Source organism: Macaca nemestrina, chromosome 20 (genome assembly GCF_043159975.1).
Source record: "Macaca nemestrina isolate mMacNem1 chromosome 20, mMacNem.hap1, whole genome shotgun sequence".
Taxonomy (NCBI): Eukaryota; Metazoa; Chordata; class Mammalia; order Primates; family Cercopithecidae; genus Macaca; species Macaca nemestrina.
Genome location: NC_092144.1, coordinates 53226399 through 53298487, shown reverse-complemented (window position 1 = coordinate 53298487; position 72089 = coordinate 53226399). Strand labels below are relative to the sequence as shown.

At 41.8% G+C, this 72089-nt stretch overlaps 2 pseudogenes; both read left to right on the top strand.

The window, feature by feature from the left end:
- LOC105466408 (pregnancy-specific beta-1-glycoprotein 2-like) overlaps nucleotides 1–4482 on the top strand; it is an 11487-nt pseudogene extending 7005 nt beyond the window's left edge.
- Nucleotides 4483–55202: 50720 nt separating this feature from the next.
- LOC112423976 (pregnancy-specific beta-1-glycoprotein 2-like) lies at nucleotides 55203–70601 on the top strand (annotated as a pseudogene).
- Nucleotides 70602–72089: the final 1488 nt, after the last annotated feature.

Here is a 72089-nt window from a genome sequence, read left to right as displayed (position 1 = left end):
GTAGACTCCACACAGCTGAGGAAAGAATCCCTAGCTTGAGGATGTGTCAATAGAAACTTCGAAAAGTGAAACAGGAAAGTTCAAAAAGAGTTGGGGGAAAAAAGTGGAACAACATATTCTACTTCATATTCAACATTTTGTATTGACAATAGCAATTTTTAAACTTTGTAGTTGCGGGACAACTACCAAGGCTGTAACATACATGTAATGGGAATACTGGTGGTTTCGGGGACCTGTTGCAGGTGGCCATGTGGGTGCTATCTAGTGGTTTTAGTGCCTGTGCCACATACAACTGTTTCCTCATGATGATACCATTTTCATAAGGTGGGGTTCTTCTTGTGGGCGACACATGAGCCATTGGCGTCTCACTTAGACTCTTCCTAATTCACACAAACTGAAACTCGAGTTGTATTTCCTGAGGTTAAGAGAAAATGAAGAAAGCATTTCACATACCTGTTCTGGGCTCCTCCCCATTTTTCCTAACTCTGCACAGAAATTAGAAACAGGGAGTTCCTTCTATATTTACTACCATAACACACATCACTTCTTTTAATCGGCGTAATTCCTCCCTTTATGTAATTGACACACTGACCAGTTCTGTCCTTTTAACGGGACTCTCTCTACTTAAGTACTTGCTAATTTCAAATCACGGTTGGTATCTTTCTTTGAGCATAATGTGATCCTGCTGGAATTCACCCCACACCTAAACCTTAATTGGGTATCAAGAGAAATATTACTACCAGCAATTGATCTTAGATGTTTGGACCATCGGTAAAAATTTCCACTTATGACAACATTTTAATGTTTCCTCCAAAAGTTTTTTTGTTTTTGTTTTTATTTTTTTTGTTACTAGAGTCAGAACATAACATGAGGTCTAAACTCCAGAGAACTTTTTTAGGAAAATTACAGTATTACAAATTAAGCATCCCAAATCTGGAAATTCAAAATGTGAAATGCACCAAAATCCAACACTTCTGACCACTGATGTGATGCTAAAAAGAAGTGCTCACTGGAGCATTTTGGATTTAAAATTTTTCAGATGTGGGATGCTGACCCAGTACATCTACTGCAAATATTCCAAAAAAAAAAAAAAATAAAGTTAGAAATCCAAAACACTTGGTTTTAGGTTGTCTGCATAAGGAACACTTTATCTGCATGAACTCTTGCCTGTCCCCTTCACTCTTTGTAGGTCATTCCTTGGACTCTATCTTTAGAGGTCACTGGCTCAAGTCAGTCACTATGAGACAGCTGGGAAAACTGCCCCACCTTGTGGCTCCACTGCTTGATGACTGAACTGACCTCCAGGCTTGACTCTGGTCTCCCCTGTGTTATTTCTGCTGAAGTACCCAGTCCCAGGCCAGGCTTCCCAGTACCCAAAGGGTTTAAGGACAGTGGGAATTTCCATCATCCATCTCTAGGATGTCCTTGAAAGGGAAGCTGCAGAGAAAGCATACCTTGGGGGACAGAGTAAGACTGAAACTAAGAAGATTCCAGCACTGCATGCTCCAGGTGAGGACCACAGGTGGGCCAGGCAGGCAGTTGGAGAGGGAAGCATTCAGAGAGGCACCAGGGGCTGTGACTGCTGGTCCTGTGTCTTTCCATGACCCAATGCTGCTGCTCAATTCACACTTGAGAAAGTCTGTGCTTCTCCCACATAAAACAGGCAGCCTCACAATCTCTGAGCCCTCAGATTGCCATGCATCTGTCTTGTAACACACACACCTGCCATGGGCTTTTAGGGACTTGGTTGGGTTGAGAGGTGGGAAATGCCATCTCTGATTGAAAAATGTCTTTGGAGGAATCAAAGGTGCCACACAGGGCAATCTTCTCTCTGTTATCTGCATAGTGGAGACTCCCAAGCCCTACATCTCCAGCAGCAACTTAAACCCCAGGGAGGCCACGGAGACTGTCATCTTATCCTGTGATCCTCACACTCGGGATGTAAGCTACCTGTGGTGGATAAGTGGTCAGAGTCTCCCTATCAGTCACAAGTTGCAGCTGTCTGAAAACAACAGGACCCTCGTTCTATTTGGTGTCACAAAGGATACTGCAGGACCCTATGAATGTGAAATGAAGAACCCAGTGAGTTCCAGCCGCAGTGACCCAGTCACCCTGAATCTCCTCTGTGAGTATTTTCTGTTCCTCTGTGTGTCAGGCTGCCATCCCAAATATACATGGCCAGAGGCCAGGCCTCCCAGTCCCTCTCAGGTGCAAGTACAGAGACTTTTACCCCTGGATATCAAAGCTGACCATGTCTACTAAGAGTAGGCTTTGGCTTGATCACCAATGGGAGAGAAGAGGCTGCTCCTGTCACAGGAGACTCAGGGTCCACAGCTTATGATGGGAAAAAAAGGTGAATGTCTCAGGCTCCAGATCAGTGAACACAGCAGGGATTTGACTGGGACTTCAGTGTTGTGACTTAGCTCACAGGGTCACTGTGGCCCTTCCATAGACCAGGATTTTCCCTTCCCTCTGACAACATCATCTGTGACTTTATTCTCTTTGCTCCAGATGGCCTGGATGCTCCCACCATTTCTTCTTCATACACCTATTAGGACACAGGGGAAGTCCCCAAGCTCTCCTGCCTCACAGACTCTCACCCACTGGCAGAGCATTCTTGGCTGATTGATGGGATGTTTCAGCAATCAGCACAAGTGTTCTTTATCCCCCAGATCACTAAAACATACAGGGGTAAGTCATATGGAACACCTGCAGAAAACTGTCCCACCTTGTGCCTCCACGGCCTGATGACTGAACTGACCTCCAGGCTTGACTCTGGTCTCCCCTGTCTTATTTCTGCTGAAACATCCAGTCCCAGGCCAGGCTGCTCAGTATCTTCAGGGTTTCAGGACAATGGGAAGTCCCATTATTACTCATCTCTAGAATATCCTTGGAAACGGAAACTGCAGAGAAATCACATCTTGGGGGGAAAGTAGGATGGAATTTGGAAGGGGCCCAGCAGTTGCACATTCCAGGTAAGGAACCCAAGGTGAGCCAGCCAGTCAGCTGATTAGAGAGGGACTGGGAGGGGTACCTGGGCCTGGGACTCCCACTGATGTGTCTGTCCGTGACCCAACACTGCTTCTCAATTCACACTTGAGAATGTCTGTGCTTCCCTAAGACAGAGCAGGTGGCCTCACAGTCTTTGAGCCCTTAGATCATCATGCATCTGTCTAATGACACATGCACCAGCTGTTGACTTTCAAGGACTCAGGAGGGCTGACCGGTGGGAGATGCCAACTCTGATTGAAGGATACCTGTGGAGGAATCAAAGGTGCCACACAGGACAATCTTCTCTCTGCTGTCCACACAGCAGAGCTGCGCAAGTCCTACATCACCAGCAACATCAACCCCATGGAGAATAAGAATGCTGTAGCCTTAACTTGTGAACCTAAGACTCAGGGCTACACCTACATGTGGTGGGTAAATGGTCAGAGCCTCCCGGTCAGTCCCAGGCTAAAGCAACCCGGTAAAAACAAGATCCTCATTCTACCCAGTGTCACAAGAAATGACACAGGAACCTATGAATGTGAAATATGGGACCGAGTTGGTAGCATCTGCAGTGACCAGTCACCCTGGATGTCCTCTGTATCTTTGTTTCCTCTGTGGGCCAGGCCACCAGCTTAAATCCAAACGACCAGAGACCAGACATCTCAGTCTGTCTCAGGTCCACTTACAGACATTTTATTTCTGGACACCCGAGTGGGACATGACTCCCTGCCCTGGAAAACCTGGGTAGGCACAGCCTTAACCAAGAATAGAAGGGGAAGGGATGCTCTTGTCATGGGAGACTTGGGGTCTACAGCCTGTGATGGGAGAAACTGGTGAATACCTCAGGCCTTGGCTCAGTGAACACAGAAGGGGTTTGGCTGGGACTTGAGGGTGTGTCTTGGCTCAGGAGGACACTGTGTCAATTTAAGAGACCAGGAGCATCCCCTTCCCTTGGACAACATCACCTGTGGCTTTATTCCCTTTACTCCAGATGGTCCAGACATCCCCAGCATTTTCCCTTCATGGACCGACTACCGTTTAGGACAAAACCTCTACTTGTACTGCCTCACGGACTCTAATCCACCGGCAGAGTATACTTGGACAATAAATGGGAGGTTTCTGCAATCAGGACCAAGGATCTATATCCCCCAAATTACTACAAAGCATAGCGGGCTCTATCGTTGCTCTGTTCGTAACTCAGCCACTGGCAGCGAACTTTCCACATTCAAGACGATCAGAGTCTCTGGTAAGTGGATCCCTGCATCATTGGCAATAGGGTTTTAGGTGGAGTCTATCTGGCTTTCAGAGAAGAGTCAGGAAAACATTTTTATTCCCAGTCTGTGTCCCATGGGTAGAAGCAAATCCTAAATTCTCCTTTTGAACCTTCCTAAATTGTCTCTACAGACTCTCTTCTCCCTGTTTTCCTGTTTTCTCATGGCTGACTTTGTGTCCAGTCTGACAAGGGTGGGGAGGGGGCTTTTTCAGCCCTGAGCCCTGTGTTGGAAGAGGCTTCACAGAGGGACAAGAAGTTGAGTCCTCAAGGTCACGTTGCTTCTCGCTGTCACCAACACATCCCTTTCTGCCACGTCTTTGTTTCCTTTTACCTACTCCATGAGCTACAAGGAACATCTGAGGCTTTGAAACAAGCTCACATTTTTCCCCTAAATGAGAGGAGGAAGCCCCTTGGATGAGGGAGGAGCAGCTCAGACTGCTCCCTTCTCTGCTCCAGGCTTCTCTGGTGACTGGCCCTGCCTGACTCCACCTGGGGTGAGACCAGCATGTGTGGAGAAAGAGCCCTGGTGGCCTGTCCTGAATTCGGCTAAATCGAGCTGCCAGTTGAAGTGAAGCCTAGGCTGCAGGGAAATAAGAAGAGAGGGAGCCTCGGGGAGAACTCTTGAGTTGTGTCCTGGCTCTGAAGTCATTGGCTGTATGAGGCTGTGGGCACTGCATGTGGGACACAGCACAGAGGACAGTGAGTGATGCACACTTGAATAAATAGGGAGATTCACCTCTGGGGCTCTGCATGGCAGGAAAGAGGCAATGAAAAAAGTGTGTATTTATAGAATGTAAGACTACCAGGACACTTTATATATATCTAATATAAGACTTATCATTAACTATTTCTACGTGTGCAATTTAGTGTTGTGTAACCATCACACTATCCATTTCCAGAACTTTTTCCTTTTGCCATATTAAACCTCTGTACCCTATAAACAGTAACTCTCACTTCTTCTCCCCCTAACCCTTAGCACATACCATTCTACTTTCTGTCTCTATGTAACTGGCTATTCTATCTTTTATAAATGGAATTATAGAATAATTATCCTTTCGTGTCTGGCTTATTTCAGTTAGCATGATGTCTTCAAGGTTCATCCACTTTGCACGATGTATTGGAATTTTATTCCTTGTTAAGGTTGAATAACATTTCGATGTATAGATATACCTCATTTGCCTACCCACTTATCTTTCAATGGACTTTTCTGTTGTTTCCATTTTTTGGCTATTGTGAGTAATGCTTCTCTGAACATCAATGTGCAAATATTTGTTCAAATTTCCTTCCATTCTATAGGCAGTATGTCCAGAAGTGGAATTGTTGGGTCGAATGGTAATTTATTGTTTAATTTTTTGAGAAACAGCCACACCACTTTTTACAGTGGCTATAACATTTCCCATTCCCATCAGCAATGCACTAGAGCTCCAATTTTTCCATCTATTTGAAAACACTTGTTGTTTTGTGTTGCTGTCGTAGTTTACCAAAGCCATCCTAAAGTGTGTGAGGTGGTGTCACATTGTGGTTTTGATTTGCATATCTCTATGTTTTCATGATGCTGAGGAACTCTGCATGGGCTTATTGGATATTTGCATATCTTCTTCGGAGAAAACTCTATTTTAATCGTTTGTTCATTTTTTAATTGGGTTTCTGGATGTTTGCTGTTGTTCACTTGTAGTTTTTCATGTATTCTGGAAATTAATTTCTTTTCACACTCATAATTTGCAATAATTTTCCCATTTCATAGGTTGCCTTTTTACTTTCTTGATAATGTTCTTCAATATATAAAAGGTTTTGATTTTTATTAAGTCCAATTTATCCATTTTATTCGTTGCCTATGCTTTTGTTCCTATAACCAATAAATCATTGTGAAATCCTATATCATGAAGCTTTTCTCCTATGTTTTCTTCTAAGAGTTGTATAGATTTTGCTCTTACATTTAGATCTTTGATCTATTGTGGGTTAATTTTTGTATATGGTGTTAGGTAAAGGTTCCACTCATTCTTGCCCTGGGATATCCAGCTTTCCCAATATCATTTGGTGAGAACACTGTCCTTTCCCCATTGAACGATCTTGGCACAGTCGATGAAAATCATTTGGCCATATGTGTAAGTATTTCTTTCTGGGCCCCCTGTTCTATCTCATTAATTTCTATGTCCTCCTTTATGCCAGTACCACACTGTGTTGGTTACTGGGGCTTTGTAGTAAATGCTGACATCAGGAGTTGTGAGTCTTTCAACCTCATTCTCCCTCTTCAAAGTTGTTTGTCTATTTAAAGTCATGAGATTTAATATAAATTTTAGGACGGATTTTTCTTTTACTATTAAAATGTCACTGAGATTCTGAAGGAGTTGTATTGAATCTGCAGCTCACTTTGGGTAACATTGTCCTCCCAACAATAGTGAGTCTTCTAATTCATGAAACCAAAATGTCTTTCACTTTATTGATGTCATCATTAAGCAATATTTTATGGATTTCAGGTATAATCATTTCACCTCTTTGGTTAAACTTATTCCTAAATATTTTATCCTTTTTGATATTAATACAAATTAAATTGTTTTCTTTTTTTTTATTGTTATTGTACTTTAAGTTCTAGGGTACATGTGCATAACGTGCAGGTTTGTTACATATGTATACTTGTGTCATGTTGCTGTGCTGCACCCATCCACTCGTCAGCACCCATTGACTCGTCATTTACATCAGGTATAACTCCCAGTGCAATCCCTCCCCCCTCCCCCCTGCCCATGATAGGCTCCAGTGTGTGATGTTCCCCTTCCCGAGTCCAAGTGATCTCATTGTTCAGTTCCCACCTATGAGTGAGAACATGCGGTGTTTGGTTTTCTGTTCTTGTGATACTTTGCTGAGAATGATGGTTTCCAGTTGCATCCATGTCCCTACAAAGGACACAAACTCATCCATTTTTATGGCTGCATAGTATTCCATAGTGTATATGTGCCACATTTTCTTAATCCAGTCTATCGCTGATGGACATTTGGGTTGATTCCAAATCTTTGCTATTGTGAATAGTGCCACAATAAACATATGAGTGCATGTGTCTTTATAGCAGCATGATTTATAATCCTTTGGGTATATAACCAGTAGTCGGATGGCTGGGTCATATGGTACTTCTAGTTCTAGATCCTTGAGGAATCGCCATACTGTTTTCCATAATGGTTGAACTAGTTTACAATCCCACCAACAGTGTAAAAGTGTTCCTATTTCTCCACATCCTCTCCAGCACCTGTTGTTTCCTGACTTTTTAATGATCGCAATTCTAACGGGAGTGAGATGGTATCTCATTGTGGTTTTGATTTGCATTTCTCTGATGGCCAGTGATGATGAGCACTTTTTCATGCATGTGTTGGCTGTATGCATGTCTTCTTTTGAGAAATGTCTGTTCATATCCTTTGCCCACTTTTTGATGGGGCTGTTTGTTTTTTTCTTGTAAATTTGTTTGAGTTCTTTGTAGGTTCTGGATATTAGTCCTTTGTCAGATGAGTAGATTGCAAAAATTTTCTCCCATTCTGTAGGTGGCCTGTTCACTCTGATGGTAGTTTCTTTTACTGTGCAGAAGCTCTTTAGTTTAATTAGATCTATTTGTCAATTTTGGCTTTTGTTGCCTCTGCTTTTGGTGTTTTAGACATGAAGTCCTTGCCCATGCCTATGTCTTGAATGGTATTACCTAGGTTTTCTTCTAGGGTTTTTATGGTATTAGGTCTAACATTTAAGTCTCTAATCCTTCTTGAATTAATTTTTGTATAAGGAGTAAGGAAAGGATCCAGTTTCAGCTTTCTACTTATAGCTAGCCAATTTTCCCTGCACCACTTATTAAATAGGGAATCCTTTCCCCATTTCTTCTTTCTCTGAGGTTTGACAAAGATCAGATGGCTGATGTGTGGTATTATTTCTGAGGACTCTGTTCTGTTCCATTGGTCTATATCTCTGTTTTGGTACCAGTACCATGCTGTTTTGGTTACTGTAGCCTTTTAGTATAGTTTGAAGTCAGGTAGCGTGATACCTCCAGCTTTGTTCTTTTGACTTAGGATTGTCTTGGAGATGTGGGCTCTTTTTTGGTTCCTTATGAACTTTAAAGCAGTTTTTTCCAATTCTGTGAAGAAACTCATTGGTAGCTTGATGGGGATGGCATTGAATGTATAAATTACCTTGGGCAATATGGCCATTTTCACGATATTGATTCTTCCTATCTATGAGCATGGTATGTTCTTCCATTTGTGTGTGTCCTCTTTTATTTCACTGAGCAGTGGTTTGTAGTTCTCCTTGAAGAGGTCCTTTACATCCCTTGTAAGTTAGATTCCTAGGTATTTTATCCTCTTTGAAGCAATTGTGAATGGAAGTTCATTCATGATTTGGCTCTCTATTTGTCCATAACTGGTGTATAAGAATGCTTGTGATTTTTGCACATTAATTTTGTATCCTGAGACTTCCCTGAAGTTTCTTATCAGCTTAAGAAGATTTTGGGCTGAGACCATGGGGTTTTCTAAATATACAATCATGTCATCTGCAAACAGGGACAATTTGACTCCTTCTTTTCCTAACTGAATACCCTTGATTTCTTTCTCTTGCCTGATTGCCCTAGCCAGAACTTCCAACACTATGTTGAGTAAGAGTGGTGAGAGAGGACATCCCTGTCTTGTGCCACTTTTCAAAGGATATTTTCCAGTTTTGCCCATTCAGTATGATATTGGCTGTGGGTTTGTCATAAATAGCTCATATTATTTTGAGATATGTTCCATCAATACCGAATTTATTGAGAGTTTTTAGCATGAAGGGCTGTTGAATTTTGTCAAAGGCCTTTTCTGCATCTATTGAGATAATCATGTGGTTTTGGTCTTTGGTTCTGTTCATATGCTGGATTACGTTTTTTGATTTGCTTATGTTGAAGAAGCCTTGCATCCTAGGGATGAATCCCACTTGATCCTGGTGGATAAGCATTTTGATGGGCTGCTGGATCTGGTTTGCCAGTATTTTACTGAGGATTTTTGCATTGATGTTCATCAGGGATATTGGTCTAAAATTCTCTTTTTTTGTTGTGTCTCTGCCAGGCTTTGCTATCAGGATGATGGTGGCCTCACAAAATGGGTTAGGGAGAATCCCCTCTTTTTCTATTGATTGGAATAGTTTCAGAAGGAATGGTACCAGCTCCTCCTTGTACCTCTGGTAGAATTCAGCTGTGAATCCATCTGGTCCTGGACTTTTTTTGGTTGGTAGGCTATTAATTATTGCCTCAATTTCAGAGCCTGCTATTGGTCTATTCAGGAATTCAGCTTCTTCCTAGTGTAGTCTTGGGAGAGTGTAAGTGTCCAGGAAATTTTCCATTTCTTCTAGATTTTCTAGTTTATATGCATAGAGGTGTTTATAGTATTCTCTGATGGTAGTTTGTATTTCTGTGAGGTCAGTGGTGATATACCCTTTATCATTTTTTATTGCGTCTATTTGATTCTTCTCTCTTTTCTTCTTTATTAGTCTTGCTAGCAGTCTGTCAATTTTGTTGATCTTTTCAAAAAACCAACTCCTGGATTCATTGAGTTTTTGGAGGGTTTTTTGTGTCTCTGTCTCCTTCAGTTCTGCTCTGATCTTAGTTATTTCTTGCCTTCTGCTAGCTTTTGAATGTGTTTGCTCTTGTTTCTCTAGCTCTTTTAATTGTGATGTTAGAGTGTCAATTTTAGATCTTTCCAGCTTTCTCTTGTGGGCATTTAATACTATAAATTTCCCTCTACACACTGCTTTAAGTGTGTCCCAGAGATTCTGGTATGTTGTATCTTTGTTCTCATTGGTTTCAAAGAACATCTTTATTTCTGCCTTCATTTCGTTATGTACTCAGTAGTCATTCAGGAGCAGGTTGTTCAGTTTCCATGTAGTTGAGCAGTTTTGATTGAGTTTCTTAGTCCTGAGTTCTAGTTTGATTGCACTGTCGTCTGAGAGACAGTTTGTTATAATTTCTGTTTTTGTACATTTGCTGAGGAGTGCTTTACTTCCAACTATGTGGTCAATTTTGGAATAAGTGTGATGTGGTGCTGAGAAGAATGTATATTCTGTTGATTTGGGGTGGAGAGTTCTGTAGATGTCTATTAGGCCTGCTTGCTGCAGAGATGAGTTCAATTCCTGGATATCATTGTTAACTTTCTGTCTCGTTGATCTGTCTAATGTTGACAGTGGGGTGTTGAAGTCTCCCATTATTATTGTATGGGTGTCTACGTCTCTTTGTAAGTCTCTAAGGACTTGCTTTATGAATCTGGATGCTCCTGTATTGGGTGCATATATATTTAGGATAGTTAGCTCTTCCTGTTGAATTGATCCCTTTACCATTATGTAATGGCCTTGTCTCTTTTGATCTTTGATGGTTTAAAGTCTGTTTTATCAGAGTCTAGTATTGCAACCCCTGCTTTTTTTTGTTCTCCGTTTGCTTGGTAGATCTTCCTCCATCCCTTTATTTTGAGCCTATGTATGTGTCTGCATGTGAGATTGGTCTCCTGAATACAGCAAACTGATGGGTCTTGACTCTTTATCCAGTTTGCCAGTCTGTGTCTTTTAATTGGAGCATTTAGTCCATTTACATTTAAGGTTAAGATTGTTATGTGTGAACTTGATCCTGCCATTATGATATTAACTGGTTATTTTGCTCGTTAGTTGATGCAGTTTCTTCCTAGCCTCAATGGTCTTTACATTTTGGCATGTTTTTGCAATGACTGGTACCGGTTATTCCTTTCCATGTTTAGTGCTTCCTTCAGGGTCTCTTGTAAGGCAGGCCTGGTGGTGACAAAATCTCTAAGCATTTGCTTATCTGTAAAGAATTTTATTTCTCCTTCACTTATGAAACTTAGTTTGGCTGGATATGAAATTCTGGGTTGAAAATTCTTTTCTTTAAGAATGTTGAATATTGGCCCCTACTCTCTTCTGGCTTGGAGAGTTTCTGCTGAGAGATCTGCTGTTAGTCTGATGGGCCTCCCTTTGTGGTAACCCGACCTTTCTCTCTGGCTGCCCTTACGATTTTTTCCTTCATTTCAACTTTGGTGAATCTGGCAATTATGTGTCTTGGAGTTGCTCTTCTTAAGGATTATCATTGTGGCCTTCTCTGTATTTCCTGAATTTGAATGTTGGCCTGCCCTACTAGGTTGGGGAAGTTCTCCTGGATGATATCCTGAAGAGTGTTTTCCAACTTGGTTCCATTTTCCCCCTCACTTTCAGGCACCCCAATCAAACATAGATTTGGTCTTTTTATATAATCCCATACTTCTGGCAGGCTTTGTTCATTTCTTTTTCTTCTTTTTTCTTTAGATTCCTCTTCTCACTTCATTTCATTCATTTGATCCTCAATCACCGATACTCTTTCTTCCAGTTGATCGAGTCGGTTACTGAAGCTTGTGCATTTGTCACGTATTTCTCGTGTCATGGTTTTCATCTCTGTCAGTTCGTTTATGGCCTTCTCTGCATTAATTATTGTAGTTATCAATTCTTCCACTCTTTTTTCAAGATTTTTAGTTTCTTTGCGCTGGGTACGTAATTCCTCCTTTAGCTCTGAGAAGTTTGATGGACTGGAGCCTTCTTCTCTCATATTGTCAAAGTCATTCTCCATCCAGCTTTGATCTGTTGCTGGCTATGAGCTGCATTCCTTTGCAGGGGGAGATGCATTCTTATTTTTTGAATTTCCAGCTTTTCTGCCCTGTTTTTTCCCCATCTTTGTGGTTTTATCTCCCTCTGGTCTTTGATGATGGTGACATACTGATGGGGTTTTGGTGTGGGTGTCCTTCCTGTTTGTTAGTTTTCCTTCTAACAGTCTGGACCCTCAGCTGTAGGTCTGTTGGAGATTTCTTGAGGTCCACTCCAGACTGTGTTTGCCTGGGTATCAGCAACAGAGGCTGCAGAAGATAGAATATTTCTGAACAGCGAGTGTACCTGTCTGATTCTTGCTTTGGAAGCTTCCTCTCAGGGGTGTACTCCACCGTGTGAGATGTGGGGTGTAGGCCTGCCCCTAGTGGGGGATGTCTCCCAGTTAGGCTACTCAGGGGTTAGGGACCCACTTGAGCAGGCAGTCTGTCTTCTCAGATCTCAACGTCCATGTTGGGAGATCCACTGCTCTCTTCAAAGCTGTCAGACAGAGTCATTTGCGTCTGCAGAGGTTTTAGCTGCTTATTTTTGTTGTTGTTGTTGCTGTTTAGCTGTGCCCTGTCCCCAGAGGTGGACTCTACAGAGACAGGCAGGACTCCTTGAGCTGCAGTGAGCTCCACCCAGTTCAAGGTTCCTAGCGGCTTTGTTTACCTACTTAAGCCTCAGCAATGGCAGGCGACCCTCCCCCAGCCTGGCTGCTGCCTTGCCTGTAGATCACAGACCGCTGTGCTAGCAATGAGGGAGTCACCGTGGGTGTGGGACCCTCCCATCCAGGTGTGGGATATAATCTGCTGGTGTTCCCGTTTGCTAAGATCCTTGGTGAAGTGCAGTAATGGGGTGGGAGTTACCCGATTTTCCAGGTGTTGTGTGTCTAAGTTCCCCTGGCTAGGAAAAGGGATTCCCTTCCCCCTTGCGCTTCCCAGGTGAGGCGATGCCTCGCCCTGCTTCAGCTCTTGCTGGACGGTCTGCAGCAGCTGACCAGCACCGATTGTTCTGCACTCCCTAGTGAGATGAACCCAGTACCTCAGTTGAAAATGCAAAATCACCTGTCTTCTGTGTCGCTCGCGCTGGGAGTTTGAGACTGGAGCTGTTCCTATTTGGCCATCTTGCTCTGCCCCCCTAAATTGTTTTTCTTAATTTCCCTTCAGATTGTTCATGGTTAGTGTCTTGAAATACGACTGATGTTTGAACGTTGATATTGTATTGTGCAACATTACTGAATTCATTTATTAATTCTAATAGGTTTGTTCCATCTTTAGGATTTTCTACAAATAAGTTCAAGTTATCTGCAAACAGAAATAATTTTACTCCTTTCTTCCAATTTGAATGTCTTTTTAAAAATCTTGCCTAATTTTTCTGACAAGACCTTTCAGTACTGCATTGAATAGAAGTGTCAAAAGCAGCATCCTTGTCTTGTTCCTGCTCATACAGGGAAACCTTTCAGTCTTTCTCCACAGAGTATGATGTTAGCATTGGGTTTTTCCCATATTACCTTTATGATGTGGTGGTTTCCTTCCATTCTTAGTTAGAATGCTTTTATTACAAAAAAATACTGAATTTCATCAAATGCTTTTACTGATTCAATCTTATTACTGATTATAGTTCTATTCATATTTTTGTATTTTTGTAGGAATTTATCTATTTCATCTAGGTTATCCAATTTATTGGCATACAATTATTTACAGTTCTTTCATAATCATTATTTCATTAGAATTGGTAGTAATCACTTCATTTTTTTCCTTTTTCTTTATTATTTTATTTTATTTTATTTTTTTAAGAGAGAGAGACAGGCTCTCACTTTGTAGGCCAGCCCAGGCTGATATACAGTGGCATGATTATGGCTTACTGCAGCCTCAACCTCCTGGGCTCAAGCAATTCTCCTTCTTCAGCCTCCCAAGATACTAGGACTACAGATGCATGCCACCATGCCCACCTAATTGGTTTTTAAATTTTTTTGTAGATGTAAGGTCTCCTCAGGTTACCTATGCTGGTCCAAACACCTGGCCTCAAGAGATCCTCCCACTGTGACCTTTGAAAATGCTAGTATTAAAAGATGACCCACCATGCTCGGAATCCATTTTCATTTCTGATTAATTTTAATCTTCTCTCTTTTTTTCTTAATCAGTCTAGTTAATGGTCATCAATTTTGTTGATTTTACTTTGAAGAATCATCTTTGGTTTCATTAATTTCCTCTATTCTTCTTCCATTCTCCATTTTCTTTTTATCCACTCTAATCCGTATTGTGTCCTTCAATCACTGTGCTTGGATTTAGTTTGTTCTTCTTTCATATCCTGAAGTATGAGAGAGCTTGCTTCATACCATTCTTTTAAAGGTTTCATGCAGTTAATGAAACAAGATGCCACACACAGACGAACCAATGTCAGCTGTTATATTACTACCATCGTCATTAGCCTTGAGGTCAAATAGTCCTAGAATCAAATCTCAGATCCACCTTTTACTAGCCATATGACACCAGGAGAGATTTTACACTACTTTAAGCTTGTGTCTTTTCATTGGCAAAATGGAAATAATGTTGACCTGACAGGGTTACTGTGTGAATTAAATGAGGTGCAGGTAAAGTATTTAGCACAGCACCTGGCACATAGGACGTGCCCCTCAACAGTACCTATTTCCATATATATATATATAGAAAAAGAGGTACCACATAAAACGCTAGGACATGGTTACTGACTACTTGTGGGAGAGAAAGGAAAAAAGCTAAGTTCAAAGAATCAAGACTGATATGTTACTTTTTACCAACTGAGATGCATCCAGGTTGGCATTGGACATATGAAATAATTTATCATGGAAGACACCTGTGAGGGAATGTGGGGCAGGGATGAAGGTAGTATGGGAGAACCCACAGACCACTATGCAAAGCTGACTCCTGTGAAAAAGAAAGAGAAAGAAGTTTTAGGTATCAATGTAGCTCTAAGATAGTTTTTGCAAGGCTGATGGGGAGTCCTTCTACCAGTCACCCATTAAAGTTAAAGAGAGCCTGAGAGAACTAGGCTTGCTTTCACACCCTTGCTGGGAGCCTGTGGGAAGGAAACTTTCTGTGCAAAGGAGGTTGTGAATTTGAAATGCACTGACCTGGGCCTTCTGTCCATCAGGTCCCTGCCATGGAGACCTGGCAGGGTCTCATTGATGGCTGCCAAAACAGAGACACTGAGAAAAAGATGCAACCATGAAAATGTGGAAAGGTCTAAAGCTCTAATGACATAGAAAATAACAATCAGTCTAAAATTCTCTTTTTTTTTTGTATCTCTGCCAGGCTTTGGTATTAGGATGATGTTGGCCTCATAAAATGAGTTAGGGAGGATTCCCTCTTTTTCTATTGATTGGAATAGTTTCAGAAGGAATGGTACCAGCTCCTCCTTGTACCTCTGGTAGAACTCAGCTGTGAATCCATCTGGTCCTGGACTTTTTTTGGTTGGTAGGCTGTTAATTCTTGCCTCAATTTCAGAGCCTGCTATTGGTCTATTCAGGAATTCAGCTTCTTCCTGGTGTAGTCTTGGGAGAGTGTAAGTGTCCAGGAAATTATCCATTTCTTCTAGATTTTCTAGTTCATTTGCGTAGAGGTGTTTATAGTATTCTCTGATGGTAGTCTGTATTTCTGTGGGGTCGGTGGTGATATCCCCTTTATCATTTTTAATTGCGTCGATTTGATTCTTCTCTCTTTTCTTCTTTATTAGTCTTGCTAGCGGTCTGTCAATTTTGTTGATCTTTTCAAAAAACCAACTCCTGGATTCATTGATTTTTTAGAGGGTTTTTTGTGTCTCTATCTCCTTCAGTTCTGCTCTGATCTTAGTTATTTCTTGCCTTCTGCTAGCTTTTGAATACGTTTGCTCTTGCTTCTCTAGCTCTTTTAATTGTGATGTTAGAGTGTCAATTTTAGATCTTTCCTGCTTTCTCTTGTGGGCATTTAGTGCTATAAATTTCCCTGTACACACTGCTTTAAATGTGTCGCAGAGATTCTGGTATGTTGTGTCTTTGTTCTCATTGGTTTCAAAGAACATCTTTATTTCTGCCTTCATTTCGTTATGTACCCAGTAGTCATTCAGGAGCAGGTTGTTCAGTTTCCAAGTAGTTGAGTGGTTTTGATGGAGTTTCTTAGTCCTGAGTTCTAGTTTGATTGCACTGTGGTCTGAGAGACAGTTTGTTATAATTTCTGTTCTTGTACATTTGCTGAGGAGTGCTTTACTTCCAATTATGTGGTCAAGTTTGGAATAAGTGCTTTGTGGTGCTGAGAAGAATGTATATTCTGTTGATTTGGGGTGGAGAGTTCTATAGATGTCTATTAGGTCTGCTTGCTGCAGAGATGAGTTCAATTCCTGGATATCCTTGTTAACTTTCTGTCTCGTTGATCTGTCTAATGTTGACAGTGGAGTGTTGAAGTCTCCCATTTTTACTGTATGGGAGTCTAAGTCTCTTTGTAAGTCTCTAAGGACTTGCTTTATGAATCTGGGTGCTCCTGTATTGGGTGCATATATATTTAGGATAGTTAGCTCCTCCTGTTGAATTGATCCTTTTACCATTATGTAATGGCCTTCACACAACAAAAAAACAGAATTTTAGACCAATATCCCTGATGAACATCGATGCAAAAATCCTCAATAAAATACTGGCAAACCGGATTCAGCAGCACATCAAAAAGCTTATCCACCATGATCAAGTGGGCTTCATCCCTGGGATGCAAGGCTGGTTCAACATTCGGAAATCAATAAACATAATCCAGCATATAAACAGAACCAAAGACAAGAACCACATGATTATCTCAATAGATGCAGAAAAGGCTTTTGACAAAATTCAACAGCCCTTCATGCTAAAAACGCTCAATAAATTTGGTATTGATGGAACGTACCTCAAAATAATAAGAGCTATTTATGACAAACTCACAGCCAATATCATACTGAATGGGCAAAAACTGGAAAAATTCCCTTTGAAAACTGGCACAAGACAGGGATGTCCTCTCTCACCACTCCTATTCAACATAGTGTTGGAATTCTGGCTAGGGCAATCAGGCAAGAGAAAGAAATCAAGGGTATTGAGATAGGAAAAGAAGAAGTCAAGTTGTTCTTCTTTGCAGATGACACGATTGTATATTTAGAAAATCCCATTGTCTCAGCCCAAAATATCCTTAAGCTGATAAGCAACTTCAGCAAAGTCTAAGGATACAAAATTAATGTGCCAAAATCAGAAGCATTCGTATACACCAGTAACAGACAAACAGAGAGCCAAATCATGAATGAACTTCCATTCACAATTGCTTCAAAGAGAATAAAATACCTAGGAATCTAACTTACAAGGGATGTAAAGGACCTCTTCCAGGAGAACTACAAACCACTGCTCAGTGAAATAAAAGAGGACACAAACAAATGGAAGAACATACCATGCTCATGGATAGGAAGAATCAATATCATGAAAATGGCCATACTGCCCAAGGTTATTTATAGATTCAATGCCATCCCCATCAAGCTACCAATGAGTTTCTTCACAGAATTGGAAAAAACTGCTTTAAAGTTCATATGGAACCAAAAAAGAGCCCGCATCTCCAAGACAATCCTAAGTCAAAAGAACAAAGCTGGAGGCATCACGCTACCTGAGTTCAAGCTATACTACAAGGCTACAGTAACCAAAACAGCATGGTACTGGTACCAAAACAGAGATATAGACCAATGGAACAGAACAGAGTCCACAGAAATAATACCACACACCTACAGCCATCTGATCTTTGACAAACCTCAGAGAAACAAGAAATGGGGAAAGGATTCCCTATTTAATAAATGGTGCAGGGAAAATTGGCTAGCTATAAGTAGAAAGCTGAAACTGGATCCTTTCCTTACTCCTTATACGAAAATTAATTCAAGATGGATTAGAGACTTAAATGTTAGACCTAATACCATAAAAATCCTAGAGGAAAACCTAGGTAGTACCATTCAGGACATAGGCATGGGCAAAGACTTCATGTCTAAAACACCAAAAGCAACGGCAGCAAAAGCCAAAATTGACAAACGGGATCTAATTAAACTAAAAAGCTTCTGCACAGCAAAAGAAACTACCATCAGAGTGAACAGGCAACCTACAGAATGGGAGAACATTTTTGCAATCTACTCATCTGACAAAGGGCTAATATCCAGAACCTACAAAGAACTCAAACAAATTTACAAGAAAAAAACAAACAGCCCCGTCAAAAAGTGGGCAAAGGATATGAACAGACATTTCTCAAAAGAAGACATTCATACAGCCAACAGACACATGAAAAAATGCTCATCATCACTGGCCATCAGAGAAATGCAAATCAAAACCACAATGAGATACCATCTCACTCCCGTTAGAATGGCGATCATTAAAAAGTCAGGAAACAACAGGTGCTGGAGAGGATGTGGAGAAATAGGAACACTTTTACACTGTTGGTGGGATTGTAAACTAGTTCAACCATTATGGAAAACAGTATGGCGATTCCTCAAGGATCTAGAACTAGATGTACCATATGACCCAGCCATCCCATTACTGGGTATATACCCAAAGGATTATAAATCATGCTGCTATAAAGACACATGCACACGTATGTTGATTGTGGCACTATTCACAATAGCAAAGACTTGGAATCAACCCAAATGTCCATCAGTGACAGACTGGATTAAGAAAATGTAGCACATATACACCATGGAATACTATGCAGCCATAAAAATGGATGAGTTTGTGTCCTTTGTAGGGACATGGATGCAGCTGGAAACCATCATTCTTAGCAAACTATCACAAGAACAGAAAACCAAACACCGCATGTTCTCACTCATAGGTGGGAACTGAATAATGAGATCACTTGGACTCACGAAGGGGAACATCACACACCGGGGCCTATCACGGGGAGAGGGGGGGGAGAGGGGAGGGGGGAGCTGGGAGGGATTGCATTGGGAGTTACACCTGATGTAAATGACGAGTCAATGGGTGCTGACGAGTTGATGGGTGCAGCACAGCAACATGGCACAAGTATACTTATGTAACAAACCTGCACGTTATGCACGTGTACCCTAGAATTTAAAGTATAATAATAAAAAAAACAAAAAATAATAAAAAATAAAAAAAATAAATAAAGAAGATAGCAATCAGCCTTTCTCACATCTGAAAGTTTTCTGAAATATCTGAGTGCAGTAGAGAATTGACAGAGGTCTGATCACCAACCTAGAAACATGGTGAGAGGGGGAAAAAACTGCAAGAATATAATCATCTCCCATCAACTTTCTAACAGAAATAATGTATTCCTTGAATAAACAATTATAGAGTACCTCATGTTACATTCTTGTTCCTGAGGCTCCCCCCTGTAAAATAACATCACCTCCATTCCTTCTTTTCTTTTCTTTCCATGACAGCTCGTTCAGTAATAGGACGTCCATCCTGGCCTTAATCTGATATAGCAGCCATGATGTCATTTCTGTATTTCGGGAAGACTGGCAGGTATGATGGCCTTTTCTCTTGTCCCGTTTCCTCAAGGGCTGACTGCCATGCTTGGGAGAGGGAGAAGACTTATTTGCCTGTATCTGGGACTCGATCTCCGCCTTCCTCCACCAAACTCCTGCTTCTCAGCACTAATTCTTGCAGTTCCCTTTCTCCCTGGCCTTTATGCTCCCTGAACCCCACTGTCTTTTAGACATAATTATCTCCAGCCTCTGCTCGTTCAAATGAGAAACACAATTTCACATTGTGAAACCCTCTTCATTATTTTTCACATCTCTCAATAGTGTAATTCTCTCCATTCCCATAAAGCTCAACCACTTCTCAAAGTGTTGTTTGACTTCTTGTCTCCAGAGTTTGAAACCTTCCTTGCATAGGACTGCCTCATTACCTTTCTAAAATCTAGTTAACTCACTTAATCAGGAATCTCCAGGCATCGACTCTAGCCTATTTGGTAAGTTCACATTTTTTCTATTTACTAATCCTTCTCACTTCCTTTACCTCTACTTCCTAGTATAATTCCTCTATCCTAATTAGAACTGTCTTCCTACACATCTCTGCCCTTTCAGCCACATAGAGATAACATTCATAGTTCCAATGCTATGTCTAAAAACAGGGTGAACCCCCCTCCACCATCTGCACTACAGACTTAACCAAACCCTTCAACACAAGTAACCTCTGACCTCGTGCAGAACAAAGACTTTAGGATTAGCCTGTGAACCTGAGACTCAGAACAAAACGTATGAGTGATTGAGACCTTTACCTGATGACCAATTCACGTGTTCCAAAAAGATACAGAAATGAAGAAGGCAAGGTCTCTACCCCAGGAGACATAAAGCCCAAGACAGGAAATGAGATCTGAAAATAATCATGATACGAAAATAGAAAAAAAGTGAAGGCCACAGGAAACCAGAGAAATGTGATGGGAAATATAGCTACACATTGGAATCACTGGAAAACATTTTTAAAAGTGGATGCTCGAGCCCCACGTATTAGTTCCAGTTTAAAAGTCTGGTGAGGGAACCAGGCACTGGTAATTTTTATGTCTTCCCTGACACTACAAACATGTAAAGAGGATGGAGAACTCTTGTTGTAATAGGTAGAACTTAAAACTAAATCAATGATTTTCAGGTAGAAGTACCTGATATTACTTCTAAAGGAATTACTTAAGAAGTAATTAAAAAGGAATTACTTCTAAAGGAATTAGTTAAAAAGTAATTAAAAATACTTAAAAAGGAATTACCTAAGGACCTTTTTCAATGTACATAAGACTATACTTTTCGGCCCTAATTATTAATGGGCTACACGAAGAACTCCGTGATCCAGTTGGGAAACAGAAGCTGAATGGAAAAGCCACCTTATTTGATGTGTTATAATATATATATAGCATGTTCACACGAGTGATAAGTGATGCTAAACCTTCTCTAAATAATATTTATGGGAATATTAATAATATGAATATTCCATCTGGGCACGGTGGCTCATGCCTGTAATCCCAGCACTTTGGGAGGCCGAGACGGCAGATCATGAGGTCAGGAGATCGAGACCATCCTGGCTGACATGGTGAAACCCCGGCTCTACTAAATATACAAAAACAAAATTAGCCCGGCGTAGTGGCAGGCGCTTGTAGTCCCAGCTACTCCAGAGGCTGAGGCAGAAAATGGTGTGAACCTGGGAGTCGGAGCTTGCAGTGAGCAGACATCGTGCCACTGCACTCCAGCCTGGGTGAGAGGACGAGACTCCATCTCAAAAAAATAAAAATAAAAATGAAAAATTTAAAAAAAGTTAGTATTCTAAAAACCATATGAAATTTCTGGAAATCGAATATGTTATCAGTCATAGTGTCATATGCCACAGAAGTAATTAGGTTTCTATGTGAGCTGTGTCTTTACCATAATCAACCTAATAAAAACCTCATTAGATTTTTAACCATAGTCATTTTAAATCTTTGTCATTCCCAGACAGTTTCTTTGATTCCTCCTTGAAGTATTTATAATCAGCTAAAGTCCAAAATTGCTTTTTCTTTGAGGAAATATGTGGAAAAGATTCTGACAACGACTCTTGAATGCAAGTTTCTGATAATTTCAAGATCAAACCCCTGGACTCTCTGAGAACTTTCAAACTTTTAATGAACAGTCTGATATGTTCATGAAACTCATGACAAAGAAGAAAAAAAACTTCAGTTTTATTGGACTAAATAATCAAAACGATAAAGTTTTCATAATTTTTTGTTTGAGAATGTGCTGATTCTTTGAATGTTTTAATCTCCAGATTTGTGAACTTTCTCTTTTAAGCTATTTATACTTTACAGCAATGTGGTAAAGTATACTTTTGAAAACAAAAAGGAAACATTTGCTTTTGCTTCGAATCGGAGTGCCCCAGAATTGGGAAACTATTCATGAGTATTCATATGCTTACGGTAATAAAGTTATTTGAACAAGTTCAGTAAAAATCTACTCTCTTTATAACATGACACATTTGAAAACATTGGTTATATCACTAAGGCTTTGACTGGGATGTTCTATTTGAGAATATACATAGAATAAACCCATAGGCAATGCAGGCAAAGTCTGAAGTTGGCCTTGGTTTGGCTTCCTAGTCTCAAGAGGTTTTTGAAAGTTTAATCTGAGAGTCTTATAAAATTTTTAGCAAAGCAAAATTTAAAAAGAGCCTCTATGGTCTCTTGCTACTCTTGCTGCACTTAGGTAAAAAATCTAGGCAAGTTTGGTGAGACTCAACCTATTTTGCAAACAAATTAATCCTACTGGGATTTTCCTTGGTAAAAATAGAGACCCCTATATGGAGACATTATTTTGAAAAGAAAAACTGTAGTACACCTGTTATCATATTGAACCACTGTTCATTATCTTTGAGTATTTATAATCCATTGGTAGACTGGACTGGAACCTGAATTCTTTTAGTCGTTCCAATTCATTTTTCTCCAGTGAAATCATTAAGAACGGGAACAGCTTTGTTCCTGAAGCCATATAAGCTAGAGGTGGACAACTCAATGTAATTTTCATGGGAAAGCCCTCATGTCTGAGGTGTGGGCCCTTCAGAGCTCACCAAATGTTCAACACCATAACTTAGAGACACTTAAACTGCAAACCACGACAGCAAGTTGATGACGTTACACTGTGGACAGCTTTTCTCAAGGTGTCAGACAAGACTATCAATCATGATGAGACTCTTAATTCTCTTAATTTGTCCTTGCTTATGCCTGTCTCCTTTGCTTTCCAAAATAATGCTGTACTTAGGATTTCACAAGAAGTAGCTTCTGAGAGTAAGTTAACAGTGTCAGATATATCATGTCAAACACACTTTTTTTTTTAAAGATGGGGTTCCTCTTTGAAGCAATTGTGAATGGAAGTTCATTCATGATTTGGCTCTCTGTTTTCCAACGTACAAGGGATGTAAAGGTCCTCTTCAAGGAGAACTACAAACCACTGCTCAGTGAAATAAAAGAGGACACAAACAAATGGAAGAACATACCATGCTCATGGATAGGAAGAATCAATATCGTGAAAATGGCCATACTGCCCAAGGTTATTTATAGATTCAATGCCATCCCCATCAAGCTACCAATGAGTTTCTTCACAGAATTGGAAAAAACTGCTTTAAAGTTCATATGGAACCAAAAAAGAGCCCGCATCTCCAAGACAATCCTAAGTCAAAAGAACAAAGCTGGAGGCATCACGCTACCTGAGTTCAAGCTATACTACAAGGCTACAGTAACCAAAACAGCATGGTACTGGTACCAAAACAGAGATATAGACCATTGGAACAGGACAGAGTCCCCAGAAATAATACCACACATCTACAGCCATCTGATCTTTGACAAACCTGAGAGAAACAAGAAATGGGGAAAGGATTCCCTTTTTAATAAATGGTGCTGGGAAAATTGGCTAGCCATAAGTAGAAAGCTGAAACTGGATCCTTTCCTTACTCCTTATATGAAAATTAATTCAAGATGGATTAGAGACTTAAATGTTACACCTAATACCATAAAAACCCTAGAGGAAAACCTAGGTAGTACCATTCAGGACATAGGCATGGGCAAAGACTTCATGTCTAAAACACCAAAAGCAACGGCAGCAAAAGCCAAAATTGACAAATGGGATCTCATTAAACTACAGAGCTTCTGCACAGTAAAAGAAACTACCATCATAGTGAACAGGCCACCTACAGAATGGGAGAACATTTTTGCAATCTACTCATCTGACAAAGGGCTAATATCCAGAACCTACAAAGAACTCAAACAAATTTACAAGAAAAAAACAAACAGCCCCGTCAAAAAGTGGGCAAAGGATATGAACAGACATTTCTCAAAAGAAGACATTCATACAGCCAACAGACACATGAAAAAATGCTCATCATCACTGGCCATCAGAGAAATGCAAATCAAAACCACAATGAGATACCATCTCACTCCCGTTAGAATGGCGATCATTAAAAAGTCAGGAAACAACAGGTGCTGGAGAGGATGTGGAGAAATAGGAACACTTTTACACTGTTGGTGGGATTGTAAACTAGTTCAACCATTATGGAAAACAGTATGGCGATTCCTCAAGGATCTAGAACTAGATGTACCATATGACCCAGCCATCCCATTACTGGGTATATACCCAAAGGATTATAAATCATGCTGCTATAAAGACACATGCACATGTATGTTGATTGTGGCACTATTCACAATAGCAAAGACTTGGAATCAACCCAAATGTCCATCAGTGACAGACTGGATTAAGAAAATGTAGCACATATACACCATGGAATACTATGCAGCCATAAAAATGGATGAGTTTGTGTCCTTTGTAGGGGCATGGATGCAACTGGAAACCATCATTCTTAGCAAACTATCACAAGAACAGAAAACCAAACACCGCATGTTCTCACTCATAGGTGGGAACTGAACAATGAGATCACTTGGACTCGGGAAGGGGAACATCACACACCGGGGCCTATCATGGGGAGGGGGGAGGGGGGAGAGGGAGGGATTGCATTGGGAGTTATACCTGATGTAAATGACGAGTTGATGGGTGCTGACGAGTTGATGGGTGCAGCACAGCAACAAGGCACAAGTATACATATGTAACAAACCTGCACGTTATGCACATGTACCCTAGAACTTAAAGTATAAAAAAAAAAAAAAAAAAAGATGGAGTTCCTCTCTTGTTGCCCACACTGGAGTGCAATGGCACAATCTTGGCTCACCACAACGTCCGCCTCCTGGGTTCATGTGATTCTCCTGCTCAGCATCCCTAGTAGCTGGGATTATAAGCATGCGCCATGACACCAGGCTAATTGTGTATTTTTGGTGGAGACGTGGTTTCTACATGTTGGTCAGGCTGGTCTCGAACTCCCGACCTCAGGTGATCCACACGCCTTGGCTTCCCAAAGTGCTGGGATTACAGGAGTGAGCCACCACACCTGGTCCACACATTTTTACATAACAAGAGATCCTTTAGTCCACCCAAAAACTGCCCTTAGCTGCATCTTTAACTCAACTTTTTCCACAAATGTATGGAGTTTTTTTTAGGCTTCTACTTCTATACTTGCCTATTCTTCTCACTCTCTGTTTTAATTTAACATAGACATGCAATGCTAGAAAATAGAATTGCTCTCTACCAGCTAACAAGTGGGAGCCTGTGCGGTTTCTGACACTTCTTGTTGCACATCGATAAATACATCTGATATTATAGAGACTCAGTTGTAAAAATCAACAAATGGGAGGGGCGGAGCAAGATGGCCGAATAGGAGCAGCTCCAGTCTCCAACTCCCAGCCCGAGGGACACAGAAGACCGGTGATTTCTGCATTTTCAACTGAGGTACTGGATTCAGCTCACTGGGGAGTGCCGGACGATTGGTGCTGGTCAGCTGCTGCAGCCCGACCAGCGAGAGCTGAAGCAGGGCGAGGCATTTCCTCACCTGGGAAGCGCAAGGGGGAAGGAAGTCCCTTTTCCTAGCCAGGGGAACTGAGACACACAACACCTGGAAAATCGGGTAACTCCCACCCCAATACTGCGCTTTAAGCAAACAGGCACACCAGGAGATCATATCCCACTCCTGGCCGGGAGGGTACCACACCCACGGAGCCTCCCTCATTGCTAGCGCAGCAGTCTGTGATCTACCGGCAAGGCAGCAGCGAGGCTGGGGGAGGCGCGCCCACCATTGCTGAGGCTTAAGTAGGTAAAAAAAGCTGCTGGGAAGCTCGAACTGGGTGGAGCTCACAGCAGCTCAAGGAAACCTGCCTGTCTCTGTAGACTCCACCTCTGGGGACAGGGCACAGTAAACTAAACAAACTCAGCAGACACCTCTGCAGACGCAAACGACTCTGTCTGACAGCTTTGAAGAGAGCAGTGGATCTCCCAACACGGAGGTTGAGATCTGAGAAGGGACAGACTCCCTGCTCAAGTGGGTCCCTGACCCCTGAGTAGCCTAACTGGGAGACATCCCCCACTAGGGGCAGTCTGACACCCCACACCTCACAGGGAGGAGTACACCCCTGAGAGGAAGCTTCCAAAGCAAGAATCAGACAGGTACACTCGCTGTTCAGAAATATTCTATCTTCTGCAGCCTCTGCTGCTGATACCCAGGCAAACAGGGTCTGGAGTGGACCTCAAGCAATCTCCAACAGACCTACAGCTGAGGGTCCTGACTGTTAGAAGGAAAACTATCAAACAGGAAGGACACCTACACCAAAACCCCATCAGTACATCACCATCATCAAAGACCAGAGGCAGATAAAACCACAAAGATGGGGAAAAAGCAGGGCAGAAAAGCTGGAAATTCAAAAAATAAGAGCGCATCTCCCCCGGCAAAGGAGCGCAGCTCATCGCCAGCAACGGATCAAAGCTGGACGGAGAATGACTTTGACAAGATGAGAGAAGAAGGCTTCAGTCCATCAAATTTCTCAGAACTAAAGGAGGAATTACGTACCCAGCGCAAAGAAACTAAAAATCTTGAAAAAAAAGTGGAAGAATTGATGGCTAGAGTAATTAATGCAGAGAAGGTCCTAAACGAAATGAAAGAGATGAAAACCATGACACGAGAAATACATGACAAATGCACAAGCTTCAGTAACCGACTCGATCAACTGGAAGAAAGAGTATCTGCGATTGAGGATCAAATGAATGAAATGAAGCGAGAAGAGAAACCAAAAGAAAAAAGAAGAAAAAGAAATGAACAAAACCTGCAAGAAGTATGGGATTATGTAAAAAGACCAAATCTACGTCTGATTGGGGTGCCTGAAAGTGAGGGGGAAAATGGAACCAAGTTGGAAAACACTCTTCAGGATATCATCCAGGAGAACTTCCCCAACCTAGTAGGGCAGGCCAACATTCAAATCCAGGAAATACAGAGAACGCCACAAAGATACTCCTCGAGAAGAGCAACTCCAAGACACATAATTGCCAGATTCACCAAAGTTGAAATGAAGGAAAAAATCTTAAGGGCAGCCAGAGAGAAAGGTCGGGTTACCCACAAATGGAAGCCCATCAGACTAACAGCAGATCTCTCAGCAGAAACTCTCCAAGCCAGAAGAGAGTGGGGGCCAATATTCAACATTCCTAAAGAAAAGAATTTTCAACCCAGAATTTCATATGCAGCCAAACTAAGTTTCATAAGTGAAGGAGAAATAAAATCCTTTACAGATAAGCAAATGCTTAGAGATTTTGTCACCACCAGGCTTGCCTTACAAGAGACCCTGAAGGAAGCACTAAACATGGAAAGGAACAACCGGTACCAGCCATTGCAAAAACATGCCAAAATGTAAAGACCATTGAGGCTAGGAAGAAACTGCATCAACTAACGAGCAAAATAACCAGTTAATATCATAATGGCAGGATCAAGTTCACACATAACAATCTTAACCTTAAATGTAAATGGACTAAATGCTCCAATTAAAAGACACAGACTGGCAAACTGGATAAAGAGTCAAGACCCATCAGTCTGCTGTATTCAGGAGACCCATCTCACACGCAGAGACATACATAGGCTCAAAATAAAGGGATGGAGGAAGATTTACCAAGCAAATGGAGAACAAAAAAAAGCAGGGGTTGCAATACTAGTCTCTGATAAAACAGACTTTAAACCATCAAAGATCAAAAGAGACAAAGAAAGCCATTACATAATGGTAAAGGGATCAATTCAACAGGAAGAGCTAACTATCCTAAATATATATGCACCCAATACAGGAGCACCCAGATTCATAAAGCAAGTCCTTAGAGACTTACAAAGAGACTTAGACTCCCATACAATAATAATGGGAGACTTCAACACTCCACTGTCAACATTAGACAGATCAACGAGACAGAAAGTTAACAAGGATATCCAGGAATTGAACTCATCTCTGCAGCAAGCAGACCTAATAGACATCTATAGAACTCTCCACCCCAAATCAACAGAATATACATTCTTCTCAGCACTACATCATACTTACTCCAAAATTGACCACGTAATTGGAAGTAAAGCACTCCTCAGCAAATGTACAAAAACAGAAATTATAACAAACTGTCTCTCAGACCACAGTGCAATCAAACTAGAACTCAGGACTAAGAAACTCAAAAAAACCGCTCAACTACATGGAAAGTGAACAACCTGCTCCTGAATGACTACTGGGTACATAACGAAATGAAGGCAGAAATAAAGATGTTCTTTGAAACCAATGAGAACAAAGATACAACATACCAGAATCTCTGGGACACATTTAAAGCAGTGTGTAGAGAGAAATTTATAGCACTAAATGCCCACAAGAGAAAGCAGGAGAGATGTAAAATTGACACTCTAACATCGCAATTAAAAGAACTAGAGAAGCAAGAGCAAACACATTCGAAAGCTAGCAGAAGGCAAGAAATAACTAAGATCAGAGCAGAACTGAAGGAGATAGAGACACAAAAAACCCTCCAAAAAATCAATGAATCCAGGAGTTGGTTTTTTGAAAAGATTAACAAAATTGACAGCCCACTAGCCAGACTAATAAAGAAGAAAAGAGAGAAGAATCAAATCGATGCAATTAAAAATGATAAAGGGGATATCACCACCGACCCCACAGAAATACAAACTACCATCAGAGAATGCTATAAACACCTCTACGCAAATAAACTGGAAAATCTAGAAGAAATGGATAATTTCCTGGACACTTACACTCTTCCAAGACTAAACCAGGAAGAAGTTGAATCCCTGAATAGACCAATAGCAGGCTCTGAAATTGAGGCAACAATTAATAGCCTACCAACCAAAAAAAGTCCAGGACCAGATGGATTCACAGCTGAATTCTACCAGAGGTACAAGGAGGAGTTGGTACCATTCCTTCTGAAACTATTCCAATCAATAGAAAAAGAGGGAATCCTCCCTAACTCATTTTATGAGGCCAACATCATCCTGATACCAAAGCCTGGCAGAGACGCAACAAAAAAAGAGAATTTTAGACCAATATCCCTGATGAACATCGATGCAAAAATCCTCAATAAAATACTGGCAAACCGGATTCAGCAACATATCAAAAAGCTTATCCACCATGATCAAGTGGGCTTCATCCCTGGGATGCAAGGCTGTTCAACATTCGCAAATCAATAAACATAATCCAGCATATAAACAGAACCAATGACAAGAACCACATGATTATCTCAATAGATGCAGAAAAGGCTTTTGACAAAATTCAACAGCCCTTCATGCTGAAAATGCTCAATAAATTCGGTATTGATGAAACGTACCTCAAAATAATAAGAGCTATTTATGACAAACCCACAGCCAATATCATACTGAATGGGCAAAAACTGGAAAAATTCCCTTTGAAAACTGGCACAAGACAGGGATGCCCTCTCTCACTACTCCTATTCAACATAGTGTTGGAAGTTCTGGCTAGGGCAATCAGGCAGGAGAAAGAAATCAAAGGTATTCAGTTAGGAAAAGAAGAAGTCAAATTGTCCCTGTTTGCAGATGACATGATTGTATATTTAGAAAACCCGACTGTCTCCGCCCAAAATCTCCTTAAGCTGATAAGCAACTTCAGCAAAGTCTCAGGATACAAAATTAATGTGCAAAAATCACAAGCATTCTTATACACCAGTAACAGACAAACAGAGAGCCAAATCATGAATGAACTTCCATTCACAATTGCTTCAAAGAGAATAAAATACCTGGGAATCCAACTTACAAGGGATGTAAGGGACCTCTTCAAGGAGAACTACAAACCACTGCTCAGTGAAATAAAAGAGGACACAAACAAATGGAAGAACATACCATGCTCATGGATAGGAAGAATCAATATCGTGAAAATGGCCATACTGCCCAAGGTTATTTATAGATTCAATGCCATCCCCATCAAGCTACCAATGAGTTTCTTCACAGAATTGGAAAAAACTGCTTTAAAGTTCATATGGAACCAAAAAAGAGCCCGCATCTCCAAGACAATCCTAAGTCAAAAGAACAAAGCTGGAGGCATCACGCTACCTGAGTTCAAGCTATACTACAAGGCTACAGTAACCAAAACAGCATGGTACTGGTACCAAAACAGAGATATAGACCAATGGAACCGAACAGAGTCCTCAGAAATAATACCACACATCTACAGCCATCTGATCTTTGACAAACCTGAGAGAAACAAGAAATGGGGAAAGGATTCCCTATTTCATAAATGGTGCTGGGAAAATTGGCTAGCCATAAGTAGAAAGCTGAAACTGGATCCTTTCCTTACTCCTTATACGAAAATTAATTCAAGATGGATTAGAGACTTAAATGTTACACCTAATACCATAAAAATCCTAGAGGAAAACCTAGGTAGTACCATTCAGGACATAGGCATGGGCAAAGACTTCATGTCTAAAACACCAAAAGCAACGGCAGCAAAAGCCAAAATTGACAAATGGGATCTCATTAAACTACAGAGCTTCTGCACAGCAAAAGAAACTACCATCAGAGTGAACAGGCCACCTACAGAATGGGAGAACATTTTTGCAATCTACTCATCTGACAAAGGGCTAATATCCAGAACCTACAAAGAACTCAAACAAATTTACAAGAGAAAAACAAACAACCCCATCAAAAAGTGGGCAAAGGATATGAACAGACATTTCTCAAAAGAAGACATTCATACAGCCAACAGACACATGAAAAAATGCTCATCATCACTGGCCATCAGAGAAATGCAAATCAAAACCACAATGAGATACCATCTCACACCAGTTAGAATGGCGATCATTAAAAAGTCAGGAAACAACAGGTGCTGGAGAGGATGTGGAGAAATGGGAACACTTTTACACTGTTGGTGGGATTGTAAACTAGTTCAACCATTATGGAAAACAGTATGGCGATTCCTCAAGGATCTAGAACTAGATGTACCATATGACCCAGCCATCCCATTACTGGGTATATACCCAAAGGATTATAAATTATGCTGCTATAAAGACACATGCACACGTATGTTTACTGCAGCACTATTCACAATAGCAAAGACTTGGAATCAACCCAAATGTCCATCAGTGACAGAGTGGATTAAGAAAATGTGGCACATATACACCATGGAATACTATGCAGCCATAAAAATGGATGAGTTTCAGTCCTTTGTAGGGACTTGGATGCAGCTGGAATCCATCATTCTTAGCAAACTATCACAAGAACAGAAAACCAAACACCGCATGTTCTCACTCATAGGTGGGAACTGAATAATGAGATCACTTCGACTCAGGAAGGGGAACATCACACACCGGGGCCTATCATGGGGAGGGTGGGGGGAGGGATTGCATTGGGAGTTATACCTGATGTAAATGACGAGTTGATGGGTGCAGCACAGCAAGATGGCACAAGTATACATATGTAACAAACCTGCACGTTATGCACATGTACCCTACAACTTAAAGTATAATAATAATAAATAAATTAAAAAAAAATCAACAAATGTACTGCCTGGTTAAAATGACTAGACTCTTCTGGCTTCTTCTTTGATCTATTCTATTGTAGTTGGTTTGTATCTTGCCTAATTTGCTGATTAATATCTTGCTAATCATAGGATATAGATAGACAGTGTTTCTGTTTTAAAACTGTGTTAGAAATTGCTGACGCCCACACTGTGTTGTAAATTCTTATGTCTGTATACTGTACTTCTACATACTGATGTTATGTTAAAGAATTACTTCATCCCCATGTGACCATCTCACCTCATAATCAAACGACCATGAATCCCTCACTAACCTACCCCCACCCTCACTAAACTTAATTAGAAATGCTGGTATATCCAGGCTATTGGTGGCATCACAGGACCAGAAGGCAATGACCCCCCTGGACCCAGCTTTCACTATCATGTGTGTGTGTTTTATTTCTTGACCTGGCAATCCACCTGGGAACAAAGAAAGAGGCCTGTTGCATTGTGGGCTGCTGGCCAGATCCCGCAATAGAATCCCAGCTTCCTTGGATGCTGAGGTGGGAGAATCACTTGAACCCAGAAGACAGAGGCTGCAGTGAGCTGAGTTCGTGCCACTGCAATACAGCCTGTGCCACAAGGCGAGACTCTATTTAAAAAAAAGAAAAGGGGGGAGGGTGGCACCAACATGGTCAAATAGGAACAGCACCAGCCTCCAGATCCCAGCGTGAGCAACACAGAAGACGGGTGATTTCTGTATTTCCAGCAGAGGTACCAGGTTCATCTCACTGGGGCATCTTGGACAGTGGGTGCAGGACAGTGGGTGCAGCCCAACAAATGAGAGTGGAAGCAGGGTGAGGCATCGCCTCACTTGGGAAGTACAAGGGGGAAGGGAGTTCCCTTTCCTCGCCAAGGGAAATTGTGACACACAACACTTGGAAAATCAGGTCACTCCCACCGTAGTATTGTGCTTTAACAAAGGTCTTAGCAAACGTCACATCAGGAGATCATATCCCACACCTGGCTTGGCTTGTCCCATGCCCACCAAGGCTCCCTCATTGCTAGCACAGCAGTCTGAGATCTAACTGCAAGGCGGCAGCAAGGCTCGGGGAGGGGCACCTGCCATTGCTGAGGTTTAAGTAGGTAAACAAAGTGGCCTGGAAGCTTGAACTGGGTGAGCCCACCGCAGCTCAAGGAGGCCTGTCTGCCTCTGTAGACTCCTTCTCTGGGGACAGGGCATAGCCAAACAAAAGGCAGCAGAAACCTCTGCAGATGTAAATGTCCCTGTCTGACAGCTTTGAAGAGAGTAGTGGTTCTCCCAGCATGGAGTTTGGGATCTGAGAACGGACAGAATGCCTGCTCAAGTGGGTCCCTGACTCCTGAGTAGCCTAATTGGGAGACATCTCCACTAGGGGCAGACTGACACCACACACCTCACATGGCCAGATACACCTCTGAGATGAAGCTTCCAGAGGAATGATCAGACAGCAACATTGGCTGTTCAGCAATATTCACTCTTCTGCAGCTTCCACTGCTGATACCCAGAGAAAAAGGGTCTGGAGTGGACCTCACGCACATTCCAACAGACCTGTAGCTGAGGATCCAGACTGTTAGAAGGGAAACTATCAAAAACAGAAAGGACATCCACACCAAAACCCCATCTGTACGTCACCACCATCAAAGACCAACAGTAGATGAAACCACAAAGATGGGGAAAAAGCAGTGCAGAAATGCTGAAAATTCTAAAACTCGGAGCGCCTCTCCCCATCCAAAGGAATGCAGCTCCTTGCCAGCAATGGAACAAAGCTGGACAGAGAATGACTTTGACGAGTTGAGAGAAGAAGGGTTCAGACAATCTAACTTCTCCGAGCTAAGGGAGGAAGTACAAACCCAGTGCAAAGAAACTAGAAACCTTGAAAAAAGATTTGACGAATGGCTAACTAGAATAACCAATGTAGAGAAGTCCTTAAACAACCTGATACAAATGAAAACCAAGAAACGAGAACTACGTGACTAATGCACAAGCTTCAGTAACCAACTCGATCAACTGGTAGAAAGGGTATCAGTTATGGAAGGTCAAATGAACGAAATGAAGTGAGAAGAGAAGTTTAGAGAAAAAAGAGTAAAAAGAAATGAACAAAGCCTCCAGAAAATTTGGGAGTATGTGAAAAGAAGAAAGCTACATCAGATTCCTCTACTGAAAGTGACTAGTAGAATGGAACAAGTTCGAAAACACTCTGCAGGATATTATCCAGGAGAACTTCCCCAACCTTGGAAGGCAGATCAACATTCAAATTCAGGAAACACAGAGAATGCCACAAAGATACTCCTCGAGAAGAGCAACTCCAAGACACATAATTGTCAGATTCACCAAAGTTGAAATGAAGGAAAAAATGTTAAGGGCAGCCAGAGAGAAAGTTCGGGTTACCCACAAAAGAAGCCATCAGACTAACAGCGGATCTCTGGGCAGAAACTCTACAAGCAAGAAGAGAGTGGGGGCCAATTTTCGACATTCCTAAAGAAAAGAATTTTCATCCCAGAATTTCTTATCCAGCCAAACTCAGCTTCATAAGTGAAGGAGAAATAAAATCCTTTACAGACAAGCAAATGCTGAGAGATTTTTGTCACCAACAGACCTGCCCTACAAGAGCTCCTGAGGGAAGCACTAAACATGGAAAGGAACAAGAAGTACCAGTCACTGCAAAAACATGCCAAAATGTAAAGACCATCGACGCTAGGAGGAAACTGCATCAACTAATGAGCAAAATAACCAGCTAATATCACAATGAAAGGATTGAGTTCAAACATAACAATATTAATCTTAAATGTAGATGAGCTAAATGGTCCAACAAAAAGACACAGACTGGCAAATTGGATAAAGAGTTAAGACCCATCAGCGTGCTGTATTCAGAAGACCTAGCTCACATGCAGAGACACACGTATTTATAATCCCAAAGGATTATAAATCTTGCTGCTATAAAGACACATGTACACATATATTTATTGTGGCACTATTCACAATAGCAAAGACTTGGAACCAACCCAAATGTTTATCAATGACAGACTGGATAAGAAAATGTGGCACATATACACCATGGAATACTATGCAGCCATAAAACAGCATGAGTTCGTGTCCTTTGTAGGGACATGGATGCAGTTGGACACCATCATTCTCAGCAAACTATCGTAAGATTAGAAAACCAAATACCGCACGTTCTTACTCATAGGTGGGAATTGAACAATGAGATCACTTGTACACAGGAAGGGGTTCATCACACACCGGATCCTATTGTGGGGAGGGGGTAGGGGGTAGGGATAGCATTAGGAGATATATCTAATGTAAATGACAAGTTAATGGGTGCAGCACACCAGTATGGCACATGTATACATATGTAACAAATCTGCACGTTGTGCATATGTACCCTAGAACTTAAAGTATAAAAAAAAAAAAAAAAAGGATGAGTTCGTGTCCTTTGTAGGGACATGGATGCAGCTACCCAGATAATTGAGAATAAGCTTTCCATCTGAAGATAATCAACTGCATCACCATTGAACAGTGCTTTTTCCAAGAAAATAAATGCATATGTTCCAAGTCTTAGCATGTGGATTTTTTTTTTTGAAAGAGTTTCACTCATGTTGCCCTGGCTGGAGTGCAGTGGGGTGATCTCAGCTCACTGTAACCTCCACCTCCCAGGTTCAAATGATTCCCCTGCCTCCGCCTCGCAAGTAACTGGGATTACAGGTGACCGCCACCACACCCAGCTAATTTTTGCATTTTTAGTAGAAACAGGGTTTCACCATGTTGGTAAGGTTGGTCTCGAATTCTTGACCTCGTGATTTGCCCATCTCATCTTCCCAAAGAGCTGGGATTACAGGCGTGAGCCACCACACCTTGCCCGGATGTGGACATTTTTAAGAGGCCATTATTCTGTCTCATACAGGTCACTTTAATAAACATTACCCACAACAAAAATACGTTTTGTCTTCCTTCCATGTCTCACTTTTCTGTCTGCACAAACCACGGTGAAACATACTAGCTCTGCTATGAAGTGGCTGGAGGACCCTAAGTTCCTCATTTGACCTCCCTCAGCCTCTTTCCTCATCTGCAGTGTAAGGCTGACTCTTACTGCATCAGAAAATGACAGGGGAAGACTAAATTAACATGTGTAAGACATTAGTCACAGAGCCTGGTACCTGATGAGCCCTCGGTAAACATTCCTTTCAGTCCTTTCCTTTCACCATCCCATTTTTCTTGCCCTCACCTATCTTCTCATCAACTCCTTTCTCTTCAGTAACTTTCTCAGTCTAACCTGTCAATTAAAGAAGCCAGACTACCCATTCTCTCATTATTCTGATGGTGTGTTCTTGTGATAGAGTCTGCTATGCACTAAAGGCAATGAGTATTATTTATATGTAGAGGTCTGCTTGCAACAAGAAATCCTTTTTATGTTCGCACAAAATGTATACACAATTTGTCTGAACTTACGCATACCAGTCTCAATTCAACCTGTTATTTCATGCATGCACTTCTTTATTTTATTCTTTAGTCTTTCTCCTTACACCTTAAAAATTAGGATAGTACAAAAACAAAAATAATTGTCTGGGCCGGAAGAGGGTATTCTTTTAGCAAGATGAGTGTTCTCTTTTTCAAGATGAATGCTATCTGCAAGGCAGCCCTGATGCCCATTTCTGGGTTTGGCTTACATCAAAGCCATTCAACTCTAGGACACATTCTTAGATTCCCAGGAGATAATGATTGTCACGGAAGCCCACCACTCTGAGCATTCCTACTGTTGGGTAAAGGAATGTTTACAAATGTTGTGCATGAGTTACTCCTCCTAAATTCTTCTACTCCTGGAAGTTAAGCTTCCCCACTAATCAGCTTTATCTCCAGCTGGCCTGCCTGGACCCTGACTGGAAAGTACCTCCACACTCTGGATGGCTAGGGTGGCACTTTTGCCTATTCCCATAATTATAATAGCTCACACACTAACGCAGCACTCACTATGCACCAGGCACTATCCTACGAGCTTTTCATGTAGCTACAGTCCTGACAAAAAAATCCTAAGTGCCAACATCACCATTTTTACAGATTAAAAAAAAAAACTGTGGCAGAGAAGTATGTGCCCACTGTCACCTAACTCCATAATTTAACCTCATCCTCCACTTCATCTGGTAAGAGTACATTCTAAGATTTACAAGGTCTCCTGAATGACATCCACCTTCAGAAATGATTTTTGTCCCATTTACTTTCAGGATTTGACAGCCAGCATTTTGTTTTCTGTCTCATCCTTCACTTATGCACTTGTTCCCTAACACTACACTCACAACTACACAGCCCTGCATAAAAGCTAGCTTTTAGAAACTTCAATCTTTTTTGGAAAAAAAAAAGGCCAGGTTCCAAGTCTTACAAAAGGTCATTTTTTTATTCTGTTGTCAACTATTTTCATGACCATTCTCTGGAGATAAACAAGTGCATTAGAAACAGACAATGTAAAGAGAAGAAAGCAGGAGGAGGGTCTGTTTCTAGATAGACACACAGGGAAAAGATTCCAAATCCAGAAGAATTCATAAAATGCACTCAGGGAGTATGGCTTTGAGCGACGACAGCCCCACTTGCCACATTCCATGGCTGTTGACCTCTTACTTCCTTCTGAACCTGCCCTTGCTGGTCTTTCTTTCTTAGACTAATACAAACAACCTGGGAGCTGGGGTCAGATGAGAGCTCACAGCACTGAGTGGTAGGGTTGGGAAAGGCAGAAATGGAAGAAGAGTGTTTGACTCATGAAGACCTGACTCACCTAGGTACACATCAACTAGGCAGGCAACAGATTACTGAAGGGCTTTCCAGGACTCATGGTTTTTATCCAGAATGACTGACTGAGGCAACGGTCTTGAACCATCGAGTTTTATCGAGCCAGAACTTGATGCTGTACCCTGGGAAACTTGAGTTTCAAAAAATCTCAATGACTTGTGTTCTCTCTGAAGAGGTTTCAGGAGGCTTAGTATTTATACATTTGATTAACGGGGAGAAGGCAAGTAGGAAGGGATGGAGTGGGCAGGAAAACAATTGATCTAATATTGTCTTTCTTCTGTGCCTCAGAAAATAAATATTATCAGAATGAGAGTTAAAATACTTGAGTTTTAGGAGCTAGATTTTGATTGTTCACCTAAAGTTACAATCAGCATGTCTTTCTTTTACAAAGAAATATACATCTTGAAAGGTTTGAAGCCAAGAAAAAACAATTTGTTCAGGCCATCATCCAGAGATGCCTGAGATCTTTGGCTTTCATGTTCACCGCGTTCTTTTTTTCCTTCTTCTTCTTCTTTATTTTCTTTCTTTTTTTTTTTTTAAGAGACACAATCTTAAAAAGATTGCACCACTGTACCTGGCTAATTTATTTTGATTTATTTTGTTTTGTAATGATTTATTTTGTTTTGTAATGATGTGATCTCCCTTTGTTGCTTAGGCTGGTCTTAAACTGCTGGTTTCAAGTGGTCCTCCTGCCTTGGACTCTCAGGCTGGGATTACAGGCCTGTGTCAGCACACCTGGCCCAACAATTCTTCAAAAGCTCTCAGAGAAAGCATTGTAGAAGACCCCTGTGGCTGTATGTTTCATCTGATCCTACCTGACTAGGAAGACTCATTCTTAAGAATTCATGTCCCATGGAAAATGGGATGAAGACAAATCAGAAAAGGGCAAAGGGAAGTCACAGTAACAAAGGGACAGTATAGTCTTGGAACCGTATTCAAGTCACACAACTGCTGCTTCAATTAGAGTAATTTGTTTGGCAAACATCGCTCTAACCCTTTCAGTTGTATGTTGGCTCCCCTGTAATGTCTGGAGCAGTCTATAGACTAGTTTTTCTAGAGTTTCTGAAGCATCTTCCAATTGCAATGGCAATCTGATGCAATTCTCTGAATTGCAGTCTGAACCCAGTGTTCATGTGTACCTTTTGTGTAATCTACTCATCAACAGGCATAAATGTTGTTTATGTATAAGTTGCTATGGTTTCTCCAGAAGTTTACAAAAGTCATCTAGTTTCAGCTTGCAACGTTTAATCTACACATCTGACAAAAGGCTAATATCCAGAAACTGCAAGAAACTTAAACACATTTACAAGAAGAAAGCAACCCCATCAAAAGTGGGCGAAGCACATGAACAGACACTTCTCAAAATAAGACATTTATGTGACCAACAAACATATGAATAAAAGCTCATCATCACTGGTCATTAGAGACATGCAAATCAAAACCACAATGAGACACCAGTTAGAGTGGTGATCATTAAAAGGTCAGGAAATAACAGATGCTGGAGAGGATGTGGAGAAATAGGAATGCTTTTACACTGTTGGTGGGAGTGTAAATTAGTTCAACCATTGTGGAAGACAGTGTGGCGATTCCTCAGGGATCTGGAACAAGAAATACCATTTGACCCAGTAATCCCATTACTGGTTGTATACCCAAAGGGTTATAGATCATTGTACTATAAAGACACATGCACACATATGTTTATTGAAACACCATTCACAATAGCAAAAACTTGAAACCAACCCAAATGCCTATCAATGAGAGACTGAATAAAGAAAATGTGGTCCATATACATCATGGAATTCGATGCAGCCATAATAAAGGATGAGTTCATGTCCTTTGCAGGGACATGGATGCAGCTGGAAAGCATCATTCTCAGCAAGTGGGAGTTGAACAACGAAAACACATGGACACAGGGAGGGGAACATCATACAGTGGGGCCTGTTGAGGTGTGGGGGGCTAGGGGAGGGATAGCATTAGGAGAAATACCTAATGTAGCTGATGGGTTAGTGGGTACAGCAAAACACCATGGCACGTGTATACCTATGTAACAAACCTGCAGATTCTGCACATGTATCCCAGAACTTAAAAGCGTAATTTTAAAAAATGATACAAATGTTAAAAGCAGAGTTTTAATTTATAATATACCAAAATAGAAGAAAAATGGAAGAAAATTCTGAAACCATTAGTTTTGAAACTTGTAGCCAGGAAAAAATTTAGGATTCAGTCCAACTTGTAGGTAAATAAGAAAATTCAAAAAATAAATGAACACGTCTAAATTTTAACAACTGTTGTTCTGTTGTTTTCTTCTGAAAAATAATCTTCCCCCTCCTGTTTCCCATTTTTATGAAATAGAAATCATATGGGACCGATGCATTTCCAAAGTAAGTTTCAGTCTTATACTTGGATTGTTTACATAAAGTACAGCAAGAATGTAGATTCAAGGCCTCTATGAATACATATATGTTTTATATATATATTTATACATATATTTTGTATATTTTTATATGCATAAATATAAGAATATGCATATTCTATTATGTAGAATGGCACTAAAGTATAATAGCAAATCTGTACAAGTCAGCAGTAGCCTCAATTCTTATTTCTTCAGAAGAAGGAATTCAACGAAGGGTCATAAGGCAGAAGAAGAGACTGAGGCAAGTGTTACAGGAAAAGTGAAAGTTTATTTAAAAGCCTTAGAGCAGAAATTAAGCAAAGTAAAGTACACTCAAAACAGGGCCAAACCGGTGATGAGATTTCATGTGTGTGGTTTGACCTTTGACTTAGGCTTTTCTATGTTGGCATAATTCTGGGGTCTGCATCTCTTCTCCCCTGATTTTTCCCTTAAAGTGGTCTGTCTGCATGTGCAGTGGCCCACCAGCACTTAAGAAGGGAGCCTGTGTAGTATGTTTCCTGGAGTACAATCGGAAAACACAGACCAAAATAAAAGCCATGTATGTCAATAAAATCGATCTCCTTATAAAATTCTGTTACAAATTTCTATCATTATTGTGTTACCTTGGCATCTATTTTTAATCTTCTTTCAACACACCCAAATTCCTTCTCTCTCTCTCTCTCTCTCTCTGCTTTAAGATATAAATTTACTACCTACTTTCTCTAAAACTCAGCAAGGGCTTCCCCAGATAAATATTACCTTTTTCTATTTACAAAAGCACAATTTAAATGCAACTTTATTTTTTTAAATAATGAGTTTTATGGGTTCCATGCATGAAGTTTTAAAATAAAAAATCTAAAGTATTTCTGTCTCCCTCTATCTTTATGTGTACATGCATATGTTCTATGTGGTATCACATATATGTATATGTCTGTACCTATGTTTACATATTGTTGGTACATGTTATGAAATTAATGTAAAATGAAATGAGTACTCATCAATTAAGTGAATAATCCCAAATGCTTTTCAACACATGTGATATTAGTAATCTTCAATAACGGAAGAACACCTCAAATCAGCATGCATACCTATCTGCAGCCTCCTTAATAGAAATTGTCAGCCAGGATTTTATATCCAGCAAAACTAAAGTTCATAAATAAAGGAAAGATAACAGTCTTTTTCAGACAAACAAATAGTGAGAGAATTTGCTACTACCGAGCCAGCACTACAATAACTGCTCAACGGAGCTCCAAATCTGGAAAGAAATCCTGGAAACACATCAACACAGAACCTCTTTAAGCATGAATTTCACAGGACCTATAACACAAAAATACAATAAATAAATGAATAAAACCAAGGTATCCAGGCAACAAATAGCAGGATGAATGGAACAGTACCTCACATCTCAATACTAACATTGAATGCAAGTGGTCTAAATTCTCCACTTAAAAGATACAGAATTGCAGAATTGATAATAATGCACCAAGCAAGTATCTGCTGCCCTCAAGAGTCTCTGCTAACCATAAAGGGTCCTATAAACTTAAGGTAAAAGGTTAGATAAAGATACCGCATGCAAATGGACACAAAAGTGAGCAGGAGTAACTATTCTCATATCAGAAAAAAATTACTTTAAAGCAATAGCAGTTAAAAAAGACAAAGAGGGACATTACATAACAATAAAAGGACTGGTCCAACAGAAAAATATCACAATCCTAAATACATATGCACCTAACACTGGATCTCCCAAATTTATGTAACTATTATGACTAGAACTGGGAAATGAGATAGAGAGTAACAAAATAATAATGAGGGACTTCAGTACTCCACTGACAGCACTAGACAGGTCATCAAGACAGAAATCAAGAAAGAAACAAGGGATTTAAACTATGCCCTAGAGTAAAGAGACATAAGACATATTTACAGAATATTCTACCCAACAACCCAGAATATACATTCTACTCATGAGCACATGGAACTTTCTTCAGGATAGGCCATATGATAGGCCACAAAACAAGTCTCAAAAGATTTAAGAAAATTGAAATTATATGAAGTATTCTCTCAGACAGCAGTAGAATTAAACTGGAAATGAAATCCAAAAGGAACCTTCAAAACCATACAAACACATGGAAATTAAATAACTTGCTCCTGAATGATGACTGGGTCAAATGTGAAATCAAGATGGAAATTTAAAAACTCTTTGAACTGAACAATAGTGACACATCCTATCAAAACCTCTGGAATTCTGACAAGAGTGTGCTAAAAGTTCATAGCTTTAAATGCCTACATCAAAAAGACTGAAAGAGCACAAATAGAGAGTCTAAGGGTACATTTCTAGAAATTCAAGAAACAAGACCACACCAAAGCCAAAACCTGCAGAAGAAAGAAAATAACCAAGATCAGAGCAGAACTAAATGAAGTGGAAACAAAGTAATACAAACTATAAATAAAATGTAAAGCTGGCTTTTTGGAAAAATAAATAAAATTGATAGACCATTGGCAAGATTAACCAAGAAAAGAAGAGAGAAGAGCCAAATAAACTCATTTAGAAATGAAATGGGAGCTATTACCACCAACACCACAGAAATACAAAAGATCATTCAAAGGTAGTATGAACACATTTATGTGCATAAACTAGAAAACCTAGAGGGGATGAATGAATTCCTGGAAATGTAAAACTCTCCTAGATTAAATCAGGAAGAATTCGAAACCCTGAGCAGACCAACAAAAAGCAGCAAGATTGAAAAAACAGTTTAAAAATTAACACAAAACAAATGACAGTACCAGACAGATTCACAACTGAATTCTACCAGACATTCAAAGAAGAGTTGGTACCAATTCATTTGACACTATTCCACATGCTAGAGAAAGATGGAATTCTCCCTAAATCATTCTATGAAGCCAGTATCACCCTAATACCAAACCCAGAAAAGGACATAACAAAGAAAACTACAGACCAAAATCCCTGATGCACACAGATGCAGAAATTCTTAACAAAAGACTAGCTAACTAATCAAAAACATAACCCACCATGATCAAGTGGGTTTCACATTAGGGATGCAGGAATGGTTCCACATACACGAGTCCATAAATGTGGTACACCACATAAACAGGATTTAAAAATCTCATGATCCTCTCAGTAGACACTGAAAAGGTACTCGATAACATCCAAATTCGCTTTATGATTAAAACGCTCAACAAAATTGGCACACAAACCCACAGCCAACATAATACTGAATGAGAGAACGTTGAAAGCATCCACTCTCAGCAGGGGATCAAAACAAGGATGGCCACTCTCACCACTTTTATTCAACAGAGTACTGAAAGTCCTAGCCAACACAATCAAACAAGGGAAATAAATAAAGGGCATCCAAATTGGTAAAGAGGAAATAAAACTGTCGCTGTGTGCTGATGATATAATCATATACCTAGAAGACCCTAAGGACTCCTCCAAAAAGCTGCTAGAACTGATAAATGAATTCAGCAAAATTTCAGTATACAAAATTAATGTTCACAAATCAGAAGCTCTGCTACACACCAAGGGTGACCAAGCAGAGAATCAAACCAAGAACTGAACCCCTTTTAGGACAGCAGTTTTAAAGAAATAATAACTCAGAATATATCTAAACAAGGAGGAGAAAGACATCAAGAAAAGCTACAAAACACTGCTGAAAGAAATCATAGATGACGCAGAAAATGAAAATGCACCCCATGCTCATGGATGAATAGAATCATTGTTGTGAAAATGGTCACGCTGACAAAAGCAATCTACAAATTCAACGCAATTCCCATTAAAATGCCACCATCATTCTTCACAAAACTAGAAAAAACAATTCTAAAATTCATATGGAACCGAACAAGAGCCAACACACCCAAAGTGAGACTAAGCTAAAAGAACAAATCTGGTGGTGTCACATCACCTGACTTCAAACAATTCTCTAAGTCCAGAGTCACCAAATAGCGTGGTACTGGTATAAAAATAGGCACATAGACCAATGGAACAGAATACAGATCCCAGAAATAAACCTAAATACTTATAGCCAACTTATCTTTGACAAAGCAAACCAAAACATAAAACGGGTAAAGGACACCTTATTCAACAAATGGTGCTGAAATAATTGGCAAACCGAAAGTAGGAGAATAAAACTAGATCCCCATCTCTCAACTTATACAAAAATCAACTCAAGATGAACCAAGGACTTAAATCTAAGACCTGAAACTATAAAAATTCTAGAAGATGATATTGGAAATATCCTTCTGGACATTGGCTTAGACAAAAATTTATGACCTAGAACCCAAAAGCAAATGCAACAAAAGCAAAAATAAATAGGTGAAAATTAAACTAAAGAGCTTCTGCACAGCAAAGCAACAGTCAGCGGACTAAACACATAATCCACAGAGTGAAAGAAAATCTTCACAATCTATACATCTGAAAGACAACCAATATCCAGAATCTATAAGAAACTCAAACAAATTAGCAAACAAACAATCCCATGAAAAAGTGGGCTAAGTACGTGAATAAACAATTCTCAAAAGAAGATATACAAATGGCTAACAAACATATGAAAAAATGCTCAATATCACTAATGATCAGGGAAATGCAAATGAAAACCACAATTTGATACCACCTTACTCCTGCAAGAATGTTCATAATCAAAAAATGAAAAAATAATAGTTGTTGGACAGGCACAGTGGCTTACACCTGTAATCCAAGGTGGCCAAGATGGGCGGATCACTTAAGGTCAAGAGTTTGACACCAGCGTGTACAACATGCTGAAACATGGTGAAACCCTGTCTCTACTAAAAATACAAAAAATTTACCTGGGTAAAGTGGCACATCCCTGTAATCTCAGCTACTCCAGAGGCTGAGGCAGAAGAACGGCTTGAACGTGGGAGGCAGAAGTTACAGTGAGCCAAGTTCTTGCCACTGCACTCCAACCTGGGTGAAAGAGCAAGACTCCATCCATCTCAAAAATAAATAAATAAAACTAATAGATGTTGATGTGGAATCGATGTAAACGGAACACATCTACATCACTGGTGGGAATGTAATCTATAAATGAGTGGATAAAGAAATTGTGGTATATATATATGATTGAATACTACTCAGCCATAAAAGAAATGAATTAATGGGAATCGCAGCAACCTGGAAGAAACTGGAGACCATTATTCTAAGTGAAGTAACTCAGAAATGGAAAACCAAACACTGAATATTCTCACTCATAAGTGGGAGCTAAGCTATGAGGATGCAAAAGCATAAGAATGATAAATTAGACTTGGGGAAAAGGTTTGAAGGGGGTGAGGGATAAAAGACTACAAATTCAGTTCAGTGTCTGCTGCTCTGGAGATGGGTGCACCAAAATCTCACAAATCACCACTAGAGAATTTGTGTAATTAAACACGAAATCCCCAAAATCCTATGGAAAGAAAATATTTAAAATAAAACAAAACAATAAAAAATTTAAAAACATAGTTACTAAAAAATTCTTAGAAAATGTAAAAAAAATAAAAAAAATAAAAAAAATAAAAAAAGTTCCTGAAGGTCATATAGCAGAAACTCTATTATGTTGCCTCTTAATGCGTATATTTGAGCCCACTTCCTCAACTTTTGAGAACTTATCAGGAAGCTGCTGATCACCTGTTTCAGGTGTTTTCTATCTATTGTGAGACTATATCTCCCTGTACCTAACTGCAACCAATATTACTTTAGAATTAACAACCACTTGACTTGACCATCACTTGGTGATGAACACTTGACGTTTCTAGTGTGTGGAGGTGGAAGGATCTCTCCTGTCCTGCTCATGTCTGACCAGCTACTTACTGCAACACTTTCAGATTTTTTTTTTTTTTTTTTTTTTTTTTAAGATGGAGTCTCCCTCTGTCACCCAGGCTGGAACGTAGTGGCGCAATCTCAACTCACCGCAACCTCTTCCTCCCGGATTCACACCATTCTCCTGCCTCAGTCTCCCCTGTAGCTGGGACTACAGGCTCGCGCCACTATGTCTGGCTAATTTTTTGTATTTTTAACAGAGACGGGGTTTCACTGTGTTAACCAGGATGGTCTCGATCTCCAGACCTAGTGATCTGCCCGCCTCGGCCTCCCCAAGTGCTGGGAGAACAGGCATGAGCCACTGCGCCCGGCCTCAGATTTCTTATTATCAGATTTTAGGTAAGACAAACAGCTGATATTTCTGGCTTTTCATTTTTTTTTTTTAACCAAAAGTATTAGTTCCCAAATGAAACTAATAAGCCTTAACCAAGATTACGGCTCAGCCAAGCATCTATGAGGCATCTCCAAAGAGGTGAAGGGGCACCTCAAAAACTCAAAAATCACACAAATATCAAAACAAGGCTGGTTCCTTCATCTGAAATTAAATCCAGGATACAGCAATGAAAGCATAAAATTTTTAACTGTTCGATGATAAGATAAAGTGGATTTTATTCTTATTTTCTCATAGGTTCTAAGGCAAGCAGTTTGAGTTTACAAAAAAAATTAACTCTTAGGTCAGATTTTTGCTCTGTAATTTAGTTAAAAGAAAATTTAAGGCTAGCCATAACACTATTAGGTAGGTATCTTTCTTTGAAATTGAATCCTCTGATCAACCGTTTGGAACAAGAGAGTTCTAAAATATTTTTTAACTTAGAAGTCCCAATGTAAAGAATCCTTCTTCTGGCCATGGACAATTAGAATTTCCAGTGATGTATTGATTCTAAGTGACTCAATCCAACAGCCTCTTTGGTGATAAACCAACCCCAATGATCTTTTCCCCACCCCAACACCATAAAATATGTACTCTCAGGAACAGGCTTAGGAAAGCAAAAGACTGGTGTTGCCACTGCCCTATCCAAGCAAAAAGACTTGGGATGACCAAAGTCCAAGATGGATGGGATTTCTTATGACAAGCCCTCCTGGGAGCTTAACACATTTGGAAAACAAAAGAAAAAATAAAAAACCTCAGGTTCTCAGCCATGTTAAGCTGGTCACCTAATGTGACTCAAAAATGATTCCTCCCCCTGATGATGGACCAAGAGTGAGTGCTCCCACTTGGTCACAAATCAAGTCCTCAAGGACATATGACCACTAGAGCGTAATTGACATTACCGACCTTCCGAGTAGAGAGCAATCATACACCTGCAGATAATCAAAGGTTGTTCTTAAGACCACCTGAGTAAACTCCTCTACAATCCTTTGTATCTATACCTTTTAAGAGAATTCAGCTGCCTTCAGACAAATGTTTTACTGAAGCTATGCAACCTCCCTGGCCTTCCAAGAAGGTTTGTGACTATTTCTTATAACTGTCTTTATAGTTTTTCCTCTAAAATCATTTCCACCACCCTGACTGAACTCCCACATCTCCCCCTTTTCTGTTTCTTGTGTCTCTCTCAAAACACAACAAAACAAAAGGAAACAAAAAGATTTCTCTCCACTTGTTCCCGAAGCTCTATGTCTAGCTTACCTTCTTTTGGGAACCATGGGTTAAGTGATACAATTTGCATTAGGTCCCTTAATTAAGCCTGCAAAACCGAGGCTCCAGTGGCTTGAAGCAGCTGTTTGAATACTTTTAGATACTGCTCCTGTTGTGCTGATAACTGTTGTCCAGTGATAAAAGCCCACCCTGAACAATTCCCTCGAAATTGGAGATCCCAAGTCGGCACCAATGACCTACTGACTTCCTGACTTATCGACTTACTGGCTTACCAACCGCACAGTCTTCTTAGTTTTCAGAGGTTCTGCTGCAATTATTTGCAGGTATACCTCAGACCTGGGCACCAACATGCCAGGTCCACCCATGGGGCACCAACTGTCTGGGTCCAACCGGCAGACCCTGACCCAGCAATGGATGAACAAATACACTCAGACACTAATATCCAGTGAAAGAGCAGGCTAGGTGGCCAAGTAACTCACGGATACCTAGAAGGGCCCAGTAAAGAGTTAACAGCAGCGGCCTGGATCTGCCAGTGAAATTCGCTTTTATTTAGTACAGATTAAATAACAAAGGTCTTGAGTAAACACCACTAGAAGGTAATTGACATTGCCGACCTCCCCAAGAGTAGTTCCCCCAGCATAAGATTAATGTTGGTTTTAGGACCGCCTGAGTAAACAAGTTATTTAGATAAACTCCTCTACATTCTTGTGTATCTATGCCCTAAGCTTTTAAGATAATTCAGCTACCTTCAGCCAAACCTTTTACTTGAAGCTATGCAAACCCCCAGGTTCCAAGGTTTGTGACTATTTCCTATAACTATCTTTATAATTTTTCTCCAAAAATATTTCCCACCACCTTGACTGAAGTCCCACAGTTGAGAAGACAGGGAAGAGCATCAAACAAGCAAGAAAAAATTAGAACAATTTTGACCATAAGAAAGTAAAATGTTGGTCAGGTCTTTCAACACAGATCAAAATAAAAGGGAGATTAGGGCCATGCTATGAGGACACTGAATGGCAGCCTATGTAATGGGAACTTCATCCCACAGATAAGATAAGTCACTGGAAAGCTTTGAAAAGGTCACAAACATGACAAACAGCATTTCCAGGAAGATTACTGTGACCAATATTAGGCAAGAGAAGTTGGGAAATGATCTTCAACTTTGGACACTTAATAGAAATATCTAAAAGATCTATATTTCTTTTCTTTCCTTTTCATGTTTAATTTTGAAATAATTTCAGACTTTCTAAAATGTTCCAAAAATAGGCAAAGTCCTCACATGCTTTTCATTCAACTTCCTTAAATAGTAACATTATAGATATGCACCTAATAATCAAAATCAATAAATGATTATTAACACTGTAAAATGAAAGCCTGTAGAGACCTTATCCAAATCCCCTCTATGTTCTGACTAATGTCCTTTTTCTGGACCAGGATCCAATCTAGTATCACATATTGCTCTTCATTGTACTGTTCCCTCAGTCTTCTTTAGTCTGGGAAAGTGAGGATTTACCTTTAAGAACTTCACAATTTTGAAGAGTATTGGTTACTTATTTCATAGCAGACCCTCATTTTGGACTTTTCTAATATTTTCTCACGATTAAACTCAGGTTATACAGTTTGTAGAAGAATACCACAAGGATGATGCTGCACCTCCTCCATCTATTATATTAGAATGCCCTAAGATGTCGTCATCTCTGACTACTGGAGACGTTAACTTTGATCACTGGGTTAAAGTTCCTCCACTGCAAAATGACCCTTTTCTTTCAAAGCATTTTTAAACAACCAATCTCTGGGCTACACCACACATTAGCCAAATCAGATAGGCTTGAGGGATGGTACAGGCATTGGTAGGGTTTAAATGCTCTACAGGTGACTGTAATCAATATCTGGAAATGGAAACATATGGCTTAGACAGTGAAGATTAGAATCCTGAAAATCAGCTAGGAGACCATTGCTAAGGCTTCTCTTAAAAAAAAAAATCTAATTCTAAACAAAAGCAAATAGATGTGGATTTTGGCATGGACATATGGTAGAGAAATTGAGGAAAAATAGAAATCACCTGATGGGGAAAGAGATGCGTAAGCAGACTGCAGTCCAATTAAAAAAAGAAAAGGCAGAATCAGGTGTGGTGACACTTGCTTGTAATTCCAGTCATTTTGGGAGGGAAAGTGGGCAGATCACGTGGGCCCAGAAGTTTGAGAAAAGCCTGGGATTTCACCAGCCTGGGTGAAACCCCATCTCTCCAGAAACAAACACAAAAAATTAGCTAGGCATGGGGGCACGTGCCTGTGATTCCAGCTACTCAGGAAGCCGAGGCAGGAGGATCGCTTCAGCTCACAAGGTTGAGATTGCAGTCAATTATGATCTCGCCACTGCACTTCAGCCTGGGTATGAGAGTGAGACAATCGCTCTTTAAATTAAAAACAAAAAAACAACAGTAAAAATAATGTTCTAAGGTGAGATCTAGTACAAAAACTGCATCTTATTCTGTGATGTTTGGATGCTATAATTAAAATAGAACATGGAGATGTTTCCATATGAATAGCTGACAGATTCTATACTTTTTATGCAGCTGCTTCATATTCTATTGTGTAGATATAAGGTAATGTGTTGAATTAGCATCGTGCTGGTGAAAGTCTAGGTTGTTCCCAACATTTTGCTGTTAAACAAACAATACAGTGAATAACTCTGATTAGGTGTCATTTTTCATGACTGGTAGTGTGATAAATTTTTCCCAGTAAAGTTTGGGAGGTAAAAATATGTATTTTTAAAATTTTGACATGCATTAAGAAATTTTACTCTCCAAGGTTTGTACGTATTTTTATGTTCCAAGAAAAGTAGGGGAGGGTAATATCACCTCAGCTGGTGTCACACTGAAGTCCTGAGTGACAGGACCTTTAGGGACACAGGCACATGGCCATATCCCTGGTGCTCACACAGGGCAGGGGCATCTGGATCCTGGGAAGCTCCAGGAAAGGTGAGGATCCCCTCTAGAGGACACCCTACTAAGGATCAGAAAGGGGCTAAGGTGTTCAAGAGATTACAGCAGGTCTTAAACTATGGGAAAGTTCCAGTGGAGGGCATTAAGGTTCAAGGAGCAAGCTGAGGTGAGAAAGTGGGAGAGGCTGAAGGAAGGAGAAGGTAAAAAGCTCTAGGGAAGCTAGGGAAGGCACATGAGAGCTCTCCACTCCTCCTCAGCGTTGAACTTTGTAGTGGTCATGCTGGTGGGGCTCTGTGAGCTCTAGAATGTTCAGCACTATCTGGGGACTCTACCCACTCAAGGCCAGCAGGACTCCCTCCCCCAGCTCTGACAACCAGCAATGTCTGTAGACTTTGCCAAATGCTTTTCCCAACGTAAAATTTCCCCCTGGCAGAAGCATTAATCTAAACTAATCTATAAAAGCAAATCACCACTAAAATCCATCACCTCTTGTTAGAAGATTTACAAGTGTGAGAGGGTTAAAATGGAGGTCTTCAATATCTACTGAAGTGACTTTTACTTAATCAGTAATTTGATGTCCCAGAAGGCACGTTTAGAGGTGGTGCCACATGGCTGCCTGTACCTCACAGTAGAAAGGGTGTGGGTTTTCCAAGCGTTTTAACCGTGAACTGGAAATGTCCGTAATTGTGAAAGGGAATGACACCCACTGGGTTACATGAAAAAATTGATCTAGGGAATTCTTCAGATATTGGGAGAAAAAAAATACACAATGTAAACCCAAACCCCATTCTGATTCTCTCACCATCTTAGGGCCATCTTGTCTATCTATGAATGGTAGCATAGAGATTTTTGTATATTTTGAAAATTGCATACTGTTGGATCATTTTTAAAATAGGAATAAATCCCAAACTGGATGAGGTAACTGGACACTGCTGGAGTCTCACTTTTGCCCAGGAGAGCTGACCACATCCTGCTCCCCCTGGCCTGGACACTGACTGACTCAGGGGCCTAAATGCTCTCTTATTATGGAGAAAGAAGATGTTTTGAACATTCTTATCATTCACTCATTCACCTCTCACACGCGTTGACCTCTCAAATCTCTTCCCCACTCCTGAATTTCATTCTCAATTTACTGAGCTCCATTTCTGTCCCTCATCCACTCCAACATGTGGTGGGTCCAGGTGGTGGCTTCTGCCCATGGTTTTGTAAAAAACAAAAAACAAAAAACAAACAAACAAAAACAATGAAAAAGACTTTCAAAATTGCTTTGCCTGAATCCTCCTTAAACTGACCTCCACCTGCAGCACCACGATCATACCAGCAGAATTTGGACACTTTTTCTGGTAATCAGATGCTTTCCATCTCTCATTAGGAAATGTGACTCTCTCCACCCTGCATAAAGGTTTCCCAGTAGAAATCAACACAGAGATACTGCCTGTGTGTTTCGAAAGGAAATGGATTCTATAAGAACATGTGAAAGCTGCAATTATAGAAAAGACCACGTAAAACATACATTATGTTGATGATTCTCACCATTCCTTTAAGAGATATATTGTAAAACATGACTTTAATAGTTATTCTAGAAGAATAAAGCATGCATACTGTTTTCTTAAATTAATTTTAATAAGGTGGTTCCTCCCATGTGCCCAGGCTGGGGCTCTGAACAAAATTCTCCATCTTCAGGGGCAATGCCTGAGAGGATAACATGGACTTAGGCCTGAGATGCAGCCATTTCTGTCCACCCTGCCCCTGCTGCAGGACAGTACCAGCCCAGGGCCTAAATCTCCTGCTGAAGAACTGAGAGAGAAAATGGAATATCCAAAGCCTCTTACCTTTCTCCAGTCCGCTTGAATGGGTACCAGTGCAATCCATTTGCCCCTGAGGACACCCAGCTGTTGGTCTTTGGCTTTTAAGAGTCAGACCTCACTGGCTTCTCTGGGTCCCAGCTGCTTTCACTCTGCTGAGCCCTGCTCTTTCCCATGGGGGTCACTTCCCTTCCAAGCATGTCCTCCAGCTCCAGCTGACAGGTCAGCCAAACAAGAACCAAGAGAATGAACAACGATTTCAATATCTTTTGTCCAGTAGAGATCTAAACTGCACAAAAAAATAAAGAAGTAAAGAGGCACACTGCTCCCCTGACAACATTGTGTCCCAAAGCAATGTCTTCTGTGCCCCTCATTAAGGAGCTCGCTATCTCTCACCACATAGGCAAGTGCTTCTAGGGCCTCTTAATTCCTCAAAGGGAGGCAACACACATTTTAACCCAGTACCTCAGCAAAGGAAGTGGTGATAATTACCTACCTGTGATAAAGTTCCTGAAAAGGTCCCTAGACTGCAAATTTCCCCTCTGAAATACGACAGAAAAAGCTTTCCAATTGCAAAACATTGGCCTCCTTGCTGTTAAAAAAGTACCCCTGAAAGAGCCAAAACAATTTTGCCAAAATAAATTGCAGAACTTGAACTTTCTTATTTGAAATCTCACAAAACATTCCAAGTACTAAAAACAGAAACTGCTGGCATAAGAATACAAATAGGGACCAAAGGGATAGAATTGAGAGTCTAGAAACAAACACTCACCCTTATAGTTCATTTCTCTTGAATACGGGTGTCAAGATAATTTAATGGAGGAACAATCATCCTCTCAAATAATGGTGCACAAACAACTAGATAACCACATGCAAAGCAATAAACTTAGAGAACTATACTTCCAACCATATCAAACAATTATCTTAAAGTGGATGGGTGAGTTAATTATAAAATCTGTAACTACAAGAACATCTTAGAAAAAGACATAGGGGTGAAACTTAATGATCTCAAATGTGCAATGGATTGTCAGGTATGACCCAAATGCATGAGAAAGAAAAAGGAAAAATAGATAAATTGGGCTACAGATGCAAGCCTTTTGTGCATCAAAGTATATTATCAAGAAAATAAAAAACCAAACACAGAATGAGACACAACAGTTGTAAATCACATAGACAATGGTTTCATGCCCAGAATATATAAAGCACTGCTACAACTCAGTAACAAAGAGACAAACCTTCCAATTTATATGAATGGGCAAAGGACGCAAATAGACATTTCTTCAAAGAAGATATGCAAATCATCAAGAGGGACATGAAAAGAAACTCAACATCATTAGTCATTAGGAAAATACAAAGTCAAAGCCACTATGGGATCCCACACTAAACCTACAAATATGGCTACCATACTTTTCAAATGTTAAATAACAAGTGAAAGCCTTATGTAGAATTTGGAATCCTCATACATTGCTGGTGAGATTATAAAACTGTGCAGCCACTAGGAGAAATAGTTGTGCTGTTCCTCAAGAAGCTAATCATAGAATTCTCATGTGAAACAGCATCTATTCCTAGGTATACACCCAAAGAATTGAATCCAGGGACTGAAACAGGTACTCGCATGGGAATGTTGATTGTAGCATTACTCACAAAAGATAAAATATGAAAACAATCCAAGTGTTCATCAGCACACGAATAAACAAATGTTGTCACACACACAACAGAATGTTAATCTGCCATAAAGAGGAATGAAGCTCTGACATCCGCTGGAAGATGCATGGACTTTGGAAACATTTATGCTAAGTGAAATATGTCAGAAACTAAAGAACATATATATGTAATTCCATTTATATGAAACATCAAGAATTGGCAAATTCACAGAGACAGAGTAGAGATGATCAAGGTCTAGGGTGGAAAATATAGGGAGTTATTATTGTTTCAATTATACAAAGTTTCAGTTTAAAATGATAAAAATTTTCTAGGAAAAATAGTGGTGACACACAAACACTGTGTTTGTGGTTAATTGCATTTGATTGCACATTTTAAAGTGGTTAAAATAGCACATTATTCACAGAACTGTGCAAAATCGATTTCTATTATTTAATTCACCCAGGCTAAGGTGTTTGTTATGGCAGCTGAAGCACATGAATACATCATCTGACCCAGTGTTTTCAATGAAACGTATCAGTTTTTCAATCAAGTTAGCTGGAAGCTCCTGTCCCCAGAAGAACTGCAGGTACCAAAACAATAGCTCTAGCAGGGGTTCAATGAGCACAGGTCCCACAGGGCAGCCTCGATGTCAGGCCCTGGATGGTATGTGAGGCTATAATGATACAACCACTACGTAAAAGTGTAAGTGTTTTTACTACTTAGAGACACTGGGGAGCACTCAGCACACCTGGAGACCACAGATACAGAGGTCAGCAAGCCCAGGCAGGGAGGAGAGAAGAGAATGGTAAGCCAATGTCTTTAGTAAGTCCAGGTGTTATCTGACAGGTTTCCAGCAGGGAGCTTTAATGGATGTGTTTAAAGCAAGTAGCAAACACTGAGATCAGGAGATCACGCTGTGATTGAGAAGTGGTCTCTTTAAATGTGAGGACAAATGTCAGAATATCAGTTTAAAGAAAGTAGATGGAGAGAGAGGAGCCCAGCACACCAAGCAGGAGAGATGCCTCTTAGATTTTATCGCTGGCCACCAACTGCAGTCACTTGAACCAGATACAGTATTGAAAACTGTCATGGTGAGCAAGGCCTGCCTCTGATGTGAGGCAAATAAATTTACAGCTTAAAAAATGAATGCCAAGGCAACATGACACTATGAGCACTCCTGACATCCAGGGACACCAGCAGGGTGTGGTACTGTGCCCTGGAGTCAGAATCCTGGGTTCTGGTCCCTGGGAGTGAGAAAATGAAAAGGACTTGTCCCTACTCCCCTGGCATTGATCCTCCCGCCCTGCTGCTCCGTCTTCTGTTCCCAAGCCCATGTGCAGTGTTCAGCCCCAGACATCACTGCCCCCAGAGAATACACAGTGCCGCCTACTGCACGCAAACACAAACTCACTGAAGGTGACAAAAATCTGTGTTCCGGACATCCGATCGTGAAAGAGGGAGAACAGTGAACGTGGAGCCACAGAGACTGGGACTCACAGGACTGGAAGGTGATGGAGCTGTAACATAACATATGTGTGACCTCGTTTGAAACGTGCAGATCCTTGTGGAATAAAACACGCAGCCTGGCCTGGAACTTTGGCCACCCACATTTCCCTTCCATTCCACCAGAGGGCGGCAGAGTCCCTACAGCCTGGAGCCTTCCCAGGGGATGCCGACCTCCATCAGCAGAACCTGTAGCCAAGCAGGGTCCACACTCACCAGGGTCACCTCGGCCCAAGTCCTCAACGTCCTCCATGCTCCCCACACGGACTGTGTCAGCTCCTCCCTGACCTGGCGGCCGCCAACCTAACACCACTCCCTCTGCAGGCAGCTCCTGCCCCACACACCTGCTCCTTCCCTGGGCTCAGTTAAAAAGACATCTCCTAGGGCAGCGCTGGTGCACGGGACACCACACTGCGCGCCTTCCCCTCGTGACCTCCCTCCATCCTCATCAACTCTTTCTGTCACTGCTCCCTAAATGCCCGCCCACGCTCCATCTGTCCTGTTCTGTGGGGCATCCCAGGCCAAGCCTAGTGCCGACACAGAACACCGGCTGCCTGAGGGCCCACAGCCTCCCCGGGAATCGGTCAGGAACCCTGTGACCTGCTTGCCCGCTGCACCTGGTGGGGCCCAGAGCAGGTGTGATGGTTACACACAGGCACCACATAGGATGTGGCCACCTACCCGCGGCTGTCCCTTGGGAAACAGACCTCTCCTGTGTCCCTGCCGGGAGAAGGGGGTATTATTGCTCTTTGCTCTGAGAACACAACTCACCCCCACCCGCCTTCTCAGGTGTGAGCGACGTCCCTCCAGAGAGGCTCTCTGGTGAGTGCCTGTTCCTCCTCTACAGAGAGCATCTTGGCCAGGTGAAAACCCTCAGGACAGACCCCTGGGTATGTCAGCACATGGAGGGCTGAGCCCATCACGGCCACGGAGGAAGTCGGGATGAATCTCTCCAGCTCTGAACCCCTGCTCTGTCCCAGGCTCCCCTTCCTGTATCTCAACGAGCCATGTTCCACGGGGTTCCTGGGTAACGTCCCACTTCCTCCTGCACCACCACGGGGAAGATGTGGTGACCACAGGACAATCAGACGGCAGGGAAGAGAGGACACCAAAGATGGTCAGGAAGAGATGAGAAACCCATCCAGCAGTCCTAAGGGAGCAATAGAGTGACTGAGAACTGTCCTTTGACCATGGGAGTCACAGCCCCCACTGAGCAACCAGCACAGGCCTCTCCTCCCAAGAGGCATGAGAGACTCACCCTGCACACCTCCAGGAAGGACAGTTTCCTCTGGGACACCCAGGTCCTGAATGTCCATCCTTGGAAGTTGCAGCCAAGCTAGACATAATTAGAGAAAGGAAGGGTCCCTGTCACCAGGCAACACACAGCTCACCCACAGCACAATGTGGTGTCCCTATAACAGGGACCTGATGCAGCTCCAGCCTCCTGCACTGAAGGGGAGAGCCAGATGGGGATGAAAGAGGGCAAGGGGTGTGAATGTACACCCCGACCCAGAGCCACTGGGTCAGCAGGAGGCTGAGGCCCAGAACTGTGCTTGCCCAACCTACAGGATATGTGACTCTGTGTGTCTGTGCGCGCCTCTTTTTTGTGTATGTTTGTTGTTTTGCACATAGTGTGTACCGAGGTTTGGTGACAAAATCACTGCTGAAAAAGGTAGAGGCCTCCACAATTCCCAGGGACTTGACACACAGACAAAAGGAAAAAGAGAAGGAGGGACAAAGAGGCAGGACTGAGAGGGGAGGGGATAGAGAGGTGTCCTGGGCTCAGACCCCGCCCATAAGCCTGAGAAGTGCTCCTGCCCCGGGAAGAGGCTCAGCACAGAAGGAGGAAGGACAGCACAGCTGACAGCTGTGCTCGGAAAGATTCTGGATCCCAGACTCATCTCCACAGAGGAGAACACACAGGCAGAAGAGGCCATGGGGCCCCTCTCAGTGCCTCCCCACAGACTGCACATCACCTGGAAGGAGCTTCTACTCACAGGTGAGGAGAGAACTTCCTGGGAGAGGACAGGAGGAGGAAGCAGAATGATTGGATGGGGTCTCCTGGAGAGGATGGAGTTCTAAAAAATAAAATAAGCCAGCACTTTGGGAGGCTGAGGTGGATGGATCATGAGGTCAAGAGTTCAAGACCAGTCTGATCAACACAGTGAAGCCCCGTCTCTACTAAAAACAGAAAAAATTAACCAGGTGTGGTGGTGTCCTCCTGTAATCCTAGCTACTCAGGAGGCTGAGGCAGGAGAATTGTATGAATCTGGGAGGCAGAGGTTGCAGTGAGCCGAGATGGCGCCACTGCATGCCAGCCTGGGAGACTGTATGAGACTCCGTCTCAAAAAGAAAAAAAGAGAAATAAATAAAGGAAAGAAGGCTCTGTTGGAGCCTGGATTGGGGATAATATACCAGAGAGAGACAGGGTCACAACAGGAAAATCACATTTAAGTGGAACTGGTAATAGGTAGGAAAATCTCAAGTGTTCTGTTCTCCTGGTTTAGCATCACTGGCCACCATATTTTGAAAAATGATAATAATAACTATTATCAGATGACACTTCAGATGAAAATATAAGCAGGACATGAAACACTGTCCTCAGCAAAAAACTTCAACAATTGGGGAAAGAAAAAGAAATCCTTGGCTTGGAGGTCCCTGGGAACCCTCACATCTGCAGGAGTCTGCAGCCTGTCCCAGGCGCTGGGGTGTAACCAAGATCACTAACGTCCCTGTCCTCATGGAGCTCATGCTCTCATGGGCAGTAAGGCAGACATGCAAAGAAATCTGGAATGTGAGGTCAGGTGTTGACAAGAGCTCCAGAGGGAGCAGAGAAGGGAAAGATCAGAAAGGGAAGATCCAGGGTCTCTGAAGGAGGTGTCAGGAAAGAAGTCTAAGGATGCCCTGATGTGAGCAGGACCTGAGGGCAGTGTGGAGGAAGCCATGCAGACCCCTGGGGAAGAGGATTTCAAAGAGAAAAATGCCGAGGTCAGAAGTGTTGGATGAATGGGGGTCGTGCTGCTGACCTTGACCCAGTAGGACAGTAGGACAGAAACACACACACACACATACACACAAAAAGGGGTGTGTGTGTTTGTGTGTGTGTGTCTACAAGGCTGATGATTGAAGAAATCTTCTCAGGACCCAAGGCCCCATCTTTTCATCCCAATACATAGGTCTCAATATTGACTGATGCTCTCTCCACCTCCTAGCATCACTTTTAATCTTCTGGAACCCTCCCACCACTGCCCAAGTCACGATTGAAGCCCAGCCAACCAAAGTTTCTGAGGGGAAGGATGTTCTTCTACTTGTCCACAATTTGCCCCAGAATCTTACTGGCTACAGCTGGTACAAAGGGCAAATAATAGACCTCCAGCATTACATTACAGCATATACAATAGACACTGAAATGATTGTATTTGGGCCTGCATACAGTGGACGAGAAACAGTATATTCCAATGCATCCCTGCTGATCCAGAATGTCACCAAGAATGACACAGGATCCTACACCATTCAAATCACAAAGCGAGGTGATGAGACTAAAGGAGTAACTGGACATTTCACCTTATACCGTGAGTGATTCCACATGATCCCTGGGTGTTGGGGGTTGGGGGTCCCTTCTACTTTGCACACACAGGAAGGTCAGGCCTGGACGGTGCCTGTGTCCCTCTCTGCATTATGTCCCACGTTGGGGTTTTGGCATTTAGTGCAGGACACACACAGAGGAGACAAACCTCAACAGATCAGAATTCCTTTCCTGCCTCCAGACCCTGCAGACACTTGCTGCACAGGAAGGACAGTCTGATGGGGGGGGTGCTCAGCAGGACGAGATCAGTCTCAGCCAAGCACCTCATGTCCTCTTCATAAACTTGACCCTGAGAAAGACCCTGGAGAACTGAGTAGGGCTTTGCCTAAGAGGTCCCTTGAGATACTCTCAGAAAAGCTCAGCCCTAGAGACCTCAACCCCAGACCGCTGTCCCCAAATCCTTACTCCAGATAAAGCTGAGGAGCCTGTGCCAGGGCTGGGTTGTGGCAGGGCTTACTGGGACCAAGGATTCACCAGCTGTCTGAGGACTGTGTCCCCTGGAGCTGCTCACCAGCCAGGGCTCAGCCCTCAGAGCCTCATCTGGGCAAACACAGAGCTTTCTTCACCTGAGACTCAGAGTGGAGAGGACAGAAAGACAAGCTTTGTAGACCATCAGCCAACTGCCTTGTGAGGCTTAGGACACTCCATAGAAAGTCTAAAGTCCCCAGAAGCAGAAACAGAAGAGAGAAAATGTACCTGGCAGCAGCTTGTCCACAGGGATCTGACCTAAAGGTGCTCTCTCATGGAAGTGAATAATAATAAATGCTGTTTGTGTGAACACCTCCACTGTGCCAAGTATTAGGTCACGTGACTGTGAAGAATTTACAATTTATTCACAGATAGCATGAAAAGCCACAGTCCATTCGCCATTTAGCTTATTTGACTGGGAGAAAACTGAGGCACAGGAAGGCACAGTCACTGAACCAGAGTCACACAAACACAAAAGGCAGATCAGGGTCACATGAGGTCTGTCTGCAGCCACAGGCCCATCCTCTCCTCCACCAGAAGTGATGAATTACTGGGTTCCAAGGACCCCATAGTCATTTATTGGCTCAAATCCTCTCACCTTCGGCATCCAAACCTCAGAGGAGTGAGAGCAAATGGTCAGCTGATTAGTCTGTATTTCGGAACTAAATCACCTGCCTCAACTGTCAGAGTCAGTGCAAAATATGTCCAGGCCTCCCCCTCAGATCTTAACCCCTATCACTGAACCTGAAATCCTGTTTCCCAAAGTGTCCATGTCACTGGCTTACCGGACAAAGGACAGGACCTTGTTTTCTTTCCCCACTCACACCCTGCACCATGACGGGCCCAGTGAGAGTCACACACTCAGGTGCTCTCACATAACAAATGAAGGAATTGAATGAAGAGATGAATGATCCATAACCTCTTTAGAGACTGGATCTCAGATGCAGAATCCTAGGAGGTCTAGGCCACACCTTTCCCTTGTCCTTCAGTGGCTGACACCCATCTTTCATCCCCCCACTACCTCTTGCCCCTAAAGACACCCCACCTCATGTAAGTCGAAACCCTTTGGCCACTGGAGGATTTTCAGGGCTCCCTGGTCCTGGACTGTGGAAATGGGGGCACCTGGTCCCTGGGGTCTCTGAAGTCACTGTAGGCCCCACTGTTCACTGCCAGGTTGTCTCTGCCTCTCTCTGCTTCTCTGTGTCCCTCATCTACCTCCCACTTCATTCTAACTGGCAAGCCCTGCCCTGCACAGCTTCTTCCTCCACCCCTAGGCCTTCCCCAGACACTCCCTCTAGCTAGGCTGCCTTCTATTTCCTTCCTGCTAACACTGTGGAATGGTCCACCTCCCAGGTAATAGGAAAGGCGTAGAAATGACCTGGAGTTTCCACTCCTACCAGGCTTCATCTCGAGGTAATGTCCCCAAGTCACTAAGAGAATAAACTTCCACTGTATCCCCATCCAGGGGTCTTTCCTGTTGTGAGGCTGATCTGTGCACAAGACTGTGGGACAGGGATAGGCAGCTCCTCCATCCATTCTTATAATTCCCAGACAAGTTCTTCTGGCCTCCTGCACAAACAAAACCAATTTATCCAGATGGTGATTTGCAGTAAAGAAATATTTTAATGACTCCAAGTCTGCCAAATAGGAGGACGGAGGTATATTATTACTCAAATCAGCCTCCCTAGTGGATCAGGGGTTAGAGACTTTTTCCTTTTTTAATTAAAAAAAATTTAAAAAAAATATACTTTAAGTTCTAGGGTACATGTGCACAACGTGCAGGTTTGTTACATATGTATATATTTGCCATGTTAGTGTGCTGCACCCATCAACTCATCAGCACCCATCAACTCGTCATTTACATCAGGTATAACTGTCTTTGCAACCCCACCCCCAACCCCTCCCTATAATAGGCCCCTGTGTGTGATGTTCCCCTTCCCGTGTCCAAGTGATCTTATTGTTCAATTCCCACCTCTGAGTAAGAATACACGGTGTTTGGTTTTCTGTTCTTGTGATAGTTTGCTGAGAATGATGGTTTCCAGCTGCATCCATGTCCCTATAAAGCACACGAACTCATCCTTTTTTATGGCTACATAGTATTCCATGGTGTATATGTGCCAAATTTTCTTAATGCAGTCTGTCACTGATGGACATTTGGGTTGATTCCAAGTCTTTGCTATTGTGAATAGTTGCACAATAAGCATACGTGTGCGTGTGTCTTTATAGCAGGATGATTTAGAATCCTTTGGGTATATACCCAGTAATGGGATGGCTGAGTTATATGGTATTTCTAGTTCTAGACCCTTGAGGAATCGCCATACTGTTTTCCACAATGGTTGAACTAGTTTACAATCCCACCAACAGTGTAAAAATGTTCCTATTTCTCCACATCTTCTCCAGCACTTGTTGTTTCCTGACTTTTTAATGATTGCCATTCTAACTGGTGTGAGATAGTATCTCATTGTGGTTTTGATTTGCATTTCTCTGATGGCCAGTGATGACGAGCATTTTCTCATGTGTCTGTTGGCTGTATGAATGTCTTCTTTTGAGAAATGTCTGTTCATATCCTTTGCCCACTTTTTGATGGGGTTGTTTGTCTCTTTATTGTAAATTTGTTTGAGTTCTTTGTAGGTGTTGGATATTAACTCTTTGTCAGATGAGTAGATTGCAAAAATGTTTTCCCATTCTGTAGGTTACCTGTTCACTCTGATGATAGTTTCTCTTGCTGTGCAGAAGTTCTTTAGTGTAATTAGATCCCATTTGTCAATTTTGGCTTTTGTTGCCTTTGCTTTTGGTGTTTTAGACATGAAGTCTTAGCCGATGCCTATGTCCTGAATGGTAGTACTTGGTTTTCTTCTAGGGTTTTTATGGTATTTGGTCTAACATTTATGTCTCTAATCCATCTTGAATTAATTTTTATATAAGGAGTAAGGAAAGGATTTAGTTTCAGCTTTCTTCTTATGTCTAGCCAATTTTCCCTGCACCATTTATTAAATAGGGAATCCTTTCCCCATTTCTTGTTTTTGTCAGGTTTGTCAAAGTTCAGATGGCTGTAGATCTGTGGTAGTATTTCTGAGGGATCTGTTCTGTTCCATTGCTCTATATCTCTGTTTTGGTACCAGTACCATGATGTTTTGGTTACTGTAGCCATGTAGTATAGTTTGAAGTCAGGTAGAGTGATGCCTCCAGCTTTGTTCTTTTGACTTAGGATTGTCTTGGCAGTGCAGGCTCTTTTTTGGTTCCATATGAACTTTCAAGTAGTTTTTTCCAATTCTGTGAAGAAACTCATTGGTAGCTTGATGGGGATGGCATTGAATCTATAAATTACCTTGGGCAGTATGGCCATTTTCACGATGTTGATTCTTCCTATCCATGAGCATGGTATGTTTTTCCATTTGTTTGTGTCCTCTTTTATTTCACTGAGCAGTGGTTTGTAGTTCTCCTTGAAGAGGTCCTTCACATCCCTTGTGAGTTGGATTCCTAGGTATTTTATTCTCTTTGAAGCAATTGTGAATGGAAGTTCATTCATGATTTGGCTCTCTGTTTGTCTGTTACTGGTGTATAAGAATGCTTGTGATTTTTGCACATTAATTTTGTGTCCAGAGACTTTGCTGAAGTTTCTTATCAGGTTAAGGAGATTTTGGGCTGAGACAATGGGGTTTTCTAAATATACAATCATGTCATCTACAAACAGGGACAATTTGACTTCTTCCTTTCCTAACTGAATACCCTTTATTTCTTTCTCTTGCCTGATTGCCCTAGCCAGAACTTCCAACACTATGTTGAATAGGAGTGGGGAGAGAGGGCATCCCTGTCTTGTGCCAGTTTTCAAAGGGAATGCTTCCAGTTTTTGCCCATTCAGTATGATATTGGTTGTGGGTTTGTTACAAATAGTTCTTATTATTTTGAGATACGTTCCATCAATACAGAATTTATTGAAAGTTTTTAGCATGAAGAACTTTTGAATTTTGTCCAAGGCCTTATCTTCATCTATTGAGATAGTCATGTGATTTTTGTCTTTGATTCTGTTTATATGCTGGATTACATTTATTGATTTGTGTAGGTTGAACCAGCCTTGCATCCCAGGGATGAAGCCCACTTGATCATGGTGGATAAGCTTTTTGATGTGCTGCTAGATTCGGTTTGTCAGTATTTTATTGAGGAGTTTTGCATCGATGTTCATCAGGGGTATTGGTCTAAAATTCTCTTTTTATGTTGTGTCTCTGCCAGGCTTTGGTATCAGGATGATGCTGGCCTCATAAAATGAATCAGGGAGGATTCCCTCTTTCTATTGATTGGAATAGTTTCAGAAGGAATGGTACCTGCTGTCAACATTAGACAGAGATATTCAAGGATAGTTTCAGAGGCACAGGACTAAAAAATCGGTACTGCTGATTGTTTGGGGATGGAATCACGGGGGCAGAGGGAAATGATCTGTTTGTACTTGAATCTGACTCTAGGTGGGGACCACTTGACTGGCTGAGCCATTAGTCATGGGTATGGATGAGATCAGCGGCTTGTCAGAATGCAAAGAATGAGAAACATCTCAAAAGACCAATCTCAGGTTCTACAATAGTGATGTTATCTATAGGAGCAATTGATTACGAATTTTGTAAACTCTGGGCAAATGATATTTGAGCAGTAAGGGATTATAGAAACTGTGCCTACATTTTAGCAGAATTCACTGCTCTCCTATAATCTTACTCTCACGGTCTTTCACCAGTTTTTCTAAGGCAATCCCTGAGCAAAATAAGGGTATTAGTGTTATGGAGGAACTATTATCATTGTTTCTTCAAAGTTAAACCATAAACTAAATTCCTCCCATGGTTAGCCTGGCCTATGTCCAGGAATGAGTGAGGACAGCCAGCCTGAGACTAGATGCCAGATGGAGTCAGCCATGCTAGTTTACTGTCACTGTTGTAATCCTTGCACTGAATCACCAGGGTGTCAGAGGCTGGACAGGCTTGTAGTCTCCAAAGCCCATGGGCTGATTTCACCCATTTCACTTGTGACTCCATCCTCAGCCTACTATGGAACTCGCATTCTCCAGTCACTTTCTAGAGACTTCAGGTTTCCTGTCAGGCATATAAGAAGCTTGAAATTTGTCACTCGGTTCTAACAGTAAGTAAACAGTTGAACAAACTCAAAAGTCCACAACTAGTTAAAATACCTCAGAGATGGCCAGGCATAGTGGCTCATGTCTGTAATCCCAACACTTTGGGAGGCGGAGGCGGGCGGATCAAGTGGTCAGGAGATCGAGGCCTTCCTGATGAACATGGTGAAACCCCATCTCTACTAAAAATACAAACAAATGAGCTGGGCGTGCTGGCAGGTGCCTGTAGTCCCAGCTACATGCGAGGCTGAGACAGGAGAATGGCATGAACCCGGGAAGCAGAGTTTGCCGTGAGCCAAGATCGTGCCACTGCACTCCAACCTGGGCAATAGAGCGAGACTCCATCTCAGAAAAAAAAAATGCTGTTAGAGAAATGAAGAATGCTTTTGATGCTTACTGGTAGAATGCACACAGCTGAGGAAAGAATCCCTAGCTTGAGGATGTGTCAATAGAAACTTCCAAAAATGAAACAGGAAAGTTCAAAAAGAGTAGGGGGAAAAAATGGAGCAATGTATTCCACTTCATATTTATCATTTTGTATTGACAATAGCAATTTTTAAATTTTGTAGTTATGGGACAACTACCAAGGCTGTAACATTCACATAATGGGAATACTGCTGGGTTCGGGGACCTGTTGGAGGTGGCCAGGGGGTGCTATCTGATGGTTTTCCTGCCTGGGACACATTCGATTGTTTCTTCATGATGATGCCATTTTCATAAGTTGGGATTCTTCGTGTGGGGGACACATGACCCAATGGCATCTCACTTAGACTCTTCTTAATTCACACAAACTTAAACTCTAGTTGTATTTCCTGAATTGAGAGAAAATGAAAACAGCACTTCACATACCTGTTTTGGGCTCTTCCCCATTTTTCCTAACTCTGCAGAGAAATTAGAAACAGGGAGTTCTTTCTATATTTACTAACATAACACACATCACTTCTTTTAATTCGGCATCATTCCTCCCTTTATGTAATTGACACACTGACAAGTTCTGTCCTTTTAACGGGTCTCTTTCTACTTAAGAACTTGCTAATTTCAAATCACCTTTGGCATCTTTCTTTGAGCATAATGTGATCCTGCTGGAATTCACCCCACACCTAAACTTTAATTGGGTATCAAGAGAAATACTACTACCAGCAATTGATCTTAGATGTTTGGACCATCAGTAAAAATTTCCACTGATGACAACATTTTAATGTTTCCTTCAAATTTTGTTTTGTTTTGTTTTGTTTTGTTACTAGAGTCACATCATAACATAAGGTCTAAAATCCTGACAACTTTTTATGGGAAAATTACAATATTACAAATTGAGCATCCCAAATCCAGGAATCCAAAATCTGAAATGCACCAAAATCCAACACTTCTGACCACTGATGTGGTGCTAAAAAGAAGTGCTCACAGGAGCATTTTGGATTTTAAATTTTTCAGATGTGGGATGCTAACCCAGTACATCTACTGCAAATATTCCAAAATAAAAAAAGTTGGAACTCCAAAACACCTGGTTTTAAGTTTTCTGCATAAGGAACACTTTATCTGTATGAACTATAGGTATGAAGATCTACAGGAGATCTCTGGAACCTCCTCATCCTGCATAACTGAAAGCGCACACCCACAGAACAATGCCCTATTCCCCTCACCCCAGCTCCTGGAAACTACTATTCTACTCTCTGATTCACTGGAATCCACTGAGATTAGGTACATAGAGTAGTCAAACTCACAGAATCAGAGAGTAGAATGTCTAATGAGAGAAAGTATCTGCAAGACTTCTTCCCAATATTGGTCTAATAGCCACCAAACACATATGGTCCATGAGGGCCAGACTTCCATCATCAGTTCATGCTCGCGCTTTCCACCAGTAAGTTCTGCATTTGCAAACATCCACATGTATTTCCAGAAAGATCCACACGGTCCTCACCTGCCCTCTACAGGGGGAAGGGAACATCATGGATACAGGACAGGGAACATGGTCTTGGTCCAAAGCTATCAGCTCTTGCCTGTCCCCTTCACTCTTCGTAGGTCATTTCTTGGACTCTGCTCTATCTTTAGAGGTCACTGGCTCAAGTCGGTCACTATGAGACAGCTGGGAAAACTGCCCCACCTTGTGGCTCCACTGCCTGATGACTGAACCGACCCCCAGGCTTGACTCTGGTCTCCCCTGTGTTATTTCTGCTGAATTACCCAGTCCAGGCCAGGCTTCCCAGTACCCAAAGGGTTTAAGGACAATGGGAAGTTCCATCATCCGTCTCTAGGATGCCCTTGGAAAGGGAAGCTGCAGAGAAAACATACCTTGGGAGCAAAGTAAGACTGAAACTAAGAAGATTCTAGCACTGCATGCTCCTGGTGAGGATCACAAGGTGGGCCAGGCAGGCAGTTGGAGAGGGAGGGACTCAGAGAGGCACCAGGGGCTCTGACTGCTGGATCCATGTTTTTCCATGATGCAATGATGTTGCTCAATTCACACTTGAGAAAGTCTGTGCTTCTCCCACATACAGAAGGCAACCTCACAATCTCTGAGCCCTCAGATTGCCATGCATCTGTCTTGTAACACACACTCCTGCCATGGATTTTTAAGGACTTGGGTGGGCTGAAGTGGGAAATGCCATCTCTCATTGAAAAATGTGTTTGGAGGAATCAAAGGTGCCACACAGGACAATCTTCTCTCTGTTATCTGCACAGTGGAGATTCCCAAGCCCTACATCTCCAGCAGCAACTTAAACCCCAAGGAGGGCACGGAGACTGTGATCTTATCCTGTGATCCTGACACTCAGGATGTAAGCTACCTGTGGTGGATAAAAGGTCAGAGACTCCCTATCAGTCGCAAGTTGCAGCTGTCCGAAAACAACAGGACCCTCAGTCTATTTGGTGTCACAAAGGATACTGCAGGACCTTATGAATGTGAAATGAAGAACCCAGGGAGTTCCAGCCGCAGTGACCCAGTCACCTTGAATCTCCTCTGTGAGTATCTTCTGTTCCTCTGTGAGCCAGGCTGCCATCCCAAATACACATGGCCAGAGGCCAGGCTTCCCAGTCCCTCTCAGGTGCAAGTACAGAGACCCTTCTCCCCGGATATCAAAGCTGGCCATGAGTCCTAAGAGTAGGCTTAGGCTTGAACAACAATGGGAGAGAAGAGGCTGCTCCTGTCATGGGAGACTCAGGGTCCACAGTTTATGATGGGAGAAGTAGGTGAATGTCTCAGGCTCCTGATCAGTGAACACAGCAGGGATTTGGCTGGGACTTCAGTGTTGTGATTTAGCTCACAGGGTCACTGTGGCCCTTCCACAGACCAGGATTTTCCCTTCCCTCTGACAACATCACCTGTGATTTTATTCTCTTTGCTCCAGATGGCCTGGATACCCCCACCATTTCTTCTTCGTACACCTATTACCATCCAGGGGAGCTCCCCAAGCTCTCCTGCCTCACAGACTCTTACCCACTGACAGAGCATTCTTGGCTGATTGATAGGAAGTTCCAGCAATCAGCACAAGTGTTTTTTATCCTCCAAATCACTAAAACATATAGAGGGGTCTATGTCTGTTTCATGCATAACTCAGTCACTGGTGGAACAAATCTCATAATCAAGAGTATCATAGTCCCTGGTAAGTGGATCCCTGGAGCACTGGCAATATGTTTTCCAGTGAAGTCTATCTGGCTATCAGGGAAGAGCCACCTCCCCTCTGCTAAGGGAGAGGGAAAATCAAAAACCCAGGACAGGGAATATGTTTCTGCTCGAAAACCACGAGCTTTTGCCTGTGCCCTTCACTCTTTCTAGATCGTTCTTTAGACTATACAGTAACAATGAACAATGTGAAAGGAAATTCAGAAAAGAATTTCCATTCTCATTAACATCAAAAGGAATAAAATATTTTCGAATAAGTTTAACCAAAAAGGTCTAAGGGTTATACCCTGAAAACTACAAATCTTTACTGAATGAAATTAAAGATGACATCAATATGTGGGAGGACATTTCATTTTCATGGATTGGAAAAATCAATATTGTTAGGATGACAATACTACCCAAAGTGAGCTGCAGATTCAACGCAACCCCTACCAGAATCCCAGAAACATTTTTTTTTTTTGCAGAATTACAAAAATCTGTCCTAAATCTGACCTGACAGGCTCTTACTGATGACTGCCACAACCGAGACACTGAGAGAAAGATGCAACCATGGAAAGGTGGAAAGTGTTCATGACATAGAAAATAGCAATCATTATTTCTCACATCCCAAAGCCTTAAAAAACATACAAGTGCAGCACGGCCAGTATGGAATTGACCAAAAACTAATCATCAAGCTAGAAACGTGGTGAGAAAAAAAAAGGGGCAAGAATGTATTTAGCCTATCACCTCCCACTTTTGCTGACTAATGTGATACTGAAAAGAAGTGCTCACTGGAACATTTTAGATTTTGAATCTTTCAGATTTGGGATGCTAAACCAGTAAGTATGTGACAAATATTTCGAATCAAAAAATGTCAGAAATCCAAAACACTTTTTGTCCTAAGTCTTATGCATAAGAAACACTCAATCTCTGTGAACTATAGGCATCGAGCTGTACAGCAGATCTCTAGAACCTCCCCATCTGGCATAACTGAAACTGCACACCCGTGAACAACTTCTGATTCTCCCTACTCCCAGCTCCTGGCAACCAGCAGTCTCTTCTCAGATTCACTCTGGAATCCATTTACATGATGTCCCTTGAGTAGTCAAGCCCATGGAATCGGAGAGTAGAGTGTCCAATGAAAGAAAATATTTGCAAAATTTCTCCCCAAATTTGTCTCATATCCATCAAACACGTATGGTCCATGAGGACCAGATTTCCAGCAGTTCATTCCCACCCTTTTCACCAGTCTATTCTGCATTTGCAAATGTCCACATGTATTTCTGGAAAGATCCATTTAGTCCTCATCTGCCCTCTGCAGAAGGAGAGGAAACTTAAAGAACCCAAAACAGGGAACATGGTTCTGCTCCAAAGCCACCAGCTCTTGTCTGTCCCCTTCACTCTTTCTAGATCATTCCTTGCACTCTGCTCTATCTTTGGAGGTCACTGGCTCAAGTAAGTCATCATGAAACACCTGCAGAAAACTGACCCACCTTGTGCCCCCACTGCCTGGTGACTGAACTGACCTCTCGGTTTGACTCTGGTCTCCCCTGTCTTATTTCTGCTGAAACATCCAGTCCCAGACCAGGCTACTCAGTGTCTTCAGGGTTTCAGGACAATGGGAAGTCCCATTATTACTCATCTCTAGAATGTCCTTGGAAATGGAAGCTGCAGAGAAATCACATCTGGGGGGCAACGTAGGATGGAATTTGGAAGGGGCCCAGCAGTTGCACATTCCAGGTAAGGAACCCAAGGTGAGCCAGCCAGTCAGCTGATTAGAGAGGGACTGGGAGGTGTATCAGGGACTGTGACTCCCACTGATTTATCTGTCCATGACCCAACACTGCTGCTCAATTCACACTTGAGAAAGTCTGTGCTTCCCTAAGACAGAGCAGGTGGCCTCACAGTCTTTGAGCCCTTAGATCATCATGCATCTGTCTTGTGACACACACACCAGCTATTGACTTTCAAGGACTCGGGTGGGCTGAGAGGTGGGAGATGTTAACTCTGAATGAAGGATGCCTGTGGAGGAATCAAAGGTGCCACAGGACAATCTTCTCTCTGTTATCCACACAGTCCCAGGTTAAAGAACCCGGTGAAAACAGGATCCTCATTCTAGGCAATGTCACAAGAAATGACACAGGCCCCTATGAATGTGAAATATGGGACCAAGTTGATAGCACCCCCAGTGACCCAGTCACGCTGGATGTCCTTTGTATCTTTGGTTTTTGTGTGAACCAGGCTACCCGCTAAAATCCAAAGGAACACAGGCCACGCATCAGTCTCTCTCAGGTCCAAGTACAGGCACTTTTATTTCTGGACACCAGGGATGGCCATGACTCCCTGCCCTGGAAAATTCTGGGTATGCACAACCTTAAACAAAAATATAAGGGGAAGAGATGCTCTTGTCATGGGAGACTTGGAGTCTACAGCCTGTGATGGGAGAAACAGGAGAATACCTCAGGCTTAGGCCCAGTGAACACAGGAGCAGTTTGGCTGGGCCTTGAGGGTGTGTCTTGGCTCAGAGGGATGGTGTGTCCCTTTAAGAGACCAGGAACATCCCCTCCCTTCAGATGACATCACCTGTGACTTTATTCTCTTTACTCCAGATGGTCCACACATCCCCAGCATTTCCTCTTCATCCCCCTATTACCGTTCAGGAGAAAAACTCTACTTGTACTGCTTCGCGGACTCTAACCCACCGGCAGAGTATTCTTGGACGGTTAATGGGAAGTTTCTGCAATCAGGACAAGAGCTCTCTATCCGCGAAATTACTGCAAAGCATAGCGGAATCTACGGTTGCTCCGCTCGTAACTCAGCCACTGGCAGCGAAAGTTCCGCATCCAAGACGATCAAAGTCTCTGGTAAGTGGATCCCTGCATCACTGGCAATAGGGTTTTAGGTGGAGTCTATCTGGCTTTCAGAGGAGACCCAGGAAAACATTTTAATTCCCAGCCTGTGTCCCATTGGCAGAAGCAAATCCTAAATTCTCCTCCTGAACCCTCCCAATTTGTCTCTACAGACTCTCTTCTCCTTGTTTTTCTGTTTTCTCATGGCTGACCTTGTGTCCAGCCTGAGAAAGGTAGGGAGGGGGCTTTGTCAGCCCTGAGCCCTATGTGGTGGAAGAGGCTTCACAGAGGGACAAGAAGGAGAGTCCTCAAGGTCAAGTTGCTTCTCGCTGTCACCAACACATCCCTTTCTGCCACGTCTTTTTTTCTTTTCTCTACTGCATGAGCTACAAGGAGCATCCGAGGCTTTGAAACAAGCTCACATTTTTCCTCCAAATGAGAGTAGGAAACCCCTTGGATGAGAGGAGAAGCTCAGACCGCTCCCTAATCTGCTCCGGGCTTCTCCAGTGACTGGCCCTGCCTGACTCCACCTGGTGTGGGACCAGCATGTGTGGAGAAAGAGCCCTGGTGGCCTGTCCTGAATTCGGCTAAATCGAACTGCCAGTTGATGTGAAGGCTAGGTTGCAGGGAAATTAAAAGAGAGGGAGCCTCAGGGCAGACTCTTGAGCTGTGTCCTGGCTCTGAAATCACCAGCTGTATGAGGCTGTGGGCACTGCATGTGGGACACAGCACAGAGGACAGTGAGTGATGCACACTTGAATAAATAGGGAGATTCACCTCTGGGGCTCTGCATGGCAGGAAAGGGGCTATGCCAAAAAGTGTGTATTTATAGAGTGTAAGACTACCAGGACACTTTATATATATCCAATATAAGGCTTATCATTAACTATTTCTAAGTGTGCAATTTAGTGTTGTGTAACCATCACACTATCCATTTCCAGAACTTTTTCCTTTCGCCATATTAAACCTCTGTACCCTATAAACAGTAACTCTCACTTCTTCTCCCCCATCCCTTAGCACATACCATTCTACTTTCTGTCTCTGTGTAACTGGCTATTCTATCTTTTATAAATGGAATTATAGAATAATTATCCTTTCGTGTCTGGCTTATTTCAGTTAGCTTAATGTCTTCAAGGTTCATCCACTTTGCACGATGTATTGGAATTTTATTCCTTGTTAAGCTTGAATAACATTCTGATGTATAGATACACCTCATTTCCCTACCTACTTACCTTTCAATGGACTTTTCCATTGTTTCCATTTTTGGCTATTGTGTGTAATGCTTCTCTGAACATCAATGTGCAAATATTTGTTCACATTTCTTTCAATTCTATAGGGAGTATGTCCAGAAGTGGAATTGCTGGATCAAATGGTAATTTATTGTTTAAATTTTTGAGAAACAGCCACACCACTTTTTACAGTGGCTATAACATTTTCCATTCCCATCAGCAATGCACTAGAGCTCCAATTTTTCCATCTATTTGAAAACACTTGTTGTTTTGTGTTGCTGTCATTGTTGTTTATCAAAGCCATCCTAAAGTGTGTGAGGTGGTGTCACATTGTGGTTTTGATTTGCATATCTCTACATATTCAAGACGTTGAGGAACTCTGCATGGGCTTATTGGATATTTGCATATCTTCCTTGGAGAAAACTCCATTTTAATCCTTTGTTCATTTTTAAATTGGGTTTTTGGATGTTTGCTGTTGTTGACTTGTAGTTTTTCATGCATTCATGGAAATTAATTTCT